Here is a 58,585-nt window from a genome sequence, read left to right as displayed (position 1 = left end):
CCATTTTTTAATTTTGATGTTCGGTCCTCATCAGTATGTCCCACACGCATATTGTCTGGAGTAAAGCTGGAGCTCAATTTTTCGAAGATATGTTAAATTCGTCCCACAAATTTTGCTTAGCCGAGACACAAAGCGGGTAAAGTAAGGTAAGTTTTTTGTTATTTGGAATGCTTGGTCTTGAATCAAGACCAGTTCTAATAGAGAAAACCTGTCATCCTCTCCAGACCCTTAAGAATGAAAACAATGCGACTTTTTTCCCCACTTTAAGGTTGGTACGATCTTTGGCTTCCACACCGAAAACAAGCAAGTAATGCCATGGAACATTTCCATATACATGTTATGTAATATAGAATTATCTTGAAGTCAAACATAGGTGGGTAGATGTGCATGAAGATAAATTCTGAAATTAGTTAGCACAGACACAAACCTTTTTTCAGAGCCCTGTTAATTAGTTAACAGAGCTTCATAAAGGAGATAACAGAGCACTGTAACGAGTTAACAGAGGCATTTCTGCCCTAACCAATGATAGATTTAATTTTTGATCACCACGAAAAATATTAAATGGTCTTCCTGACCAATTTACTTTATCTAAAATTAAACCATCCACTTGTGGCATTATAACTCACAGCTACATTCACACATATGTCACAAAATTTTGCAGAAAATTGAGTTTTTCGGCACAATTTTTTGAGAGGATGGGACTCACGTGACCATTGTGGCCGCATGGACAATTGTCCTCTTTCATATGATGTATGGGTCATAGTGGGACAATTGTCCATTTGGCTACAATGGTCACTGGAGGCATCCTCTCCAGAATTTTATAAAGAATTTTATTTTTCTCCAAAACTGACCGGCGTATCTAAAAAATTCTCCAAAACTGATTGGCGGATCTAAAATTCTATCCAATATCGATAGAGCTCTTCAAGCTCTTTCATATGGTGTATGGGCCATTGTGGGACAATTGTCCATGCGGCCACAATGACCACTGGAGGCATCGTGTCCAAAATTTAATAAAGAATTTTATTTTTCTCCAAAACTGAATGCCACAAGTGGGTGGTTTAATTTTAGATAAAATAAATTGGTCAGAAGGACCATTTAATATTTTTCCTGGTTATTAAAAAAATAAATCTATCATTGGTTAGGACAGAAATACCTCTGTTAACTCGTTACAGTGCTCTGTTGTCTACTTTATGAAGCTTTGTTAACTAATTAACAGAGCTCTGCTTAAAAATGGTTTGTGTCTGTGCTAACTAAATTCGGAATTTATCTTCACGCACATGGAGGGTAGCCTTCAGGAATTACCAGTTTTTTGCATTATTTCGCCCTTCCTTGCTTATATTTCCGCGTGAGTAATTCCATCAGATCCGATATTCATAACTGTTAACAACCCACTTAATTACGATTTAATTTCCCTGACCCTAGATGACCGTTGAACATCCATAATCCATCCATCGATATTGCAGTTTTCTGACTTCCAGGTAATTGTGTGTTTAGTAGACAATGAAATTTGTTCAGTGGTCCCTCCCTATTTTATTAACACCGGATCAGAGCGAGATAATGCTAGTATCTTCCATAGCCTTGAAGCCTCAGATGTGTGTTCATATTATGCATTGATTAAAGCATATTCATTTTATTCGTTCAATTCATGAATCTACAATTCTTTCATTCATGCATAGCCCATTCATTTGTTGTGTGATTGGTTCATCGACAACAGCAATTAATCACAACCTCACGTTTCGTCGATAATATAATAATACATCAATTGTTTTATAAAATTAAATGAAAATTGCTATTGTAAATTGAAACCATGGTAAAAACAAAACACCAAGGGAAAATGCTCTCCAAACAAAAAGGACACATAACAAAGCAGTAATGCATACACAGTGTATCAAACAGATGCTCTTTTAATTGACGATAATGAGAATACTATAGGTGTCATTGATTGAACTGAATAATGAGTCGTTTGTAATAGATGAGTCGTATGCGGATGAATTTTTCCCTGGCATATTCAGATTCTTTACCAATGTTTTCCAAGCGGATGTTATAAATGATTTATTCGTTATCCTATGAATATAATACCTAACAAAGTCCTGTCTATGAGAACGAAACGGTGAAGTGAAACTGCGTCAGTAGGTGGCAGTCATGAGGAAAGTTTCTCTTATGCCGTGCAGCTTTTGTCAGCGTTTCTCTCAAATATCATACAGTTTGCGCCGGCGTCACCCAGTTCTGTTCTCTGACAGCTTTACAAAACTTAAGAAAAATATGATTTATAACCTATGTTTGAATAACAAATGTTCTTTTGTACAATTTGAAATTATTACTGCCGATGCTTCATAACCAATTTATCAAAACAGCGCCGCGACCAAAACGCCGGTAATACAAAAACACTGCGGTCATTGTGCGTCATTTGTACGGTTGACATTTGTTTTCTTTGTAGGAGAGTCACTTTCTTCCTCTTGTATTTCATAGTCTCTGGCAACATCTGGCATTATTTTGAGGACCGAACTGTGGCGTGCGACCACAGTGATAGCTCACGCAACCGTACAGCCGTTGTTACTGCTGACTGTTTGGCTAATAAAGGGTGATACGGTCAAAATTTGGTCAAGGGAAAACGCGTGTAAATCGGTGAAATCTTTTATTTAAAAAATCAAATTAAATTTCTTTTTCAAGTTCAATTAGTTAAAATTCAGGAAAAATATTCAGTTAGGCTTTCGCTTTTCCAAATCCGAATTGTCGGGGCTCACGCTTGACACCTGCCATCAGATTTTGTACAGCCACCTTGTCCACCTTCTTCGCCGCTGAAAGCAAGTTTGCCTTGAACTGCTGCTCGTCCTCAGCAGTTTTTTTGGTCTTCTTTAGGTTCCGCTTGACAATAGCCCAGTATTTCTCAATTGGGCGGAGCTCTGGCGTGTTGGGAGGGTTCTTGTCCTTGGGAACCACCTGCACGTTGTTAGCGGCGTACCACTCCATGGCCTTTTTACCGTAATGGCAAGATGCCAAATCCGGCCAAAACAGTACGGAACAACCGTGTTTCTTCAGGAAAGGCAGCAGACGTTTATTCAAACACTCTTTCACGTAAATTTCTTGGTTGACAGTCCCGGAAGCTATGAAAATGGTGCTTTTCAAGCCACAGGTACAGATGGCTTGCCAAACCAGATATTTCTTTGCGAACTTTGACAGTTTTATGTACTTTAAAATATCTGCTACCTTTCCCCTTCCTTTTGCCGTATAAAACTCCTGTCCCGGAAGCTGCATGTAGTCGGCTTTGACGTAGGTTTCGTCGTCCATTACCACGCAGTCAAACTTCGTCAGCATCGTCGTGCACAGCCTCCGGGATCGCGCTTTTGCCGTCGTATTTTGTTTATCATCGCGATTTGGAGTCACTACCTTTTGGTCGATGCACGGTTGTAGACGATACACCCAGCTTATTTGCGGCATCTCGGAGAGAGAGGTTAGGGTTTCGCTTGAAACTACCGGCAACTCTCTTTGTCGTCTCAGAGGCTTCCGGTTTTCGATTTCCCCCCGATCCCGACTTCCTGGCTGTCGACAAACGTTCCCCAAACACTTTAATTACATTTGTAACGGTTGATTTGGCAACTTTTAGCGATTTTGCCAGCTTTGCGTGCGAGTAGCTCGGATTTTCGCGATGCGCGAGCAAAATTTTGACACGCTGCTCTTCTTGCTTGGACGGCATTTTGACAACTGAAGAATGAATTCCAAAATCAAAATAGGAGCAACATTCTACACACACACCTTCAAAATGAGGGGTGTTCAGGTTTTTTAAATGCAAAATTGAAAGAAATACGTCAAGTTTATATTGACCAAATTTTGAACGTATCACCCTTTATGTCTAAAGGTAATAAATGCAGAATGACATTAAGGGAATCTGTTCCTGTCTTAATGAATACGCCTGAAATACACAAGCACCATTCGCTCAACTTTATCTCAATGTGTTGGCTGCTGAAGTGCCGGCTACCGGACCACAACACCATACCACTGCAGTGGACAGCCAATGCACAGTTTTCATTTTTAGTCCCCACGTTTTCCTTTCTTCCATATTCAGCTTCCTGTCCAATATAACTCCAAGATATTTTGCACACTCATTAAAGAGAATTCCAATACCACCTAAGGAAATGGGCTCAACCGTGGGAATTTTGCGTTCTATGCAGTACACGACTAGTTCTGTCTTTGCAGGATTTACCCCAAGACCATTTTCCTTCGCTAATTTATCAGTCATCCGGAGGGCCCTCTGAATAATATCTCTGATTGTGAATGGGAATTTTCCCCTGACTGCTAGAGACACATCGTCTGCGTATGCCACTACTTTTAGCATTTCTTTTTCTAGGGAAACCAGAAGGTTGTTTATAGCAACATTCCAAAGAAGAGGTGATAGAACTCCTCCTTGGGGAGAGTCTCTGTTCCTATACATTTGTATGTTTGCTTGTCCTAGTGTGGCCGAAATACGTCTCCTAATTAGCAGTTCGTCTAGCAGCCTAAGTATAGCTGGATCATTTATCATTCTAGAAACGCCACGATTGTGTATTCATTACCTTCGAAACCTGCCCTTCGAGTATGCATGCTGTCGTTTCGAGAGTAAACTTGAATCGACGCTAGTTCTAAGATAAATGTCTATCATCCTCTCCAGAGTCTTAAGTAGGTTAGGTTAGGTTAAAGCGGCAGCCCGATTAAGATTCAGGCTCACTTAGACTATTTAGTCCATTGTGATACCACATTAACTAAAAGTACCTATTACATATGGGCACTTCTAGTTTTAACCGCTGAACCTTCTTGATTATTTTTCTTTGTTGAACCAACCAGATTCTTCCAAAAACATTAGCAGACTGCTTAAGTTAACGTTTTCCAGATCCGCCAGTAATCTGAAGCTATATGCCCCTAAAAGTTGCTTGCGCTTTACACAAAATGCAGGACACTCACACAAGAGGTGTTTAATTGATTCCTTTTCCTCCACATCATGACAGCTCATACAATAGTCATTATACTTCGCGCCAATAGTTTTTGCAAAATCGCCTATCAGGCAGCGACCCGTTATAGCAGATATCAGGAATGATATCTGACGTCTCGACATACCAAAAGATTCTAGTTCCCCTGGAATATGTAAGGTAGTCCCTAGCCTTGCTAACTCATCTGCTTGACAGTTCCCTGGTATGTTCCTATGGCCAGGCATATTGTGTGTGTGAATATTGTGCTGCTCAGCCATCTCATTGAGAGATTTGCGGCAGTCGATGGCCGATTTCGAGTTGAGGAACACAGAGTCCAAGGATTTTATTGCAGGTTGACTGTCTGAGTATATATTAATGCCCACATTTTTTGGAACATTACTTCTCAGCCAATTCGCCACCTCTCTTATTGCTAACATTTCAGCCTGAAAAACACTACAGTGATTAGGTAATCTGTTCGCTATTCGAAGATACAGATCATTAGAATATACTCCGTAACCCAATTGTCCATCCAATTTGAAGCCATCAGTGTAGAAATCTATATATTCTTTATTCCCCAGGGTCTGTGTGCACCACGCCTCACTGCTGGGGATTAGAGTCTCAAACTTTTTGTCGAAAAGTGGACTCGCCAAAGTGTAATCCACTACGTTACGGCACATCTGGCATTATTTTGAGTCTTAAGTAGAAATGAGGATAAGCTAATTGGTCGGAAATCCTTCGCACTCGAGTGAAAGGCTTTTCGCGCTTTAGGTATGAAAACGACTTTTGTTTCCCTCCACTTTCCTGGAATATATGCTAAGTTTTATACATCCTTTATATATCGTTGAAAACCAAGGGATAATTCTATCAGTCACTGCTTGTAACTCTGCCGGAGGAATTCCATCAGGTCCGGGGGATTTGAATGGTCCAAAACTACTTAAAGCCCATTTTATTCTAGATTCCGATACAATTTCCTCGATAGGAAATGACCACTGAGCATATGTGGCTCCACCAGAACATGGTTCAACCGTCTGATTTCCAGTAAAAAGGTGTGTCCAATATCTCCAGCGTCTCCTCACTGGATGTTGTCCAATTGCCCTCCGATGGTTTAATGAAACCTAGAACGGAGTTAGTGGATACTAGTACCTTCCACAGTATGGAAGCCTCGTACGCATTCTCAATACTGCTACAGTAATCATTCCAAGAGTTGCGCTGAGCCCTGCTCAGTTCTCGCTTATATCCTCTCAGATTCATCTTGTAAGCGTCCCAATCCCCCGGAGGTTTACTTGGTTAAAGAGCTTCCTGCATGATTTCCTCATATTACTTAACTCCGTAGACACCCATGGCGCTCGATTTTCCCCATTGGCTTTCCTCTAGGGCATGCAGCTTTCAGTGAGTCCGCTTCACGATTTGTTCAATATCCTGAACAGTGTTTATATCCTTTTTTGCTCTTCTGATTTCAATGTATGCTTTGTTGCGGAATTGACACCACTTTTAATATACTTCCCCAAACACACCACGAATACAATCTATGAATCAGGGAAATCTGTGAAGTAGACGTAATGCATTTGCACTCTTCATCTTCTGTTTCATAAGTTTTCCTTGTAAATTTGAATTTCTTTTTCATTGCCATTGATAATCCTATCGTTTCATTTAAAAATAAAATCTTTTGACCCACTCTGTAATAGCTTAAAACCAGCATGGAAACTTCCCTGAAATCCCCTGACAATATCCCATCTCATCCATCAGTTCTTCCCTTTTTCCAACAATACACAATTGGATATTGAATTCTATAATGATTTTTATTGTCCTGTTGCTATTTGAATCGTAAAGAAATGGATGAACGGATGTGTATATTTATTGAATCTATTTCTCACACAATCCTTTTGACAAAACCATTTGAAGAGTCATGAACATCAGGCACAAACTCCCACATCCAACAACTACTGTACAGAGACCGTAATCCTTTTATGTGTAATTCCATGGTGTTCTATTTGCTACTGATTGTAACAATTACATTGGTGTATTGCTTGCTTATTTTATTTTCACAATTTTCATCTGTATGTATGTACATCAATACTAACAAAAGAAGTGGGATATGCCAGGATTGTAGTGTACAACAACTGTTGGTTTGATAGTCATTTGATTTAAATCTGTAATAGAGTGGGTGACAGGCGTTTGTTTGAGAAAATAAAAACATAAAAATGTCGGTGATTATCAGGAGATTTGATTTTTTATTATCAAGGATTTTTTTCGGTGACAATAAATGCTTTTTCATCTGTTTCAAATATAAAAAATCCATGTTGATGACAAGTTCGATGAATGGGAATGCTATTTTTAACACCTTTAAAAAAAAGTAAATTCCTTAGGGACAGTTATATCCTGGCTTTCAGCATAAATCTTCAACATTTTATTTAATGTGATCTCGTGGTATATATATGAGAGAAAGGATTACATTGAATGATTAAATGAGCAAAGAGAATCTACTTAATAAGGGACAGCTTCAAGCTCTGAAAATGAGCGAAAACATTTCAAGGTATACAGTGTTGCCATGCCTATGCGCAAATGATACCATTTTCGCTGCACCTTTTTTAGGTTGAAAATTTGTATGATAACACTGTGACGCAAAATTCAACTTTGTTTCATTCCCATGTATATTCAGAATAGTTCTTGTATGGCTGTTACTTTATCCAATGATACAACACGAATCAGTATTTACTAGGGTTCAGGGATGGAAAATGCAGTACTATTGTACTTTTTTCAATACTTTTTCACTCTGGTCGGTACCGTAGACATTTTTGAGCCGATATCAGATTTATGTTATAATAGTGTTGACAAAATATTTTAATATTTTGAGAAAGTGTTTAACAAACTTCTTTGCTATTAGTCTTTTACAAATTTGGCAAAACAGACAAGTTCATGCGGAAAGAAAATCTCGATTTTGTAAAAGCCATATTAAAAAACACGATTTTATTGAATTTCAAGAATGTTTTAGTCAAAAAAGCATGTGTTTCTATATTACGCTTCCACACGAACACTTTCTAGAATTTATCGATCGAGTACTAAAATAATTCTACCCATTACAGTCTCGGTTGAAACTTGAGATAAAAAATTGGAGAAAATCTTACCAAAAACTACAAAAAAAAAAACAAGTACACTAATAGAAAAAATTACGTTCCATAGTCGTGAACGGACGGTGACAAAATAAAACGGAAACTATCCAAAAAATCAAAACGTAATGTCCACAATTTCGTCCACGGGCGTTCACGATTTCATGAATGGCATTCGTTTTTCTTTGGCCATGAAAAGTCTTCAAATAATCGTTAGACGTTATTATGGCAACTCCCTCGGTGGCGCAATGTGCTAAGGCGACTGTTAACGCGTATGGTGCAGAAAACACAGGTTCGAGTCACGCTAGCGGAAATCTTTTTTAATTTTGTTTATAAAGTCGTAACCATAACGTTTTCAGATCATGAACGCTGGTTGTTGTTTTGACAACGGATGTTGTTAGTTTGTTCTTAGTTTGACACCACATGTGTGTTAATTCACTTTCATGAACGAATCGTTTTGAAATGAGCATGATTTTTATACACTGCTCCACACTGTGGAAGAGTGTGCATATGTTTGCAACACCCAGAAGGAGACGAGATAGACACATGGTGTCTTTGGCGAAAATGCTCAGGGTGGGCTCCTGAGTCGATATAGCCATGTCCGTCTGTCCGTGAACACATTTTTGTAATCAAAGTCTAGGTCGCAGTTTTTGTCCAATCGACTTCAAATTTGGCACAAGTATGAATTTTGACTCAGAATACATCCCTATTGATTTTGGAAGAAATCGGTTCAGATGTAGATATAGCTCCCATATATATATTTCGCCCGATATGGACTTATATGGCCCCAGAAGCCAGAGTTTTACCCTAATTTGGTTGGAATTTTGCACAGTGAGTAGAATTAGCATTGTATGCGTGCCAAATTTGGTTGAAATCGGTTCAGATTTAGATATAGCTCCCATATATAGCTTTCGCCCGATTTACACTCATATGACCACAGAGGCCAATTTTTTGCTCCGATTTAGTTGACATTTTGCACAGGGAGTAGAATTAGCAATGTAGCTATGCGCGCCAAATTTGGTTGAATTTGGTTGAAATATCTTCAGAATACAGGCCACAATAGACATGCGTGCCAAATTTGGTTGAAATCGGTTCAGATTTAGATATATCTCCCATATATAGCTTTCGCCCGATTTATACTCATATGACCACAGAGGCCAATTTTTAACTCCGATTTAGTTGAAATTTTGCACAGGGAGTAGAATTAGCATTATAGCTTTGCGTGCCAAATTTGGTTGAAATCGGTTCAGTTTTAGATATATCTCCCATATATAGCTTTCGCCCGATTTACACTCATATGACCACAGAGGCCAATTTTTAACTCCGATTTAGTTGACATTTTGCACAGGGAGTAGAATTAGCATTGTTGCTATGCGTGCCAAATTTGGTTGAAATCGGTTCAGATTTAGATATAGCTCCCATATATAGCTTTCGCCCGATTTACACTCATATGACCACAGAGGCTAATTTTTTGCTCCGATTTAGTAGAAATTTTGCACACAGAGTAGAATTAGCATTGTTGCTATGCGTGCAAAACTTGGTTGAAATCGGTTCAGATTTAGATATAGCTCCAATATATAGCTTTCGGCCGAGTTACACTCATATGACCACAGAGGCCAATTTTTTGGTCCGATTTAGATGAAATTTTGCACAGGGAGCAGAATTAGCATTGTAGCTATGTGTGCTAAATTTGGTTGAAATCGGTTCAGATTTAGATATATCTCCCATATATAGCTTTCGCCCGATTTACACTCATATGACCACAGATGCCAATTTTTAACTCCGATTTAGTTGAAATTTTGCACAGGGAGTAGAATTAGCATTGTTGCTATGCGTGCCAAATTTGATTGAAATCGGTTCAGATTTAGATATAGCTCCCATATATATGTTTTTCTGATTTCGACAAAAATGGTCAAAATACCAACATTTTCCTTGTTAAATCGCCACTGCTTACTCGAAAAGTTGTAAAATTGACTCTAATTTTCCTAAACGTCTAATACATATATATTGAGCGATAAATCATAAATAAACTTTTTCGAAGTTTCCTTAAAATTGCTTCAGATTTAAATGTTTCCCATATTTTTTTACTAACATTGTGGTCCACCCTAGTGCATTAGCCGACTTAAATTTTGAGTCTATAGATTTTGTAGAAGTCTATCAAATTCTTCCAGATCGAGTGATATTTAAATGTATGTATTTGGGACAAACCTTTATATATAGCACCCAACACATTTGACGGATGTGATATGGTATCAAAAATTTAGATCTACAAAGTGGTGCAGGGTATAATATAGTCGGCACCGCCCGACTTTAGACTTTCCTTACTTGTTTATGACCAGACCGGTTCTGAATATATATGGCAGCTATATCTAAATCTGAACCGTTTTTTCCAAAATCAATAGGGATCGGCTTTGAGTCGAATAAGAGCCCTATGCCAAATTTGAAGACGATCGGACTTAAACTGCGAGCTGGACTTTGCACACAAAAATACATCAACAGACAGACAGACGGACGGACAGACAGACGGACATCGCTAAATCGACTCAGAATTAAATTCTAAGCCGATTGGCATACTAAAAATGGGTCTATAACTACTCCTTCTCGGCGTTACATACAAGTGCACAAACTTATTATACCCTGTACCACAGTAGTGGTGAAGGGTATAAAAATATTATTTTACAAAAATTTATTTCTTCAGAAAGTTTTGTCCAAATTTTATTTCTACCGAAAATGTTGTCAAATTTTTTTCTTTTGGAAAATTTTGTCAAAATTTTATTTTATGTTTTGTCAACATTTTATTTCTATAGAAAATTTTACCTAAATGTTTCTTCTATAGATATTTTCTATAGAATATTTTATCAAAATTTTATTTCTATAGAAAATTTTGTCAAAATTTTACATTTATAGAAAAATTTGTCAAAATTTTATTCCTATAGAGATTTTTGTCAAAATTTTATTTCCGTAGAAAATTTTGTAAAAATGTTATTTCTATTGAAAATTTTGTCAAAATTTTATTTCTATAGAAAATTTTGTCAAAATTTTATTTCTATACAAAATTTTGTCAAAATTTTATTTCTATAGAAAATTTTGTCAAAATGTTAATTCTTTAGAAAAATTTGCCAACATTTTATTTCTTTAGAAAATTTGGCACAAATTTATTTTAATTCATTTACAGGAAATTTGTGAAGTGCCGTGATTACAATATTACGCTAGTCTTTGTAAGCGGATATAAAACTAAAAACTAAAATATTTAAACTTGAGGAGTTGACAAACAAAATTTTATTTTCTTTAAAATTCAGCCTAAATGAACTCTTGACAATAATCTTCCAATGGAATTTTTGTTTTAAATTAAGTGAAAAGTATTTTTTCACTCAAAAAATACCTTTTTTTTACTTTCTTAAAAATTGTATTTTCCATCCCTGCTACACCCTCAAAAAAAATCGCTTCTTTAACATATGTTCCAAACATATTTTGCAGGAAGCACATATATTATTGCATACTGCCGAAACATTAATATGTTTGTTTTATGTGAACATATTATATGTTTGGAAGCATTTTGAGCCAAAAATATTATATGCTTGGAAGAATTTTTCCAGAACACGATTGTGCTCATTCCCTAACATACTCGTAATTTTCACTTCCACGAAATTTTTTTGTTATTGGCACCTTTTTCTGTAATACAAATAATGTTGAAGAAATTATTCACTTTTATAAATTTTTTAAATTTTACCTTTCGCCTGCACGGAGAATCGAACCGAGGACCATACAGTTTGTAAGCCAACACACTATCCACTGGGCTACGTAGCTGTTATAGTCACCAGTAGATAATTATCGTTTTATGTTACATTTATATAGCATAGTTTCCGGCGCCCACGAGCCCATGCAAACATAACATTATTTAACAGAAACATACATTTGTTTGCCACGTGGAGCAGTGGTTAGCATGTCTGCCTTGCATGCAAAGGGTCGTGGGTTCAATCCCTGCTCCGACCGAACATTTTTTTTGTTTTAATTTACACATTTATATTTATACTATATTAAATTTTTTTTAAATGAAACTTCGAAATGTCCGTTATTAAAGATTTATAGTCAGTAACAATGCTTGATATAAACGAAATTGACTGATTTTTGGTTAAAATATTATTTTTTATTGCAAAAATAACCATTTTGTAATAAAAAACTGTTTTTGGACAAAACTTTAAAATTTGGAAGGAATTCAAAAACTAACAAAAGAAGAACGTGGAGTCGAGTATAAACATACATAAATAATTTTATAATATACACATAAATTTATTTAGGCGTGAACAATTTTTTACTAGCATTTAACACCATCGCTCTAAAATGCCTTTTATTTTTCTTTAATAATTCATTTTAAAGAAAATAAACTTTTTAAATTGTTTTAGCTGTAAAACTCGAACTTAATGCCCGCTTTTATATTTGATGGTGTCCGTCAACTCCTCGTGGACTACCAAAGAGGAACTAAAGTTTGTTTTTTTACATTTTACTGTGTAATTTTTCACTATTTCCTCCTTATTTCATTTTACTGTCCCAACTCTAAAAAGTGTATAGTGCCCTTTCGCTATTTTTATGAAGACCCCTGATTTCTTTTAACGAACCAAGAAAAAAATTGTGCCCATAATGCCAAAATGATAAACAAAACACATGTCCACACATACATAAAATGCTGCTCTCAAGCGAAAACATATGCTGTTTGTTTTTCAAATGTCTATTCTTACGAATGTCTATTCTCTTTATTCAAATTAAATAATATTTAGACTTAAGCATATCAAATTTTTGCCCTTATCATAAAACAGTTTTCCGAAACAACATACAAGCGGTTTCACAGAAATTGTTCTCTTTTGACTCTTTTGCTGTGTTATATTGATATCTTTCGTCAACTCTCCCGTTTTCCATCTCTATTTCTCGCTATACTCTCTCTGTCGCTTTGAATAAAATATCACAACATATGTATGTTTAGTCGAAATTTGTAAATTTATATATGTTTGTATTCACACATATGATTTTTTGAAACATTCATGCCCCAAACATAATATATTCTAACATATTAACATAGATGTCCCAAACATTTAGTGTTAGTTTAGGAACATTACATGTTCGCACTTAAATATATTGTGGTTTAAAATCGTGCCCGAAACACATTTTGTTTATATCGGAACATATGAAAAACATATTTTTCTAACAGTGCAGGGCTAACTGACAGCTTTGATTGAAAACATTCGAGCCAAATGTTTATGTTAAAAGGACCGTAGTTTATAAGCATGTTTGTTTAATTGCAATCTATTTGCAACCTTCTCTCTCAACAACCCTACACTGTTAGAAAAATATGTTTTTCATATGTTCCGATATAAACAAAATGTGTTTCGGGCACGATTTTAAACCACAATATATTTAAGTGCGAACATGTAATGTTCCTAAACTAACACTAAATGTTTGGGACATCTATGTTAATATGTTAGAATATATTATGTTTGGGGCATGAATGTTTCAAAAAATCATATGTGTGAATACAAACATATATAAATTTACAAATTTCGACTAAACATACATATGTTGTGATATTTTATTCAAAGCGACAGAGAGAGTATAGCGAGAAATAGAGATGGAAAACGGGAGAGTTGACGAAAGATATCAATATAACACAGCAAAAGAGTCAAAAGAGAACAATTTCTGTGAAACCGCTTGTATGTTGTTTCGGAAAACTGTTTTATGATAAGGGCAAAAATTTGATATGCTTAAGTCTAAATATTATTTAATTTGAATAAAGAGAATAGACATTCGTAAGAATAGACATTTGAAAAACAAACAGCATATGTTTTCGCTTGAGAGCAGCATTTTATGTATGTGTGGACATGTGTTTTGTTTATCATTTTGGCATTATGGGCACAATTTTTTTCTTGGTTCGTTAAAAGAAATCAGGGGTCTTCATAAAAATAGCGAAAGGGCACTATACACTTTTTAGAGTTGGGACAGTAAAATGAAATAAGGAGGAAATAGTGAAAAATTACACAGTAAAATGTAAAAAAACAAACTTTAGTTCCTCTTTGGTAGTCCACGAGGAGTTGACGGACACCATCAAATATAAAAGCGGGCATTAAGTTCGAGTTTTACAGCTAAAACAATTTAAAAAGTTTATTTTCTTTAAAATGAATTATTAAAGAAAAATAAAAGGCATTTTAGAGCGATGGTGTTAAATGCTAGTAAAAAATTGTTCACGCCTAAATAAATTTATGTGTATATTATAAAATTATTTATGTATGTTTATACTCGACTCCACGTTCTTCTTTTGTTAGTTTTTGAATTCCTTCCAAATTTTAAAGTTTTGTCCAAAAACAGTTTTTTATTACAAAATGGTTATTTTTGCAATAAAAAATAATATTTTAACCAAAAATCAGTCAATTTCGTTTATATCAAGCATTGTTACTGACTATAAATCTTTAATAACGGACATTTCGAAGTTTCATTTAAAAAAAATTTAATATAGTATAAATATAAATGTGTAAATTAAAACAAAAAAAATGTTCGGTCGGAGCAGGGATTGAACCCACGACCCTTTGCATGCAAGGCAGACATGCTAACCACTGCTCCACGTGGCAAACAAATGTATGTTTCTGTTAAATAATGTTATGTTTGCATGGGCTCGTGGGCGCCGGAAACTATGCTATATAAATGTAACATAAAACGATAATTATCTACTGGTGACTATAACAGCTACGTAGCCCAGTGGATAGTGTGTTGGCTTACAAACTGTATGGTCCTCGGTTCGATTCTCCGTGCAGGCGAAAGGTAAAATTTAAAAAATTTATAAAAGTGAATAATTTCTTCAACATTATTTGTATTACAGAAAAAGGTGCCAATAACAAAAAAATTTCGTGGAAGTGAAAATTACGAGTATGTTAGGGAATGAGCACAATCGTGTTCTGGAAAAATTCTTCCAAGCATATAATATTTTTGGCTCAAAATGCTTCCAAACATATAATATGTTCACATAAAACAAACATATTAATGTTTCGGCAGTATGCAATAATATATGTGCTTCCTGCAAAATATGTTTGGAACATATGTTAAAGAAGCGATTTTTTTTGAGGGTGTGTATACACATACACATACACGCATTTGTTTATTTCATCATTGATTGTTGTACTACATATGCATGTATTTACAAGTGGTGTATACACCATGTACTATTTTTGGCTTTATTCAAACAAATATGAGAGGAATTCCAAGTATTTTCTCAATTTATTTGCGCGCCATTATTTGAATTTATTTTTAATGGCCTTTCTTCATCAACAATATCCAACTCGTTCACAGCCTGCCTGCCTGTTTGTTTATTGAACGATTACTTGTTATTTCTCTTCTTTGTGTATCGGAACTCCAGAATCCCAAATGCAATTTCGAGTGCAATTTTATTTATTTCTGGCCATAAAAATGGGTTTGGATAGCTTTCCTCTGGTGTTTTAAAAACAAAACATTATTTCCATCGTTATTATGGCCAAACAATAAATATTTATTTGTATTCACAAACCAAAATAAAGTGTTGCAACAAACTCAGCCAAGCGAAGGACGTTACGATAATACCAGTATGTTTGCTACAAGATATACGAGTTGTATAAGAAAAATCTCAGTGACAAAAAAAAAAGATGTCATTCTCATAATAATTAATCTTGAAATATTTTTATGTGATATTTTCCGCATCAGTAAACATAATGTTTATTCAAATACAAAAAGTCCAAACCGAATAAAAAAGAAAAATTTCACCAAACGAGGGATTTGTTAAAAACTAGTGTAAGGTGGGAAATCTTCTTAATTTTAAAAGGGGATCAATGTCCCTAATCTTGTAATTTTATAAGGTTTTTATATTTTTATTTCCGAGTCTCAGTAAAGGTAGAATTACATACCATGCGTTCAATGCCTACAATGCGTCCGATGATTGAAGAGTTGAAATTCAACGCACGGCTTGACGCATGATGTGTAATTCAACCTTAAGACAGAACTTCAGTACATATCTTCAGAATACAGGCCACAATAGACACCAGGTCTTCTTATGGCTTTGTAATTATAGTTTATTTAGTAAGTTTGTCTTGTCAAAAGAAACAAACGTGTTTTCCGATTTTCTTCTTGTTTATTGGCAAGCAAGTACAGGAATGAATTTTACAAATATTATATGTGTTTTGAGTCAAATCTATCACAAGAGTTGCATATATTACTAACAAAATATCAGAATCCAAAAACAAACAATGTTATGATGGCAGATGCCAACACTAGGGTTGCCCAATCCCGGCATATAAAAAGCAACTCTCGTATTTATCAAAAAAAAACAAGTAAGGAAAGTCTAAAGTCGGGCGGGGCCGACTATATTATACCCTGCACCACTTTGTAGATCTAAATTTTCGATACCATATCACACCCGTCAAATATGTTGGGGGCTATATATAAAGGTTTGTCCCAAATACATACATTTAAATATCACTCGATCTGAACAGAATTTGATAGACTTCTACAAAAACTATAGACTCAAAATTTAAGTCGGCTAATGCACTAGGGTGGAACACAATTTTAGTAAATCTGAAACAATTTTAAGGAAACTTCGAAAAAGTTTATTTATGATTTATCGCTCGATATACATGTATTACAAGTTTAGGGAAATTAGAGTCATTTTTACAACTTTTCGACTAAGCAGTGGCGATTTTACAAGGAAAATGTTGGTATTTTGGCCATTTTTGTCGAAATCAGAAGAACATATATATGGGAGCTATATCTAAATCTGAACCGATTTCAACCAAATTTGGCACGCATAGCAACAATGCGTGCCAAATTTGCAACAATGCGTGCCTGCACAAAATTTCAACTAAATCGGAGTTAAAAATTGGCCTCTGTGGTCATATGAGTGTAAATCGGGCGAAAGATATATATGGGAGCTATATCTAAATCTGAACCGATTTCAACCAAATTTGGCACGCATAGCTACAATGCTAATTCTACTCCCTGTGCAAAATTTCAACTAAATCGGAGTTACAAATTGGCCTCTGTGGTCATATGAGTGTAAATCGGGCGCAAAATATATATGGGAGCTATATCTAAATCTGAACCGATTTCAACCAAATTTGGCACGCTTAGATACAATGCTAATTCTACTCCCTGTGCAAAATTTCAACTAAATCGGAGCAAAAAATTGGCCTCTGTGGTCAAATGAGTGTAAATCGGGCGAAAGATATATATATGGGAGCTATATCTAAATCTGAACCGATTTCAACCAAATTTGGCACGCATAGCTACAATGCTAATTCTACTCCCTGTGCAAAATTTCAACTAAATCGGAGCAAAAATTTGGCCTCTATGGTCAAATGAGTGTAAATCGGCCGAAAGCTATATATGGGAGCTATATCTAAATCTGAACCGATTTCAACCAAATTTGGCACGCATAGCTACAATGCAAATTCTACTCCCTGTGCAAAATTTCAACCAAATTGGGGTAAAACTCTGGCTTCTGGGACCGTATTAGTCTATATCGGGCGAAAGATATATATGGGAGCTATATCTAAATCTGAACCGATTGCAATAAAATTTAGCACACTTCACTATAGTACTAATTGTTCTTCTTGTGCAAAATTTTAAGCAAATTAGGTTAAAACTCTGGCTTCTGGGGCCATATAAGTCCATATCGGGCGAAATATATATATGGGAGCTATATCTAAATCTGAACTGATTTCTTTCAAAATCAATAGGGATCTATTCTGAGCCAAAACACATACTTGTGCCAAATTTGAAGTCGATTGGACTAAAACTGCGACCTAGACTTTGATTACAAAAATGTGTTCACGGACAGACGGACAGACGGACATCGCTATATCGACTCAAGAGCCCACCCTGAGCATTTTTGCCAAAGACACCATGTGTCTATCTCATCTCCTCCTGGGTGTTGCAAACATATGCACTAACTTATAATACCCTGTTCCACAGTGTGGAGCAGGGTATAAAAAATATTTTTTTTTTCTCTTAAATTTCGGTAATGTTTATTTGCTATTTTCAAATTAGTCACTTGATAGAACATGCGCTAAAAATGATATCAAAAATGTAAATAATAATAAACACAATATTTTTCCATCAGAGTACACTTAATTATACAAAGCCCTTTAGGTCAAATTCAGGTCAATCATCAAAATTTTATTTTACCCTTCCGCATATACTACCTCTCCATCGCTGGATTATACGTTTATTGGTTTTATTGTGAATCGCGTTGGACAAACATGGGGGATCAGAGGTTAATATACGTACACACGCATACCTTCTATTTAAACAAAATTTCTTTGTTATCATCTTGAGTCTTTCCCTTTAACTCAAGTGGGGTGATTGTTGTCTTAAGGTGTTTGTCTTTTCTGCCCGAAAAAGCAAACAGAATTAAAAAGGCTACAAAGATTAAATGTGTATATTTATGCTTATAAAAATACACCAATGCCTGCCTACACGTGTATTTACTTAATGTGTGCGTTAATTCCTTTTATAATCCATTTATATCACTTGAAATGAATTCATTAGATTTTATAAAATAGAGATTTTAGATTTTAAGAAGTTCATTTTCATTCATTTCGAATTGATCTACTCACATATCTTAAAAAATATTTCGCCAAAATCCACCCATGATAATATGACTACACTGATAAAACTAATCTACATTTTAAGATATAAAATTTTGCCAAATTTCATGGATTTGAAGAAAAAGTATAAAGTTATTTTCATTTGGTTTTGAATATTTTGAGTTAAATTTTGGATACTCATCATTGAAAATTAGCCTTATGTGGAATGAATACGTCCAAAAGTGACTTTTTGTAACCAGAATCAAAGGTACGCAGAAAATATATCACCAAAATATTTCAAATTAAAAAGAAGATTGCAGCCGAAAATTGTTTAAATTAACAAATTAATTGATACAATTAACTTTTTAAGCAAAGTCTGAAGAAACAGTCAGTTGAAAAAATTATTCAATTATTTAATTTTTAATAAAAAATTTAATTGAAACAAATTAATTTTTTAACCCTTATCCTGTACACACAAAAAAAATTTCACGAAAATTTTTCCAATTAAAATTTTAATTGAGTTTTAAAAAATTAAAATTTAATTGATTCAACATATTTTTTAATTGAAACAAAAATCAATCACAAAAATAATAGTATCAATTAATTTTTTAATTGGATCAATTAACTTTTTAATTGACCTTCAATTAATTTTTTAATTGATACTATCATTTCTGTGATTGAAGACATTTCAATTAAAAATTAATTGGATCAATTAATTTCGTGATTGAATCAGAAAAATTTTTTTTGTGTGTACTTAAAAAAATCCGGATATTGTATTAGTGGGTCAAATTTGTCCAATATAAATTTATTCATATATATGTATTTTAAACATTGTTTTGACACTTTTTTATAGGGTTCAAGCCAACAGAGCTTTAAACTCAACTACACTCAAAAAAAAAAGTTTACTTAGATTTTTAAGGATTTTGGTATTGATTCCGAGCCAAATATGCGGCTTCTTTAAAATAAAGAAATTTTTTAGTGACATATCTGGCTTTAAATTTAGGACCAATAAAATTAAAATTAGGATACAGATGTCATTTATCAAATTTCAGTCTCTCTTCGAGGTTTATTAATAAAGGCACTCACGTACAAACAAATGCCAGTTTAAAAATCCAAATTATGTTATGTCAGTTAGAAACGTAACTGCTGAAATTTTTTCAGTTAAAGTTAACGAGAGAGAAGATATTTGCAATTTATTTTCTGTTAACTGGCAGTTAAAGCCTAACGGAGCTACATGAAATTGGCCGTAAGTCAGAAATTGAAAATATTTAGTTACGTTTTTAATTAAAAATGTAATTTAGATTTGCTATGAACATCAATTAAATTTTTACATCCAGAAAAATATGATGATATTTAGTTGCGTAGCATCTGCAATAACAATGACATTTTTTCGACCAGGAGGAACGGTTGCCACTCGTGCGAAAACAATCTACCAAAATTTGAAGAAAATTTTACTAAAAATCTACCAACTATCATCAACTTGTTTTGAAAATTTTGATGAAGTTCTTAAAGTTAGTGTGAAAAAATGCTTTTTTTCAATCGACTTAGCGTACTCTGGAATGAGGGCATCGAATTTTATTTCTATAAATTTTTTTTCAAAATTCTATTTCTGTAGAAAATTTTTAGAAAACTTTATTTCTAGAAAAAAATTTTCAAAACTTTATTCTATAAAACATTTTGTAAAGTTGTCAAAATTTTATTTCTATAGAAAATTTTGTCAAAATTTTATTTCTATACAAAATTTTGTCAAAATTTTATTTCTATAGAAAATTTTGTCCAAATTTTATTTCTATAGAAAATTTTTGTCAAAATTTTATTTCTATAGAAAATTTTGTCAAAATTTTATATCTATAGAAAATTTTGTCAAAATTTTATTTCTATAAAAATTTTGTCAAAATTTTATTTCTATAAAAATTTTGTCAAAATTTTATTTCTATAGAAAATTTTGTCAAAATTTTATTTCTATAGAAAATTTTGTCAAAATTTTATTTCTATAGAAAATTTTGTCAAAATTTTATTTCTATAGAAAATTTTGTCAAAATTTTATATCTATAGAAAATTTTGTCAAAATTTTATTTCTATAGAAAATTTTGCCAAAATTTTATTTCTATAGAAAATTTTGTCAAAATTTTATTTCCATAAAAAATTTTGTCAAAATTTTATTTCTATAGAAAGAAAATTTTGTCAAAATTTTATTTCTATAGAAAATTTTGTCAAAATTTTATATCTATAGAAAATTTTGTCAAAATTTTATTTCTATAGAAAATTTTGTCAAAATTTTATTTCTATAGAAAATTTTGTCAAAATTTTATATCTATAGAAAATTTTGTCAAAATTTTATTTCTATAGAAAATTTTGTCCAAATTTTATTTCTATAGAAAATTTTGTCAAAATTTTATATCTATAGAAAATTTTGTCAAAATTTTATTTCTATAGAAAATCTTGTCAAAATTTTATTTCTATAGAAAGTTTTATCAAAATTTTATTTCTATAGAAAAATTTTGTCAAAATTTTATTTCTATAGAAACTTTTGTCAAAATTTTATTTCTATAGAAAATTTTGTCAAAATTTTATTTCTATAGAAAATTTTGTCAAAATTTTATTTCTATAGAAAATTTTGTCAAAATTTTATTTCTATAGAAACTTTTGTCAAAATTTTATTTCTATAGAAAATTTTGTCAAAATTTTATTTCTATAGAAAATTTTATCAAAATTTTATTTCTATAGAAAAATTTTGTCAAAATTTTATTTCTATAGAAACTTTTGTCAAAATTTTATTTCTATAGAAAATTTTGTCAAAATTGTGTCTCTATAGAAAATTTTGTCAAAATTTTATTTCTATAAAAAATTTTGTCAAAATTTTATTTCTATAGAAAAATTTTTCAAAATTTTATTTCTATAGAAAAATTTTTCAAAATTCTATTTCTCTATTAATTTCTGAAAAAAAAATCGAAGTTGTATTTCTATAGAAATTTTGTTCAAATTTTTATTTCTGTAAAAACATTTTATCAAAAGGAATAGAGATATGTTTTTACGAATTTAGAGGATGCTGATAAGGAATGTGGTATTTAATTCCGAAACGTGCGTCCATCCAACCTTCTTGCAGTCTTGCATCTTGCAGTCTTACAAATAAATTTGACAAACATTAATTTCCTCTGTTGGTTAAGCTACACTTGTAGTTTAATCAATGCATGGTTTTAAGCTGAATTCAAAAATAACAATAAAAATTTTATTTCTAAAAAAAAAATTGTGAAAATTTTATTTCTATGGAAAATAGAAGTACCTTATTCCCAAAACAAAAATAATTCCCAAACATAAATAATGTTTCTTAAGTTCCAATCGATATTTTTAATTTTCCTATTTATCTTCACATTAAACTATACATGAACTCTAATGGGATTTTTCGTCTTCTTTAACAATGGGAAACCAAAATTGCATTCTTAATTCTAACTGGAAAGTTGTATTCATGCCATCTTTCTTATAGGCTGAGTGGGTGGGGGAAAACTCACTTTTTTCTTCAAACGCCGATTTTGTAGCTGTTAATGATAACGGCTTTCGACGCAATCCATAATGGGCCAATTGATGTAATGGGTCACCGCCAATAAATGTGGTTGGCGATTGTATGGCGCCGGTTGTACCGACACTTGTCGCACCACGTAAATCCACATTGAAACGAGAACTTGCACTACCGGTTGGTATTGATGTTGAAGTCTCCTTCTTGTTGTTGTTGTTGGCATCCTTGTTAACAGCAGTGCTGGAGGCAGAAGGCTGTTGGCCATTGCTAGCATCCAACTCTTTGTGACCACCATTATTCTCATGAGCAGCTGTATCCACGAATATATCGCCTACTAGAGAACTCTGTACCTGACCGAGGGACGAAGAAATGGCGGAACCGTTGACAACAATTGCACCCCTCCATGTGAGACAATTGGTTAAAATTAACACAAAATACAAAAACATTTTCAAATTTACAGCACTTGACATAGAAAACGTGATGGCAACATTACGCGACGACGACGGCAACGATAGCGACAATGACGACGACGACAAAAACATTGGCATGGCCATCTGCAAAAAAGCCGGCATTTTAAACATAGACGAAGACGTCGACAGAGGCGACGTCAACGCTCTTATAAGCATCTCACACAAAACAAATGATGCTCAATGTTACACACAGACTTCCTCTCTTTTGGGGATATTTTTTGTTAAAATTTATATTTTCTCTATTTCAGATTTATTTGCCTTTTTTACAGCATTAAGAAATATTGACTTGCTTCAATAATATTGGGATTCTTTTTTTAAGGCATGATTCTTTTCACATTTATTTCATTTCATATTTATTTCACACTTCCTTTTTTTCTACTCCTTTGATTCTTTTTCTTTTTGTCGAGGGATGCTGAGAGATTTATTGACAATTATTTCTTCCTTTATCACTTTCTTTCCTTTTCTAGTATATTCTAAACAACAACTCGTTAGCCAGCTGCCTTTTTTGTTGGTTACATTACTCCCCACTTGTGCTCTTTTTCACACTCTTCTCTGTGGCTCTTTTTGGCTTCAAGATTCGAGATTGTTTATTTCTTCAGACCGACTACGAAAACAACAACAAACATAATAATAACATCAAGAAAATAATGCATACAGCACCGGCAACGGCTGAGAAGAGGTAATTTAATAAAACACCTCACAACACTTTGCACTTTGATATTGCGGTGGCGACGATGGCAATTGTGGTGTGGTTACCGTGCACAATTTGCCAAACTCACTCGCCTTTGTTTGAATTGTATTACGGCAAAATACTTTTCTTTTGTTATTTAATTTACAGACTCATTCAGTGGGGTATTAATAAAAATATATTCTTTATTCAATTTTTTTGGAATTATAATGGAGTTGAAATGACCATGCTTCTTCTTCATGTATCATCAAATCACTAACACACACACAAGACACGGTACGGACGTAACGAAATCACGCGGCGCTGCCATCCATCACTCTCAACACGTAGAAATGAAATGATGAGAGTCTCTGAGCCAGCAGCAGAAGCAACCAATACAACAAGCAATGAATGTTAACTTAACATAATGATAGTGATGGCAAAATACAGAGAGTATAAATTAGAGTACCAAACGGTACTAAATGTTAATACATCTTAAAATGGAAATTAAAAATATATAAAACACTAACATTTTTAATATGTACATATATCAATAAAATGTATTTATAAGAATAAACAAAATAAAACAAGTAAACTGAATCAAGAAAGGCTCTGTACAAGAAAAAACTAAATTTGATATTGCCTTACTTTTGTTGCTTTGTTTTTTTGAGTCACCATAATACATACTGAACCGACGAACGATGTCTTTTATCGATTTCTGATATTTAAGATTTTCCGATTTCGTAGGTTAATTACACTCAAAAAAAAATGAAACCTATATTTCACTAAAGCCGATTTAACTCTCTTTAGTTCATGGACTTATTACGTTTTAAGAAAGTATCCATGACTTTAACATTTCTTTGCGTACATTTGTTAAATTAACTTAAACAGAGGAAAAAATTATACACAAATGAAGCATAAAGATTAACTAAATTTGTGTCTCCCACATAATAGTTCAGAATTTCTTAAAATTTAAAAATTTTAACAAGAATGCGCCCATCTGGAACATCGTATGGAACTAAAGAAATTCTTGCAATTTTGAACTCCAATTTTTTCCTTCAAACTATAAAATTTTCTTTAACAAGTGAAAAGAAAATAATTATGTCTAATAAATTTTCTTGAATTTGTCTTATTTTCGTGATATCGGCATGTTGTCAGCGTTTGTAATACTTTTTAGTTACAATTTTCTAAAAATAATCAAAATTTTCTAAAATCAACCAAAATTTTTCTTCCTGGTGGGTTCACTGTTTTTTCAGTGTAAATTTTTTGTGACCCTCGAAATTTGCTTAGTTTTGCTATTTATACCTATATGCATTCTTCTTAAATGTCCTTTTTTAATGAAAACACTGATTAAAGTGCAAACGATAGCTTTCTTTGCCAATGAAAGGCATTATCGTAGCCGGAAGTTCCGTTATTTTGCAAAAATACCGTCATTGTACGTAGACTGACTGTTTTGATGTAGAAACCGTTTCCGCTACATGGTTGCTCAAATATATTTTAGGGTTGCCAGCATTCTAAAATTGTTTTTCCAACCTAATGCTATGAATTGCCATTGTTTTTATTTGGGCGCTAATGCCAACTGAACTTTATTTTAGTTCATGAAGATTAGTTGATTTTAATTATTTGAATTTTTTTGCTAACTTTAAGGACGTGAACTAAAACAAGAGTTGTATACAAATATAGTACACAATTTTACTAAAAAAATAAAATAATTCATATTTTCCTAAATGGGAGAAGTTTGCTTAAATTGAGTTCATAAGTCTCTCAAATGAGTAAATTTTACTAAAAGTGTACCTGTCTTCGTACAGCGCTAAAAACATTTTGACAATTTTTAGATCCTATATTTCCTATTTTTCCAAATTCCATAAAATCGCTGCGACTCAATGCTTAAGAAATCAAATCAGAACATCAGTATATATGGGGGCTATATAAAAAACCGATACACATCATATTCGGCACACCATTTGTCAGCCAAAAATACTTCGAGATACACAATTTCCGGCGAATCGCATAAAAATAACTGAACATCTTGCTTTAGAAATGTAATCTTCAGATAGGTTTATACCCTGCCAGCATTTCATAGTTCTATCCTCATAGCTACCACAGACTCGTAAGTGACACAACAACAATCGCCAACTGTGATGGTATTTTGCCATCACTTTTATTACAAAAGCCATGTTATACTTTGTGAAACGGCATGCGCAACTATCTTATTATAATTTATTTAAATAAAAACGGAAATGAAGTGCTGAAAACATAGTTATTACGCTTAAAATTGTAAAAGGTATATTGGTGAACAATTTTTGGCTTTCCAAATGGAGTAAAGTGATTGTTTTTCAGACATTTTTCTAGACACGCTGCCTCCATGAAGAATAAACACTGATAGATGATGGAGCATCAGCCGAATATAGCAGAATTGCAACTTATAAATCAACATAATTCATTTTTAAGGCATTATGTTGAATGTGTTTTTATTCATGTAAACGTTATATTTGGAATAATTTATACATTTTTATTAAATTAATAAACATCTAAACAATAGTATTTTACTTGACTACGATGATCTTATACAACTATTTTAAAATGCACTTTTTGTCATAGTTTGAAGAGGCTCATGTTGGCATCTTTCTAAAATTATCTAAAAAGGCACCTAATAATTGTACATTTTTGTAGTAACTTGGCGTGGTACAACTTCTCAGTAGTGACGGCGCTTTACCGACGTATTTTGGATATTGTATATAACTGTTCTCGACGTGGTGGAGATTCTCAGAAACGCCGTCAAATTCAAAAAATTTTGGCAGGGTATGGGAGCTATATTAAACCCTGGACCGATATAGCTCATCTTCAAAGTTGAAATGCTTGGAGACAAAATATGAATCTGTGCTGTATTCCAAAATAAATAGGTCGATTATTGACAGTTGTAGCGAGATTACAACAGAAAAACAGACCAACGGACATCATTAGATCAGGGAGCTACGGTTAGCATGCCCGCGTTAAGGCCGGTACTCTGTTCGGTTTTCGCGTTGAAACTCCATACAAAACAAAAAAATGCGAAAGATTTGCGAAATTTTTTCCATTTGTGATACTTTCTTTTTTCGTGTTGAAAAACTGACGTTTATAGCACGGCGCCATTTGCAATGTGAATTAAGAAATAATTTATTTATTAAAAACTATTTGTGCGGGTTTATAAATCAAACACGGACCATATTTTTGTTCCGAAACTATACAAAGGATCAAAGGAATAGCAGATCAATTGCCCAAGGAAAAATAAAATGTTATTTTGTAAAAACAAGCAACAACCACCAACTTAATCCAATATCGCTCCCTGTAAAATAGCGCTCCAAGCTACCTAAAAAAACGCCGCTTTCTATGTGCGAAATAATGGTTTCCATAAACATTTTTCGCAAGAATGAACATAGTACCGGCCTTTACATACAAAGGGTCGTGGATTATCCCCACTCAGTAATGCTGGTGACATTTCTGAGTGTCTCAAAGCTTCTCTAAGTGGTTTCACCGCAATGCGGAACACCGTTTGGACCGACTATATAAAATAGATAAGCGTAGAAAGGCCTCTGGTGGGAAGGCTTAGCCCCCTGCAGAAAATGTTGCAGAATAGTCTAAAGCGCTTTACAGACTATAAGTTATTCTGGACGACAGTGCTCGTGTCGAACATATCCATATATTGTGCACATTATAAGTTAAGTCCGAAGGCATAATCGATACTGCTGCATGTTTATGGGATCGATAACACATTTACCGATTATTTTGTCATCGCCGACAAGTCGTATCGATCCGACACATTGTAAGATTCTTTACAAATACCGACATTCCGTCCGGAATAACATATAGTCTGTAAAGCGCATAAGTGAACCTGAAATAAGGGGCAGCCACTATACCAAACATAACCTAACCAACGAAATGGTAATGAGTTTTCATACCCCCATCGTCATCTTATGGTGGTGGGTATAAAAATTACCATAGAAGTGAACCAACCTATTGTCTAGAGAATAGCATCCCAATAAACACAAGCATTGGAGAAATGCTTATATTCAATAAACTTTCAAACATTTTTTCAAAAATTTAGATTAGGATTCAATTTGAGAAATTGTTGAGAAAATCACGTTCTCAACAAAAAACAGGCATTAAGGCCGAAACACAACGAAAAAATCAGGCGTATGTTTTAGCTTTTTTCTTTGCTTTAAAGATTTATTTTTTCCAACGCACATAGAAAAGCCCAATGCTCGCTCCATAAATATAAATAAATTTATATTTTCAATTACAAACCTGGAAGCAACAAATGTTTTTAACGTCAAAAACAAAACAGCCTATCAAAGCCCATAAAGTTAAAATATTTTAAACTTTTTTTGAAGCTTCGGCGCCAAGCTTAAATTTATTGTGTGCAGGCTCATATAATTACGTGTGCTTCAACTTTTTTCAAAGCAAAGAATATAGCGAAGAATTAAGCGCCGTGTTCATTGTGTGTCGGCCTTTACCCTCAACTGTAGAATTCAACACGTTAGCAACAATTTCTCAACCTATAGGCAACAACTTTTCAAACTAAATTTCATTTTAATGCTTCAAACCTATTGGAAAATTTGTTGAAAGCAAGCAATTTTCAAAGCCATTTGAATTAAGCTTTAAGATTGGATTCACTATCAAATTGATATGACGTTACCTATGAAAAATGCTCATCCATATGTTTGTTGGGATTTTTTTTAATTTTGACATAGAGGAGAGAAGAGTTTTGACGTTTGTTTGTTTATTTGCGCGGTTTGGTTTGGTGTATTTTATTTTGTTCATTTTATAATTATGCTGAATAAAGTACTTGCAGCAGAATAAAATGGAACCTGGCGTAATAAAAAAACTTGATGAGGTTGTGGTCAATCGCATAGCGGCAGGAGAAATTATACAAAGGCCGGCAAATGCTTTAAAGGAACTTTTAGAGAATAGTTTGGATGCAAAATCGACTTATATACAAGTTACTGTGAAATCTGGTGGCCTCAAGTTGCTACAAATTCAGGATAATGGAACAGGCATTAGGAAGGAAGATTTGGGCATAGTATGTGAACGTTTCACAACATCAAAGTTGACTACATTCGAAGACCTCACTAGCATAGCTACCTTTGGATTTCGTGGGGAAGCATTGGCCAGCATGAGTCATGTGGCCCATTTAACAATTCAAACTAAAACTGCCAAGGAGAAATGTGCTTACAAGTAAGAAATAGGTCGTCATCTAAATTGGGAAAGAAATCAAACCAAATCATTCATTAAACATTTTACTACTGCTTACAGAGCTTCATACGAAGACGGCAAATTGAAAGCTCCGCCAAAACCTTGTGCCGGAAATCAAGGTACCATTATAACCATTGAAGACCTCTTCTACAATATGCCACAAAGAAAACAATCTTTAAAATCTCCCAATGAAGAATTTCAAAGAATATCGGATGTCCTATCAAAATATTCTGTACACAATCCTAAAGTAGGGTTTTCTCTGAAGCGTTTCGGTGAACAACCATCCGTTAAAACTCCACCCAATAGTACACAGGAAAGTAATATACAGACAATATTTGGAGCTGCTATAGCCAAGGAGTTATTGCCAGTAGAGTTAAAGGATGATGTGCATAAGTTTCATATGAAAGGCTTTATAACCAAAGTGAACTACAATGCCAAAAAAGGAATTATGTTATTCTTCGTAAATAATCGTCTTGTGGATTTATCATGTAAGCAACGTCGGAAATATTTGATTATTTTATTTTCAAACATTTATTTTTTATTTCTAGCTCTTAAGAATGCCATTGATAGCGTTTACAGCACATACTTACCCAAGGGAATGCATCCTTTTGCTTATTTAAGCCTTGAAATAAATCCCTCAAATATCGATGTTAATGTCCATCCCACTAAACATGAAGTGCATTTCCTATATGAGGATGAAATTGTTGAAAAAATCAAATTAAAAATTGAAAGTTGTTTACTGGGTAGTAATGAGACACGAACTTTCTACAAACAACTAAAAATGCCTGGAGTTTCTATAGATTCCTTGGCAACTGAAACAGATGGTCCTCTAAAAACCGCAAACGTAGATCGAATTAATCCCCAAAATATGGTTCGCACCGATAGTAAAAATCAAAGTATTTATAAATTTTTAAATTCGGAAGGCAACAAACTCAATGATTCCGGATGTTCTATGAGTTTAAGTGGCTCGAGCACTGAATCAAAGGAGGAAAGTTTTCGTGATGTTGCAGCTAAAAAATCCAAAGAAGTCAAACTCACCAGTGTATTGAATATGCAAAAGAAAATTGAAGTTGGTTGTTCAATAGAGATAAGAAAAATGTTGAAAGAGTTGGTATTTGTAGGTGTGGTAGATCGTGATTTTGCTCTTTTTCAACATGAGACAAGACTTTATATGGCAAACACCATTAAATTAAGGTAAGAAATACCATAAAAAATGTACTATTCTATAGCTGTTATACCATCTATTTTAGCGAGGAATTATTTTATCAGCGTTTATTGTATGAATTTGAAAACTTTCCTATGATAAGTATTAAGCCATATCCTTTACGTGTAAAGGATCTTATTAAATTGGCTTTGGACACACCAGAAAGTGGTTGGTGTGAAGAAGATGGCGATAAAGATGAATTGGCATCAAGAGCTGAAGAAATTCTAATAGAAAAATCGCCAATATTGCGAGAATATTTTTCCATGATTATAGACGAAAAGGGAAATTTGGAAAGCATACCATCATTGCTGGCCCAATATATGCCGAGTAGAGTATTCCTTCCAATTTACATGTTACGATTGTCCACTGAAGTTGATTGGGACACCGAAGAGGAATGCTTTGAAACATTCTGTAGAGAAACTGCCCATTATTATGCTATGGTCTCCGAATATGAGCTACAGGCAGAAGCAAAGCGCCACAAATGGATAGTAGAACATATTTTATATCCGGCTTTTAAAAAGTACTTATTGCCTCCATCTTGCATGAAGAAATATTTTTATGAGTTGGCTAACTTACCATCTCTATATCGTGTTTTCGAAAGATGTTAGAAGATTTGAAACGTTGTTATTAAAAACTTGTCGCTTGATGTGTAATATGTGTTGTATTTAAGCTATATTTTATTTCATAATTCCATATATTTATCAAAAGTTTTATATATCTAATATAAGCGAAAAAATGAAGAACTTTTTAAATAAATCTAGAAAGAAACGGCGAAACCCAGATAGATCTGAATATTCGATTATTCTAGGACAGAGTGGACTTAATGGTAGTTTTTTTTTCTATCATTGGCTTATGATGTGAACGTATGCGTCACAGGGAGGATTAGCGGCCTTTAATTGGCGTTATAACTGGATATAACACACTTGGGAAGCATCTGACAATAATAGACCTTAATGATGATGACATCTGCAGTTGGTGTTTGGACCCGGAAGTTACGACAGGATCGTACCACTTTCTATGTCATTGTCGAGCATTATCCTTTAGAAGAAACAAGATACTGGGCTCTTTTTTTCTTTCATGCTCTCACCGATCTTCGGGAGTGTAGCTTAAGGAATATAATCGCCTTCGTCGGGGCCTCTGGCTGGATATTTTAAGCTATTTTAATACCTCATTCACATTACACTTCCAAAATCCACTTTAACTAGATTTCAATTGTCATTTGCCTTATAAATAAGAGATTACAAATCCACTTTTAATAGATTTCGAGCGGAAACCGTCCTTCGCTGTTCGCTTAGGTCAACGTTCAATGACTGCCCAATTGCCTTTTAAATAGCATCAATCACCAAAGTCAATTAAAAAATAAGGTCAATAAGGCTTCTTTATCCACACCAAAATGCTGACGGCAAGAGACTTTAGTACCAGGCAGATGACTTAACAAGCATGTCGTATGTGACCCCAGGAATAATAAGATAGTTTTCGCAATTGTTTTCCAATCATACCACTAATGTTTAGATAAGAGAATTCCTCCCTGGACAGTGCCTCATCTCAGATATATATTTACATTTGTCGACTTTATGTGTAGATGATTTACAACTACATAGATAATCTATTAATCCGTGTATATCTCAACCCAACTATTCCCTTGAGTTTAGACAACAAAATTAATAACAATTTCAATATCTATTTTTGTTTCGTTAGAAATCGAATGATTCCCTATGTAAATTTGACATACCTACCCTAGAAATATAACTACAACCGGCAAAAATGTAATTTAGTTAAATTATATAAAAATAATTTATTTAAACATCACAAAAAAACAAACTCACAAACGAATACTTCCTTATAGTCAATACCTCAAAAACTGTCTACAAATTAGGTTGGCGTAAACGCTGTTCGCGTTGAGCATTCGATACATGCTCTTTCAGCATACGCATAACTTCATTTTGATATTCTGGAGGTGTAGGTTTATTATCTGTAGCCCAATAATATATATCCCAATCATTGGTGACACCATTAATTAATTTGTCATATTGATCGGTTAATTCAGCATTCATGTCTTTAAGATATTTGGATACAAATGTGCTCAAAAGTAAATCGTTCTCCAACATGCCACGCTTGCGGGATTGATACACCAACCTGGAAGAATTATTCATATGAAATGCTAGCAAATTTTATATATACTCAATGCATACCTTTGCTTTTTAATATCCAAAGGTTCATCAGGTTTAAAAGGATACTCTGGCAAAGGTAAATAATCAGGATCATCATAGTCTATTATGGGTACATCAGCATGATTAATAACCTCGTTTTTACCATCTTTGCCATCACCACCAGCAGCGGCAGAAAAGCGCTGTGTGCGTGCCATTAGAGGCATAAGGGATCGTTGTCCTACAGTTGTCTAAAATGCAATATCCCACATTATGCAATATTTATATGGCTGCATATTCTTTGCTTAACTGCATTGCGGCAATCCTTCAAAACAAATACTTACTAATAGTTGACGTAGCATTTTAAAAAATGTCTATTATTTCCAAGTTTCTTTATGGAAAATATTGAATTCGTTGATGAAATTAGTATACTAATTTCCTGCCAATGTAATCTGTGTTTTGAGAGACGCAATTTCAAAACAATCGAACCGAAAACACATGAAGTTTGACATTTACATGACCAGATGATTTGAAGAGTTGCCATACGCGTTGCCAGAAATATTTTCAGAAAATGGGTGTGCATCAAAAAAGGGGGATTATATAAACCTACCCAACAAACACAAGGACGAGCATTTTTCGTAGTTAACGCCATATCAATTTGATAGTGAATCCCATCTGCAACATTAGTTCAAATTGCCTGGCATATTGCTTGCCTTCAACAAATTTTCCAATGGGTTTGAGGCATTAAAATTAAATTTAGTTTGAAAAGTTGTTGCTACTATGTTGAGAAACTGTTGCTAACCTGTTGAATTCTACTATTGAGAGTAATCCCAATAAACGCTATATTCTATATAGCCCATACAATTGTGCATCCAGTGCTAAAAGAAAACAGCCCTATATTCAGGGAAACTCGGAGGTCAATAAAGCATTACAAACATTACATTGCGATCACGAACCGTATTCGAATGCATCATATGGCCTGGACATGACGGAATAGGGGGAAACGTAAAGGCGGATGGACTGGCGGAAATAATATGGGGTGACCCAAACAACAAATCGAGTATTCAACTGAATAATCGAGTATTCAACTGAATAATCGGCCGAACCCGAATATTTTTAAATAGTCTTACTACTCTTCCCAATTTTATTAGGAATGATTTTCCCATATGGCTCACTTTGAGCATTTTATTTGTACTGGGTGTTTTGACTGGGGCAATTCGATACCGGGACAATACGATATGAAATAAATTATTAAAACAGCTTTGGTTAATTGCTGAAGGCCTATTATCGATTTTTGGCAGGATGCCGAAGCTGATTCTTTGGTCGAGCTTTAACAGCATGACAGTCAAGCATAGGTTAGGTATAGTGGCAGCCGATTGTTTAGACTATTCAGTCCATTGTGGTACCACACGTTATTAGCTTCGCTCTTATCAATGAGTGCTACCCGATTCTGTTTAGCTAGACGACTAGGGACCTCCTATTTATAGCTTAAGGTGAGTACTATGTTCAACTTTACCAGATTTTATAATAAATTAATGTTTTTATACCCTGCGCCACACTGTGGAACAGGGTATTATAAGTTAGTGCATATGTTTGCAACACCCAAAAGGAGACGAGATAGACACATGGTGTCAAAAATGCTCAGGGTGGGCTCCTGAGTCGATATAGCCATGTCCGTGAACACATTTTTGTAATCAAAGTCTAGGTCGCAGTTTTAGTCCAATCAACAAATTTGGCATAAGTATGTGTTTTGGCTCAGAATAGAACCCTATTGATTTTGGAAGAAATCGGTTCAGATTTAGATATAGCTCCCATATATATATTTCGCCCGATATGGACTTATATGGCCTAGAAGCCAGAGTTTTACCCTAATTTGCTTAAAATTTTGCACAAGAAGAAAAATTAGTACTATAGTCAAGTGTGCCAAATTTTATTGAAATCGGTTCAGATTTAGATATAGCTCCCATATATATATTTCGCCCGATATGGACTAATACGGTCCCAGAAGCCAGAGTTTTACCCCAATTTGGTTGACATTTTGAACTAGGAGTACAATTAGTAGTGTAGTCAATTGTGCCAAATTTTATTGAAATCTGTTCAGATTTAGATATAGCTCCCATATATATCGTTCGCCCGATTTACACTCATATGACCACAGTGGTCAATCTTTTACTCCGATTTAATTGAAATTTTGCTCAGGGAGTAGAATTAGCATTGTAGCTATGCGTGCCAAATTTGGTTGAAATCGGTTCAGATTTAGATATAGCTCCCATATATAGCTTTCACCGATTTACACTCATATGACCACAGAGGCCAATTTTTTGCTCCGATTTAGTTGAAATTTTGCACAGGAAGTAGAATTAGCATTGTAGCTATGCGTGCCAAATTTGGTTGAAATCGGTTCAGATTTAGATATATCTCCCATATATAGCTTTCGCCCGATTTACACTCATGACCACAGAGGGAAATTTTTAAGTCCGATTTAGTTGAAATTTTGCACCGGGAGTAGAATTATCATTGTAGCTATGCGTGCCAAATTTGGTTGAAGTCGGTTCAGATTTAGATATAGCTCCCATTTTCCTTGTAAAATCGCCACTGCTTAGTCGAAAAGTTGTAAAAATGACTCTAACTTTCCTAAACTTCTAATACATATATATCGAGCGACAAATCATAAATAAACTTTTGCGCAGTTTCCTTAAAATTGCTTCAGATTTAAATGTTTCCCATACTTTTTTACTAACATCGAGTGATATTTAAATGTATGTATTTGGGACAAACCTTTATATATAGCCCTCAACACATTTGACGATATGGTATCGAAAATTTAGATCTACAAAGTGGTGCAGGGTATAATATAGTCGGCCCGCCCGACTTTAGACTTTCCTTACTTGTTTTTCAATTCAATTAATTTATTATTATAACCAAACAGCTCGACGAAGATCAAAGGAAAACTAATAATTATATTTTTATCAAATCTTGTGAATTCATTCTTATTCCTTAGCATTTATTTAAGATTTTGCTGAAAAGAAAAAAAGTGGGGTACAGGCTTAGTTGAACGTTAATCGACAGCGAAGCCTGTATCCATATTTCAAATTTACCTAACCTAATATTCATTGTAACCATTTAAATTAATTTAAATATAATAAATACTATATATTTAAAGGGAGGCTTTTAGTAAAACCAACAAATTTGTTTCAAATAAAAAATATAGTTCAAGATTTTAGAAAGACGTGACAGCATGTCCTAGATTTTACCCTAACGAGTTTTGCTATTTTGTTTTAGAACCAGCGTGATAATTGAATTCATTTAAATATGATAAACACTAACGACCAAGCCCTGCTCTGGGAGGTCTTCATATAAATGGAGGCTTTTAGTAAAATCAGCAAATTTGATTCAAATAAAAAATTTAGTTCAAAATTTAAGATAGACTTTACAACGTGTCCTAGATTTTACCCTAACAGGTTTTCCTATTTTGTTTTAGAGCCTGCATCATAAACCCTGATTTTATCTGCTGAACAAAAAAAGGGGCATTAGAAGTTTAAATAAACGAATAAGTGACTTCTATGGGGAACAACATTTTACTATCCGATGTAAGTCGGCCTCTGCTTATAGGATTTTCAAAAAGATCGAATTTTCCAGTATATACCGGTCAGTGCCATCTTCAAACTCAGTTCCGTCTGTATATGACCAGACTATCTAGAGGTGTGTTTTCATGTCAATGTTTTGAATGCTTGTGACGATGTAATCGCTTAATGGGTGATCTCCAAGTAAAATTTGGGGCATTTGAAGGTTAATTAACGAAGAAGTGACTTCTATGGGGAACAACATTTTACTATCCGATGTAAGTCGGCCTCTGCTTATAGGATTTTCAAAAAGATCGAATTTTCCAGTATATACCAGTCAGTGCCATCTTCAAACTCAGTTCCGTCTGTATATGGCCAGACTATCTAGAGGTATGTTTTCATGTCAATGTTTTGAATGCTTGTAACGATGTAACCGCTTAATGGTGATCTCCAAGTAGAATTTGATTATTATCCATTGAAGCAGACATCCCTTTGCACACTTGAAAGATATCAAAGTACACAGACAGTAATCTGATAGAAAATTATACCAAAATTATTCCAATTTTAAATCTTCGAAGTAGATTTATTATATTCATTAACTTCAACGTTTTTTTATTTATCTTTATGGCTGTAACATTTTCAAGAAATAAAATGCAATACATATTATGTTGCTTAAAGCAAATTAATAACATTAATTAATAAAAATTATAAAGGTGGATTAAATTCTATAAAATATCATAAATGCAGCATACTTTTTTTATTTGTGACAACAATAACGCTAATAAAATACTGTACTTTGGAAAGCACTATTGAAACTAATGACAGCAATATAGGCTGAAAAAGAAATTATTGTGGTGCCCTTTAAAATAGTTCGAGATTATATTCGACCTCCGATCAAAAGGTCTGTGTTAACTATAATAATACCAAACATATCTTCGAATGATTCAAATTATTCGAATTATTCAAGTTTTTACGTCAAGAGATTAAGTTTAAAACAAATGAACACAGAAATGCCAATAGCAATGGTGGTATACTTAAAATAATATTTAATTTTGGAACGTTTACGTTCGGCCAGGTATTCATCGTAGTCTATGTATAGAGGATTTCTAGGTGGGCTAAATGAAGCCAGCTATACGAAATAGGAAAAAAAATTAAATAAATACGTATACTCTTTATGCTAAAAAAAATTACTTACATATTTTGTAGTCTTTTTTAACTCTTTTATCGTTCCACGATAATATTTTAAAGTTTTTTGTAGTGTTTTCATATTTTCATCTGTTACTGGGCCAAGTAAATCATTTTTTAAATGATTTTTCACAAATTTCAATGTGGAATTGATTATTACCAAATGTTGCAAATGATTAGCGGTTATCATTAAAACTTCATAGAAACTTTATGGAATAAAAGAGAATAAATTGATATTAATAGATCTGATAAATAATTATGAGATTCAAACTTACTTTTCATGGGAAGATTTGCTTACTCGAGCAATGGACTTTTTGGACCAATGATGTAAATGGAAACTATAAAAATATGTGGTGTTAGTGTAGATATTAGGAACATTCGATTAATTTATTTAATTTATTCTTTTTTTTCCAAATATAAAACCAAATTTAAAATTCGGCCATAGGCAAGGCCACATTTTAAATGATGCTTTAAAAATTAAAATAAAAATCAATTACGTCTTATATATTATAGTACTTTAGGGCTATGTCAACATTTCTAACATATAAGGCTAGTAACGAGACTTATTACATTTTCGTAACATATATTGCAAGGAACCTTAACATTTATTACCGTTAAAAATATGAAAAAAAAAACAAATACATTAAAAACTATTCCTTTTTTTCATAATTTAAAACATTCTCTTGTAGAACATTCTTCCTGATTGCTATAAAGATATTATAATCCAAGTTCCGATATTCGGAATCATTTGACAATATATTTATTAAAAATTTAATTTGGAATTGGAAATGCGATAGTATCTATATTTTTTTGTTATAAGAAATATAAATTCTTGCGAATCCGAATATCATGTTGTATTGGATACCGCCAGTGAAGGATTATTAAAAACATTTCATTTGCTGTTACGCATGGACTTTTTGTTCTAGCTATATAGAAAGGTTAGTTTAGTCTATCATAATAGGAACCCACTACTTTAATATGTAGACAAATACATCTCCATTAAGCAAACCAATTAAAATTCACTATACTTACTCCAACAAGCCCTTCATTATTTTCATGCGATATATAGGAAAACGAATACCCAACTCCTTCAAACGTTCATCCTGCATACATAGAAACTGCGACAGAGGCACCCGTTCCTTTGCAAAATACTCCAAAAAATTCTCCATATTTATGGATAGAAGAATCGTATTGATTTCTTGGAAATATTCGGGACATTCCGACTTAAGGAATATACGAGGGATATAATCACGCAAAGTATTATAGCCAAGGAATTGTGAGGGAACAATAAATGACTCTTTTTGTTTGGGTAGTATTTCGAGAAGATCATAGAATCCATGGAATTGAGCCACTTGTATAGGAGTGTATCCTTTTTTATTGGCTATGGTATAGTTGACGCCAGCATCAACGAGAATTTTAACAATATCACAACGATTATTTTCAATGGCATGGAATATAGGGGTACATCCTTGATTATCAACAGCATCAAAGCTGACCTCTTTGATAAGCAATTTTACAATCTTTGTGTGGCCATTTTTACAGGCTAGCATAAACGGTGTAGTGCCATATTTATCAGCAACGTTTATAACTGCCCCATGTAACAGAAGAATTTTGGCTATTTTCTCGATCACATCAGCATTGTTGCATTGTGAGTCGCAACAACTCATCAGTGGTGTTATGGAATCCACTTGCTGATTTACATCGGCATTTTTCTCTTCCACCAAATATTCTACAATATCGAAGAAACCCTCCTTGCAAGAATGCATTAATAAGGTGTATCCAACTGCAAATAAATTGTTATTTTGCATTATTGACATCAAAAAGAAAATTATGAATAATATGCGCATACACTTGACAGGCTCGTTAACATCGAAATTAGTTTTCTCCACTTGTTGCTTAACCTTTTCCAAATCTCCTTCGACAAGAGCTTCATAAAGCTCATCGTCATTTCTTGCATGCCAGTTAAAGGTAGGTCTCTTCTTTTGTATTATCTGTTTATAAAAATTGGATAGAACATCCCCACCAGCCCAATTACATTCACATGCCCTTGAAAGAAAAGACAAAATATACTCACATCGTCTCCAAAAGCAAATCCATCATAATCATCTTCGGAGTCGGACTCTGGTGGTCTATAAATGACATTTCCTCTTCGTGACATCCTATTAGAACATGCTACTTCTTGTCCGAATAATGTTTTCCAATTTTTGCATGTAAACAATGAATTCCAATCTTCGGCACAGGGATGTTTTTCAGTGACAAGGGTTTCAGAGTTTTACTAAAAGCTCCAAGTCGCTGCGACTTGTAAGCGCAGTCAGAGTTGCCAAAGTTAAATAAGAAAAAGTGTCAAACGCTTTAATATCAATCGAAAAGTGCTATTAAAGGGTGATTCTTTTGAGGTTAGGATTTTCATGCATTAGTATTTGATAGATCACGTGGGATTTCAGACATGGTGTCAAAGAGAAAGATGCTCAGTATGCTTTGACATTTCATCATGAATAGACTTACTAACGAGCCACAACGTCGAATTTTCAGTGAATGGGCCCTAGAAAAGTTGGCAGAAAATCCGCTTTTTTATCGACAAATTTTGTTCAGCGATGAGGCTCATTTCTGGTTGAATGGCTACGTAAATAAGCAAAATTGCCGCATTTGGAGTGAAGAGCAACCAGAAGCCGTTCAAGAACTGCCCATGCATCCCGAAAAATGCACTGTTTGGTGTGGTTTGTACGCTGGTGGAATCATTGGACCGTATTTTTTCAAAGATGCTGTTGGACGCAACGTTACGGTGAATGGCGATCGCTATCGTTCGATGCTAACAAACTTTTTGTTGCCAAAAATGGAAGAACTGAACTTGGTTGACATGTGGTTTCAACAAGATGGCGCTACATGCCACACAGCTCGCGATTCTATGGCCATTTTGAGGGAAAACTTCGGAGAACAATTCATCTCAAGAAATGGACCGGTAAGTTGGCCACCAAGATCATGCGATTTGACGCCTTTAGACTATTTTTTGTGGGGCTACGTCAAGTCTAAAGTCTACAGAAATAAGCCAGCAACTATTCCAGCTTTGGAAGACAACATTTCCGAAGAAATTCGGGCTATTCCGGCCGAAATGCTGGAAAAAGTTGCCCAAAATTGGACTTTCCGAATGGACCACCTAAGACGCAGCCGCGGTCAACATTTAAATGAAATTATCTTCAAAAAGTAAATGTCATGGACCAATCTAACGTTTCAAATAAAGAACCGATGAGATTTTGCAAATTTTATGCGTTTTTTTTTTTTAAAAAAGTTATCAAGCTCTTAACAAATCACCCTTTAGTTACCATAATGAGAAAAATGCAAAATAAAGGTGAGTATTAAGTTCGAATTTAGCCGCTAAAATTGCTAAAGTGAAAACTAAATCAGTAGGAAAATGCATGAAATTATACATATTTGTTGCAAATTTTATTATTACTTGATGGGGAAAAGCCCAAAGCAAGTTTTCACAAAGTTTGTATTTCTTAAAATGGATTATTAAAGAAAAGTAATCGAGAAAAAAAGACGTTTTTAGCGGCTAAACTCGAACTTAATACCCACCTTAAGGCGTAAGCGAATTTTAGCAGTCTGTTAATGTTTTTGGAACAATCTGGTTGGTTCAACAAAAGAAAATAATAGTGAAGGTTCAGTAGTTAAAACTAGAAGTGCCCATATGTAATAAGTACTTTTAGTTAAATGTGGTATCACAATGGACTGAATAGTCTAAGTGAGCCTGAAACTTAATCGGGCTGCCACTTTAACCTAACCTAACCTAAATCACCCAAGATTATCGCTTTCACATTTGGTAAATATATAGTAAATAGCTCTTGCATCAATTGGCGATGCTTATCAGACCTCCCTCGTATACATAAATAAAACACATTAAAGTTCGTATAAAAATGCAAATTCATTATTCAAATTCATGCGTACTAAACTAACTTAAACTAGAATACCATTTTGTCCATCTTACAATCAATTCACTGTAAATATTTATTTTTATCACAAAAGAGTAGGAAAGAAATATAGCAAAGAACTGGATCAAATATCCCTTCCATATAGAACTATTTTTGTTCAAGAATTACTTAATATAACAACTCCATAGATGAGGAATTAGCACATCAGACCAAGTATCGTATGAATCCTTGGGACAATTTTTACTGGCAAAATACTCCATGCTATATAAAGAGATCATCAAACAGTTGCCATAGATGAGCGAGAACCAAAGCATTATGTTTCCCACATTTTTAGGAACGAAGCGTGTTATAAAGATCATCAATACTCCTATAACACCAAAGAACACAAACATCACTGGGAAAAATACTTGTAGGGCATATCCTAGAACATATTCATGAAAGAGAGCTGATATGGTGAATACAGTCATGGAAGAGGCCAACTTTGAACCCTTAAAGACATGCAAATAGAAATCCTTGTAGATGTACTCATATAACCAATCGTGAACCACAACATTCCAATTGCGATAATAGGCCTCATAATTGCTTGCAGTCCACCAATCTCGATAGAACATACGATCGCCAAAACGTAATAGCTCTGCGGTGAAATTAAGCCATGAGTGGAGGATCAAATAGAATCCACAGAGATATATGATGATACAGGGCATAAGCATGCCAAATAATTTAATGATGATCGATCCGGCGCTCAATTCTTCTAAGCCAATGTTGCTAAAATGTACACGGATATGGCGTTCATGAATGTAACTATAAAGGAAAGTTACGGCTACCCCTTCAAGGAAACGGGCTATGGCAAACTTCCAACGTATAACAGCAGTTCGAGGATAGTTGTCACGGTACAGCAGTGTGGGAGCAAATAAATAATAGAAATATTTGCCAAATTCTGGTATGCCAGTGACACAGGAAGTAGCTGAATCATCATCTTTGTCTTCTGACTTCTGTTTGCCTTGTACCACCCGGGAGCTGATTGTCCTCACGAAACCATGCATTTTCATTAACATTCGTATACTCTCCAATAACAGTACACAAGCCGAGGCATATGGAAGATCCAATTTCAAACAGATTTTTGTAGGTAAATAGGTGAACATAACTTGACTGGCGATATATGAGATGAGGCAGGTATACGTCCATACACTTTGAAGCGTTCCTACAGGGAAACCGATAGCACATTTATAAAATTATTCACTTGATTATTAAAAGAATTGGTGAAATACACAAGAAAAGGAATATAATCACCTCAAACATGTAACATTTCGGTGATTATATATATATTTCTTCTCTGTCCAAATCGGAAGTACTTTCCGTAAATAACTTACCTTGTTTATTCAGTTTGGCTCTGACAGTGGCCCAGGTTTTGAGAGCATAGTATATGCTGCACACAAATGACATCTGGATCAACCATATTCCGAATACGTAATGAATTTTTCCAAAGCCTGCTTTGAAAGTTCCTAATCCTAATGTTACACTGCAAATAAAGATAGGGTAGATATTTATTTCGATGATTTTGAAATCAGGACACCTAAAGAAATTTGTTAATAGACATTGCAGTAATATTTGCTAAAACAGCAGAAAGTTGTAATGCTCAGAAGGAGCAGTCTGAGTCAACTCGTTTAGTATATCGATTACAATTAAATTCGGAGTCGTTTTAACGATGTCCGTCTGTCTGGGCGGTAGGAATATGGGCCCAGGAAGATAAGCCCCAAATCAAAACCGACATGAACCATGATCCGAAAAGTGGGACAATGCTTCATAATAAATATGAGCTCCAACAAAATGTAACGGAATCATGAAAATCAACCCCATCTGGCAACCCTAATATCAGTAATCCCAGAGAGAATAAAAAAACAAGAGGACGAAAATTTCTCTTCTACAAAAACAACAAATGTCAACCGTGTAGATGTCGCACAATGCCTGCAGCTTTGGTATTACCGACGTTGCGGTCGAAGCGCTGTTTTGATAAATTGTTTATAAAGGTATCGGCAGTTATAATTTCAAATTGTATGCCAAAAACTTTAATGGAATGAAAACATTTTTAAAACAGAAAATTTGTTACACAAAGTAGGTTCTAAATCCTATTTTCCTTACGTTTCGTAAGGTCGGCAGAGAACTGAACTGGGTGACGCCGACGCAAACTGTATGATATTTGAGAGAAGCGCCGATAAAAACTGCATGATATTAGAGAAATTTTCCTCATGACTACCACCTACTGATGCAGTTTCGCAGTTCACAGTTTCGTCCTCTTATCTTTTTATTCTCCCTGGTAACCACCGCTGAAAACGTTTTTTTGGCGTTTGGTAGAAACTGGGTTTGAATCCACAACCCTGTGTATGCAAGGCGGGCATGCAAACCATTGCACCAGGGTGCACAGTGCTTCGAAAGCGGCAAAAAGCCAAATTAGGGCTAATTTTCAGTTGAGACTGCGTAAAAAATGAATCCTAAATGTTGGAAAATTAAATATGTGTTACTGAGTACGAAAAGATATTAATTTTTGCTACGTCAGTAAATTGTGTGTTGTATGTTGCATTCATAGAGAAAATACTATATCCCCGATCGAACACCTGCAACTTATATCATATTACTTTTAATTACATCAACCTTTCGACTTTGTCTCTCTTATGGCCTTTGGTCGGGGTTTATATCCCATTGAATTCGGTCAACCTATCTTTGGACACCCCCGAGCGAAGTCCGGCTTCTTATGCCACGGATTTGCCATATACCTCTCCCTAAGAGAAACTCGTAAATTCCGGTCGAAGGCTGGCCACTTATATCACTTTGGAAACGCGTTAGCCCATTTTGGACTCTAACCATAGGTGAACGTTTAAACCACCAACTGAATACCTTCCACTTATGTCAGTTTAGGTTAGGTATAGTGGCAGCCCGATATTTCAGGCTCACATAGACTGTTCAGTTCCTTGTGATACCACAGTGGTGAACATCTCTCTTATCAATGACTGTTGCGCGATTCTATGTTCAGTTCAATGACAAGGGGTTAACGACATTACACATTGCGGTGAAAAAAATTATACAAGCATTGAAACACTCGGAAATATCATCAGCATCTCACTTAGGCTTGCCAGATGGCCGGGATTCGCCTGGGATTCTCCAGGAAGTGTCTCGAATCATTCTCCAAATTTGCCAAAAACCCCGGATTTGAAACTAAATCGCTTTAAAAAATATTTTTGGTTTTGGATTTTCATACTATTTCATTAACCCCCATTTTCATGAAGCTCCGTTAGTGCTACGTTAAGTAACGAACTTTTAAACCGTGATATCTACATATCTGTCATCTTGCGTATATATTCCATATGCCAGTTAGAAACTTAACTGCTAAAAATTTTTCCGTTAAAGTTAACCGGAGAAAAGATATTTCCATTTTTCTTTCTGTTAACTGCCAGTTAAAGCCTAACGGATCTACATGAAAATGGCCGTAAATAACATATCATCACTAACAGAAACAAATCAAATGACTATCAATGTCGTTCGAGTCATCAGCTGACACTTGAGTATTAAATGTAAAAAAATAACGTTTGTCTGTGAAATCAGTTCACGGTTAGTGTCCAACTCTATTCAAGTCTGTATTCCCTGACAACATTTCAAAATCGATTTTATTCCTATCACTACTCCTTAGTGAGATTATAACAATCGCCAACTGTGATGCGAATATAATAAAATTATGTAAATTTTGATTTAGAGATATATTTTTTTGTATCAAGTCCTCAAAGTACCACCAAGATGGCTAAAAAGGGAAAAATTAAAATTTTCGTCTGTTTTACACAGTTGCGCAAAAAACCCGTTACTTATTAAAATTTTTGTTTTTTTCTGTTTAATGGAAAACTAACAACAAATAAAAAACAAAATTAACAAGAGAAACAGAAATGAAATTCATAGATAAAATTTTTTATTACAAATCCTCAAAATGCCCTAAGGCGGCCAAAAAGGGAAAATTTTTCGAACTTTATTTTTTTTACAAACTTTTGCAAAAATAACGTTACTTTTTCAAAATTAGCAAAATTTTATAAAACTAACAACAAATACAAACCAAAATCAAAGAGAGAAATGAAATTCAGAGATATTATATATTATTACAAGTTCTCAAAATGCCACTAAGATGGACAAACAGGGAAACAATTGAAGTTTACCTGTTTTACAAACTTTTGCAAAAATAACGCTACTTTTTCAAAATTAGCCAAATTGTATTTTTGAGTTTAAAGCTGACATCAAATATAAGACAAATTTGTTTTATATGAGTTTTATAATGAGTCGAAATTTAAAAAAAAATATACGGCAGTAAGTTCGGCCAGGCCGAATCTAATGTACCCTCCACCATGGATTGCGTAGAAACTTCTACGAAAGACTGTCATCCACAATCGAATTACGGGCATGCTTAGATCGACTCAGAATTTCACCACGACCCAGAATATATATACTTAATGGGGTCTTAGAGCAATATTTCGATGTGTTACAAACGGAATGACAAAGTTAATATACTCCCATCCTATGGTGGAGGGTATAACAATGAAAAGGTTATAATTTTTTCCATAGTCGAGAGGACCAATATTAGAGGCCTGTCAGTAGAGTTCCCGTCCACCTAGAGTCTCAAAATTTAGCTCGCTACTTGGTTAATATCTAGGCTCTAACCATACAAAAATTCAAAGAGTGATCCTTAACCGTTCCCAAATGAGGGACATTTTGCTATTTGTGTTATCCTTTTATGCAATCAGATATTTGATCCCTTTGTATGGGAGTTACGTGAAGGACTGGTCCGATCGGAACCAAACTTCGCATTTGTCTTAGTTTTGAACATTAACAAGGTCCTGTAAAGTTTCGCTTTCCTACGATGCCTCCTTCTATATTTGTCCATTCCTTGTATTGGATCGAAGCACTGTCCCATACAAGGAATATTCGCCTGTTCGCCTTAGTCTACTTTGGACTCTGTCCACAGAAGAAAGTCTTAGACCACGGCTGAAGGCCAGCCACTTATACTACTTTGGAATTGCGTTAACCCACTTCGGACTCTTTCCATAGGAAAAGGTTTTAATTCCGAAGGCCGGCCACTTATGAGAATTTGGAATATCGTTAGAGCTTGAACACACTGGAGAGGACAGCCTGCAGGCATACTGAGATTCTGGCCGGGCAGTATAGAGAGACGGACCATATGGCCACGGAGCATGTTTATCATAACAAACCGATATACATTATACCAAGTATAGAGGAGTGGGAAGACAGGAGGATACCCTTCGGAACCCTGAACATGTATACGGACAGGTTAAAGATGGAGGAAAGAACGGGCAGCGGAATGTATTGCAGTGAACTAGAAATAAGGGAGTCTTACACGCTGGATAGTGATTGCAGTATTTTTTCTGCGATCACAAAGGCTGCTGAGTCGCTGTTGATGAGGCCGTTATTCAGAAGCGATATCAGCTTCTTCATCGACAGTCAAGCAGCTATGTTATAAAGGCATTGTGCAGTGCTGACATAAGGTCTAGGGTAGTCAGCCGCTGTCGTAGAGAACTCAAGGTTCTCACTGAACAGCATAATATAACTCTGTGCTGGGTACCTGGGCACTATGGGATAATAGGAAATGAGAAAGCGGATGTGCTGGCTAAGGAGGGCGCTCGTGGAACGAATAATGTCCTAGCGTACGTTTTTCCTCCACTGTCTTCTTATCATTACAGGATAGAGGTACAATATGACGAACTATGGCGAAGACGCTGGGTTTATTCGGTTGGTTGCGAGCAAACCAAGTTGATATGGGACGAAAAGAAACGTAGGAACTGCGAAATTTTGATGTCGATGAACAGAGAAGAATTGCGGCCACTGATTGGTATCATAACAGGACATAGCACAATTGGGAAACACATGGTAAGAATAGGACTTAAAGGCGATGATATCTGTAGATGGTGCCTGGATCCGGAAGTTACGGAGGACTCGTACCAACTCCTGTGCCAGTGTCCAGCTTCATCCTTTAGAAGAAACAAGATACTGGGCTCCTTTTTCTTTCAGGCTCTCACTGATCTGTGGGAGTGCAGCTTAAGGGACATACTTGCATCCATCAGGGCCTCTGGTTGGTTGTTCTGAGATTTCTTTCAAAGAGAACGAGCAGGATGAAGCTCTGGGACAAAACGGACCGCATCGGAAGGAAGAAGATGGAAAGATCACATCGAGGAATCACAATGGACCTATAATGGTCTAAGTGGACATCAATCTCAACACAAAAATTGATGTCATCTTCTACAACCTAACCTCACCTAGTCTACTTGCACTCTGTCCATAAGAGAAAGTCCTAAATCACGGCCGAAGGCAGTCATCCTTGTAAAATCTGTTTCAATATAATTTAGATGATATTAAATATTATGCAACCTAAATTTTAGGATGTGCAATTTACAGAATATTAAGGATATATTTCTTTAAAATAATGACATTTTAATTAAAATAAAGATTATAATCTTTGCTTCAAATTTTTTATTAAATTTAGGACACAGATTTTGGAGATTTGCGTCCCTCCGTTAAGGTCGTATGTATTTGAACTAAGACAAAATTTCCTTAATTTAACTGAAATATTGAATCTTTAGATTTAAGATAAAAATTTTCCAAATGTAGGCTATGATTTGTTTTAAGGATTTAGCATCTTTGGTTTTCAGCAGACCAAAAATTTGCCGAACCAAATTCGTAAACTATACGGCATTTTTTCTTTGTTTATAATTACCCAATTTTATTTTTTTTTTTACACTCACCTTCCTTTAACGAAATAGTCGTATGTGATGTTATTGAGGAGGAAGATTAAAAATATTATATAAAATATATGATATATTGTTTTCATATGATCCACCTCTAATAGAGCTGTCAAGTACGATTCCCGAGCAAGAAAGATTTTATCGGGTAGTGTTCGTAGTCGTCCCTTTTTTAGTTTGTCTTGGATTTTAGATATTGGTTGATTTGATATTTTAGAGGATTCTATCGAGTTCTCATTTCCTCTTTGTTCTTCATTATTAATTTCAGTCGTGGTATCACAAGATTCTAGTTTCTGTGATGATAATGTTTCTGTGTCAGTCGATGGTGAAGAAGTTTTTAAATGCACACGATTACTCCAAGTGTTTGATTTATTTTCTTTCTCTGGTTTGGCAAAATTCCGAAATTCATGGGCTTGTAACTCTTGTTGACGAAGTCCTTCCATGACCTCGTCTATCATAGCGGACATACGTTTCTGTACATCACGCAATATTGTGGATTGTAATGCTTCCAGTTTGTTGCGCACGAAATGTAATTCCATATTTTGATCGGTTAAGGCACTTGATTCTAAAATAAAGTTGATGAGAAGAAGAAAAAACAAATTAGACGAATTTGGCCCAAACAAAATATTGTTTGTATTGTTCAAACATATTATGTTTCAACTTAGGCATACGCTGGTAGCAAAAAATTTTAATGACATTTTCTTTGTGTATATATATTTTTAAGGCGCCAATTGGTTACTTCCATTATTTTACTTGCAGCTTACTCTCTAGGTCTCTCTTGCATACACAAGGTCGTGGGTTCGATTCCTGCTACGACCGGACACCAAAAAGTTTTTCAGCGGTGGATTATCCCACCTCAGTAATGCTGGTGACATTTCTGAAGGTTTCAAAACTTTTCTAAGTGGTTTCACTGGAATGTGGAACGCCGTTCGGACTCGGCTATAAAAAGGAGGTCCCTTGTCATTGAGCTTGACATGGAATCGGGCAGCACTCAGTGATAAGAGAGAAGTTCACCACTGTGGTATCACAATGGACTGAATAGTCTAAGTGAGCCTGATACAACGGGCTGCCACATAACCTAACCTAACCTTGTAAACACATGTATGTTTATAGGCTATTTCTAAATTAATATATGTTTGCATCCAAGCATATTATATTTACAAACATTTTATGTCCCAAACATAATATGAACATTATATGCTTGCACTTAAAAATATTATGTTAAACAATTTGAGTTCCAAACATATAATTTTTACACCCAAACATATGAAAAACAGTCGTTTTCGTCCGTGTAGATGTAAAATATCCATATGAAAAAAATTTTAAATTTATTTCTATAGAAAATTTTGTGAACATTTTACTTTTGTGGAAATTTTGTAAAAATTATATTTCTATAGAAAATTTTGTCAACATTTTATTACTATAGAAAAGTTTGTCTAAATTTTATTTCTATAGAAAATTTTGTCAATATTTTACTTCTATCAAAATTTTGTCAACATTTTATTTCTATAGAAAAATTTGTCAAAATTTTATTTCTATAGAAAATTTTGTCTACAGTTTATTTTTATAAAAAATTGTCAAATTTTTCTTTCTATTTATGAAGTACCTCTTAGTTAGAGAGGAATATTTTGCAAATTCTGCAAATTCAGTAAAAAAAAATTACTATTTTTGGTAGGATTGTACCGTGCTAGAGACCCTTCAAGCTTTCCTGAAGGTTTCAAGAACTTTTCATCAAGTTTCAAAATGTCGGGCAAGGGTGAGGTTTCACTCCCCGTCTAAATATCAAAAAATTAGGTTCCCTATATTAATTAATAACCTCTGTCCAAATTCCTTTGTATATTTCAAGTAAATCTGAGAATTTAAAAATTTCCATTATACATATACTATTCGGAATTTGGTCTAGTGGTCACCCCTAACGTTACCTAAAATTTCCTAAAAATTTCAAGCAAATCGCGGAACTTAAGCCCAATTAAGGCCAAAAAGTCGGACAAGGAGGAAGTCCTCCTCCCTGTCCATATATCAAAAAATCAAGTATTCCATATTAATTTCATAGCTTCTCCCCACACCCACTGTAAATTTCAAGTAAATCGGAAAAGTTTATTCTTTTCTCTGTATTTTACGGAACAGTCGGGCAAATGGGAGGTTCCCTCCGCCGATCAAATATCAGGTATCCCATATTAATTTCATCTCCGTAAACATCTAGTAAATCGGAGAAGTTTCCTCAAAAAACTAAATATTTCAAATTAACCGCACACCGAATAAAATCTGTTGTAAAACTGATGCTAAAACAAGTAAGTAAAATAGAAAGTCGGGCGGGGCCGACTATATCATACCCTAAACCACCATTACAGAATTAGTAATCATAAACATTTGTGGGGTAACATATAGGTCTGGGAGATAAACCGCAGTTGCATATTTAAGAAAATTAAGGGGTACATGTCTATGGGTGCTTTGTGTCAATCTGACTATAGCTCATAGTCAATATTGCCAGGGAAAATGTTCGGTTTACCCTACAAGGACAAAAAAGTTCCCTACTTTCCCATACATTCCCAAACAATTTTCCCTACTATATTTTTCGTTAAATTTAAAAAATTTTACAAAAAAAAAGGTTCTAAGTACTTTATTATCATAAAACATGAATATGCAACGTATATAACTGAGAATATAAATTTGTATTACCACCACGGTTGCCACAGTTAGTAGAATTCTACCCAAATTAGTATTTGTTTTTTGTTAAATCTCTATAAAAATAAAATTTTGGAAAAAGTTTCTATAAATAAATTTTTGTGAGAAATTTTTCTATAGAAATAAAATTTTGACAATAAATTCTATAGCAATAAAATTTTGAGAAAAAATTCCACAGAAATAAAATTTTGAGAAAATTTTTTATAGAAATAATATTTTGAAAAAAATTTCTATAGAAATACAATTTCGACAAAATGTTCTATACAAATAAAATGTTGACAAAATTTTCTACAGGAATAAAGTTTACCACAAATTGTTAAAGATCAAGCCTTGCCGGCTTCTAATTTCCTCCTCTAGAGCCATCAAAATGTAAAAATTATTACAAATTGTGTTGAGTGAAAATGTCCTACATTGTGGTCCTAGCTAGGTCCTTACAAGACGCTAAATATTAGAAAAACCCTGCATATAGGGAATTTCCCCTACTTCCAGCAACACTGGCTGTGTTGATATTGCGCCTACGGAGTTAGTATGCCACTAATATTGAGCCCATTATTAAAAAAGAGAAAATCGTTAAATTAGTGTGGGTAATAAATACAAATTTGTAAAAATTCTTATGTAGAGCTACAAGTACGTATAAGTACGATTGGCTAGTACATCAAAATTTGAAATTTGAGTAACGTTGGTTAATAAATAAGAGTACTATGGCCAAATTTGTGAAAATCGAGCGATGCATATATATGGAAGCTATATCTAAATCTAAACCAATTTGCATAATATTTTGCGGGTTTGATCAATACCACAAAAGGTTACCTTGTGCAAGATTTGAGCAAGATCAGTTACGAAATGAGGCCTGTATGGTCAAACATAAAGTTATTAGGGGAGGATTTTTCAAAATCGGGCGATACATATATGGGAGCTATATCTAAATTTGAACCGATTTCGATGCAATTTTGCACATATAGTTAGTACTATAGAGGACTGGATCTAGCCAACTTTTAGTAAGATCGGTTAATAAATAAGGGTTCTATGGCCAAATTTTGGAAAATCGGGCTATACATATATATGGGAGCTATATCTAAATCCGAACCGATTTCGATGATTTTTTGCACATATAGTTAGTGCTATAGAAGACTACATTTAGCCAAATTTGGGTAAGATCAGTTGATAAATAAGGGTTTTATGGCCAATTTTAGAAAAATCGGGCGGTACATATATATGGGAGCTATAGCTAAATCTGAACCGATTTCGATGATTTTTTTCACATATAGTTAGTGCTATAGAAGATTATATTTAGCCAACTTTGAGTACGATCGGTTGATAAATAAAGGTTTTGTGGCCAAATTTGGGAAAATCAGGCGATACATATATATGAGAGCTATATCTAAATCTGAACCGATTTGGATGCAATTTTGCAGACTTGAAGGGCGATGGAAAAGATTACATTTTGCCAAATTTGGTGATCCGTTTGAAAAAACGCGCAACGTGACCCCATTTGTCGAAATCGGGCGATACATATATATGGGAGCTATATCTAAATTTGATTCGATTTCTTCCAAATTCAATAGCGTTCGTCCTTGTGCCCAAAAAACTCCTTGTACCAAATTTCATCAAAATCGGTTAATAATTGCGACCGGAATCCTGTGAACAACAAATACATGGACAGACGGACGGACGGACACCAAGCGCTAGATCGACTCAGGAGGTGATTCTGAGTCGATCGGTATATATTTTATGGGGTCTAAAATCAATATTTCTGGTAGGCACATTTTTTGGCCTATCAAACTTATTATACCCTGACCACTATGTGGTTCAGGGTATAATAATTGGATCAATTAATTTCGTGATTGAATCAGAAAATTTTTTTTGTGTGTTAGTACTATAGAGGACTGGATCTAGCCAACTTTTAGTAAGATCGGTTGATAAATAAGGGTTTTTTGGCCAAATTTAGAAAAATCGGGCGGAACATATATTGGGAGCTATAGCTAAATCTGAACCGATTTCGATGATTTTTTGCACATATAGTTAGGGCTATAGAAGATTACATTTAGCCAACTTTGAGTAAGATCGGTCGATAAATAAAGGTTTTGTGGCCAAATTTGGGAAAATCGGGCGATACATATATATGAGAGCTATATCTAAATCTGAACCGATTTGGATGAAATTTTGCAGACTAGAAGGGCGATGGAAAAGATTAGCTTTTATCAAATTTGGTGACGATCCGTTTGAAAAAAAGCGCAACGTGACCCCATTTGTCGAAATCGGGCGATACATATATATGGAAGCTATATCTAAATTTGATCAGATTTCTTCCAAATTCAATAGCGTTCGTCCTTGTGCCCAAAAAACTCCCTGTACCAAATTTTATCAAAATCGGTTAATAATTGCGAGCGGAATCCTGTGAACAACAAATACAGGGACAGACGGACGGACGGACAACAAGCGCTAGATCGACTCAGGAGGTGATTCTGAGTCGATCGGTATATATTTTATGGGGTCTAAAATCAATATTTCTGGTAGGCACATTTTTTGACCGATCTAACTTATTATACCCTCACCACTATGTGGTTTAGGGTATAATGAACTAATATTTATTGCCAAAATTTTATTTTGTTTTAGTTTATTTTTAAAATTTTGTAAGAGATTTTCCCCCAGCCCAACGATTTTTTCTTTATTCCAAGTATGTCTCAAAAATTTTATGAACTATGAATTATGAATTTCAATGATATACAAATTGGTTCAATTTTAACTAAAACAGAAGCAGTTTTTCGTACATTTCTCAAAAATAGTAAGAATGAACTACAGCGTGGTTAAAATGGGAATGATCTGGCGCCTAAGATCTTTTATACCCACCACCATAGAATGGTGACGGGGGTATAATAAGTTTGTCATTCCGTTTGTAACATATCGAGATATCGATTTCCGACTATATAAAGTATATATATATTCTTGATCAGGGAGAAATTCTAAGACGATATAAGCATGTCCGTCTGTCTGTTGTAATCACGCTACAGCCTTCAATAATGACGCTATCGTCCAGAAATTTGGCACAGATTCGTCTTTTGTTTGCAGGCAGGTCAAGTTCGATGATAGGCTATATCGGTCAAAGTTTTGATATAGTCCCCATATAAACCCACCTCCGATTTGTGATTTTGGGCTTATAAAAACTGTAGTTTTTATCCAATTTGCCTGAAATTGGAAATCTAGAGGTATTTAAGGACTATCAAAAAGTGTACCGATAATGGTGCCTATCGGTCCATATTTTGGTATAGCCCCCATATGGACCGATTTCCCGATTTTATTCTTGGACGTCTAGAAAGATTATTTTCTATCCGATTTGCCTGAAATTTGAAATCTAGAGGTATTCTAGGACCATAAAGACGTGTGTCGACAATGGTGATTATCGGACCATGTTTTGATATAGCCCCCATATAAACCGATCTCCCGATTTTATTTCTTGGTCTTATAGAATCCGTAATTTTTACCCAATTTGCCTCAAATCGGAAATCTAGAGGTATTCTAGGACCTTAAGGAGGTGGGCCGAAAATGGTGATTATCGGTCCATGTTTTGATATAGCCCCCATATAGACCGATCTCCCGATTTTACTTCTTGGGCTTCTAGAATCCGTAGTTTTTATCAAATTTGCCTGAAATTGGAAATCTAGAGGTATTCTAGGACCATAAAGGGGTGTGCCGAATATATTGAGTATCGGTACAGTTTTTGATATAGCCCCCTTATAAATCGGCCCTCCGATTTGGGGTCTAGGTTCTAGAACTACAATTAAATGTGCTGAATACCGTGTGTATCCTTCCATGTTTTGGTATAGCCCCCATTACACCGAACTCCCGATTTAACTCCTAGGGTTTCTAGTAGTTTTTATCCGATTTGCCACAAATTGAAAATATACTGGCAGTTTAGACCCATAACAAAGTTTATATGATTTACTTTTATCGTTCCATTTGGTAAGGCCTCCATATAGACCGATTTCACTTATTGAGGGTAGGTTAGGTTAGGTTATGTGGCAGCCCGATGTATCAGGCTCATTTAGACTATTCAGTCCATTGTGATACCAAAGTGGTGAACTTCTCTCTTATCACTGAGTGCTGCCCGATTCCATGTTAAGCTCAATGGCAAGGGACCTCCTTTTTATAGCCGAGTCCGAACGGCGTTCCACATTCCAGTGAAACCACTTAGAGAAGCTTTGAAACCCTCAGAAATGTCACCAGCATTACTGAGGTGGGATAATCCACCGCTGAAAAACTTTTTGGTGTTCGGTCGTAGCAGGAATCGAACCCACGACCTTGTGTATGCAAGGCGGGCATGCTAACCATTGCACCACGGTGGCTCCCGTGAGAGTATAGAAGGTGCACTGATTATGAAAATTGCTTGAAACTGAATGCAAAATTTCCATATTTTAATTCTCGCAGTCATTTAAATAATTGGGATGAAAATCCACAGATTACAGATTTCAAATCAAGGCGTTATTTCATAATTTTCTTGCACTTACAAGAGATGTTTATGATTCCTCTAAAACTCAAATAAAAAATGGTTCTAATAAATTCAGAATCTGACCTAGTCTTCATAGGTAAAATCTTTACATTTATCTGTGGGAAGCGTACTGGTTGAACTGATCTGCTTGGGAAAATATCTGTCATCAAACCTCCCTGAAATTTTCAAAGGAAATTATAATATTTGATTCATGGTGGTGGGTATTTAAGATTCGGCCAGGCCGAACTTACTACTGTATATACTTGTTTCTTAGTTCATTTTTTCTTTTCGAGAAAGATGCATTTCGTAAATGGTAAATAAAAACCCAAAAATGTCGGAAAATTTTCGTTAATTTAATGAATCTCAAAATTTGGAATACAATTTAGTTCGATTTTCGCACGAGATAGTTAACTTTTCCTGTAATGTAGTTTAATTTTTTTCTGTGCAAATAAAATATTCGTTTTTAGGGATATTATAGGGAAAGGATAAAGAACCTATTTTGGGTTTTCGAAAATAATTCAGGTCAATTTTTCAAATTATTGTCCACTAGAGCTTTAAGTACAAAAATATTATCGAACATACAAACTGTTATTTTTAGCAGATTATTTATGAGTGTATGAGAAATAAAGGCATATAAGTACATTCAGTAAAAAACTTCTCTTCTTAAAAACTATAATTGCCTATGAGAAAAAGAAAAGGGTGTTTTCTGAGTTTCGTATATTCGACATTTATCACCTTTTTATTGTCCTCTAATGCAAATGAATTTAGAACTTTCTTTGCTAGCAAAGAGAGTACATGTACTAAATTTTTACTTACCATTTTGGGGGTTCTTTTCTGATGAATTGATCTTTCGATCAGGACTTATTAATTTTTCCACCATATTAGAGGGTTATTTATGTCCAAATTCATAGGAAATAAATATTTAACACGATTTTTTTTTTCAATTCTGGTATCTATTTTATTAAAATATATTTTTAATAGCTTTTGTTTTTTTTATTGATCAACTTTGTATTCCAGTTTACCGTTTTCTTTAGTTTTTAGACGTCCGCTCTCTTTGAAAATTCAAATCAAATTGATGTGTTTTGGTGGCGTAAAATGCAGTAAATATTGCTTAAGTTGATCGTTTGCTTCCCAGGCGGTCACTGTTCGGTTCCCCACAGCTACGTCACTCCACATTCATAGACTCCATTGTGTTTGTTTGCCTTATTCGAAATTTTTGTTGGGTTCGCTGATAGTGTGATACACATTTGTTCTTTTGGGTAGTCTTGAAAGGAGCGAGATAATGAGGGTGATGCTCAGTTATTAGTGCAATGTAATTGTGGTGGGGGGGACTTTGGTATAGTGAGAATCAAAAGTTAACTAGTACTAGTTCGTTCTGTCTCAGATATAAAATATTGGATTTAAGAAATTAATAGAATTAATTAATTTTTAAATGGGAACGGTAATACATGCAATTGCAAACTTTTATAGATTCGATTATAAAATTAATTGAACTAAGTATATCTGTAATTCAATTTTCAGTAATCTTAGATTTTTTATAAAATTTGTTAAATATTTAATTTTACACGGAAAAAAATTATTTCTTATTCATTGATAAAATTAATTGATCCAATTAATTGTTTTATTGAAATGGTTTTAAGAAAATTATAGTTATAGCCACAGAATTAATTAGAAATTCAAAATATAATTGCCTAAAAAATTACTTGATTTATTCGATAATTTCCATAATGTTTTTAATTGATTTGATTTGAAACTCAATTAACTGTTTCAAATATTTCTACCCTTCACCACTACTGTGGTACAGGGTATAATAAGTTTGTGCATTTGTATGTAACGCCAAGAAGGAAAAGTCTGAGACCCATTGTTTAGTATACCGATCGTTTTAGAATTAAATTCTGAGTCGATTTAGCGATGTCCGTCCGTCTGTCTGTCTGTATATGTAATTTTTTTCTAATTTTGCTCCAGAACATGAAAGCCAAAGTCTGTTACTCCTTTGTAATCAGTTTGAACCACATACTCGTATGCATTCGTGTAATCTTTATTATATGTGGACGTTCAAATTATATACATTCGAGATTAATATTGTAGCATCAGATTGTTATGCCTTTTACCAATCTGATACTAATCTCAATGAAAATGTACTAATATATAAATATTGGTCCTGAAAAACATATTTACGTGATATTAAAGATTACGCATCCTGAATTTAAGGATGCGCAATTTACGCACTATTCAAGAGAAATTTCTTTAAAATAATGACATTTTAATTAAAAGAAAGTTTATAATCTTTGCTTCAAAAAATGTTTTCATTAAATTTAAGGCACACATTTTGAAAATTTGCATCCCTTCATTAAAGTTGCATGTCTTTAAACTAAGGCAAATTTTCCTTAAAGTAAAGAAACACATTTTTGATTTAAAGAAATCGTCCTTAAATTAACTGATATATTGAATCTTTCGATTTAAGATAAAAATGCTTCAAATATAGGCTAAGACTTATTTTGATGATTTTGCATCTTTGGTTTAAAGTTTTTTTTTTGGGAATTAAGAAAATATTTTTACTTCGAAGTATCCGTCATAATTTGGATGTTTAAACTGGCATTTATTTGTACGTGAATAGCTTTATTAATATACCGGAAAAATAGAATGCAAATAATCAAAGAGATCTGTATCCTAATTTTAATTTTATAGATCCTAGATTTAAAGCCAGATGGGTCGCAATAATTTCCTTATTTTAAAGAACCCGCATCTTTGGCTCGGAATCAATACCAAAATCCTTAAAGGAAGGTCAAAATCTTGGGATCCAAGTAAACTTTTTTTGAGTGTAGGCTGTACACTGGGTAGATTAAACCTTGACGTTAGTAAAGGGTGATACGGTCAAAATTTGGTCAATATAAACTTGACGTATTTCTTTAAATTTTGCATTTAAAAAACCTGAACACCCCTCATTTTGAAGGTGTTTGTGTGTAGAATGTTGCTGCTAGTTTGATTTTGGAATTCACTCTTCAGTTGTCAAAATGCCGTCCAAGCGGGAAGAGGAGCGTATTAAAATTTTGCTCTCGCATCGCGAAAATCCGAGCTACTCGCAAATCAACCGTTACAAATGTAATTAAAGTGTTTGGGGAACGTTTGTCGACAGCCAGGAAGTCCGGATCGGGGGGAAATCGAAAACCGGAAGCCGCTGAGACGACAAAGAGAGTTGCCGGTAGTTTCAAGCTAAACCCTAACCTCTCTCTCCGAGATGCCGCCAATAAGCTGGGTGTATAACCGTGCATCGAGCCAAAAAACGAGCCGGACTATCGACTTACAAGAAGGTAGTGACTCCAAATCGCGATGATAAACAAAATACGACGGCCAAAGCGCGATCCCGGAGGCTGTACACGACGATGCTGACGAAGTTTGACTGCGTGGTAATGGACGACGAAACCTACGTCAAAGCCGACTACAAGCAGCTGCCGGGACAGGAGTTTTATACGGCAAAAGGAAGGGGAAAGGTAGCAGATATTTTCAAGCACATAAAACTGTCAAAGTTCGCAAAGAAATATCTGGATTGGCAAGCCATCTGTACCTGTGGCTTGAAAAGCAGCATTTTCATAGCTTCCGGGACTGTCAACCAAGAAATTTACGTGAAAGAGTGTTTGAATAAACGTCTGCTGCCTTTCCTGAAGAAACACGGCTGTTCCGTACTGTTTTGGCCGGATTTGGCATTTTGCCATTACGGTAAAAAGGCCATGGAGTGGTACGCCGTCAACAACGTGCAGGTGGTTCCCAAGGACAAGAAGCCTCCCAACACGCCTGAGCTCCGCCCAATTGAGAAATACTGGGCTATTGTCAAGCGGAACCTAAAGAAGACCAAAAAAACTGCTAAGGACGAGCAGCAGTTCAAGGCAAACTGGCTTTCTGCGGCGAAGAATGTGGACAAGGTGGCTGTACAAAATCTGATGGCAGGTGTCAAGCGTGAGGCCCGGCAATTCGGATTTGGAAAAGCGAAAGCCTAACTGAATATTTTTCCTGAATTTTATACTAATTGAACTTGAAAAAGAAATTTAATTTGATTTTTTAAATAAACGATTTCACCGATTTAC

General features: G+C 34.4%; 4 protein-coding genes across 5 annotated transcripts; 1 reads left to right on the top strand and 3 right to left on the bottom strand.

The window, feature by feature from the left end:
* Positions 1–28,042: 28,042 nt before the first annotated feature.
* On the top strand, positions 28,043–30,506 carry Mlh1 (DNA mismatch repair ATPase Mlh1). The gene is made up of 4 exons (XM_075310135.1): positions 28,043–28,504; positions 28,583–29,010; positions 29,071–29,716; positions 29,773–30,506. Exons 1-4 carry the CDS (start codon positions 28,131–28,133, stop codon positions 30,332–30,334), a joined length of 2,010 nt encoding a protein of 669 aa, XP_075166250.1. The 5' UTR covers positions 28,043–28,130; the 3' UTR covers positions 30,335–30,506.
* Positions 30,507–31,496: 990 nt separating this feature from the next.
* Positions 31,497–32,383, bottom strand: LOC142238478 (succinate dehydrogenase assembly factor 2-B, mitochondrial). The gene is made up of 3 exons (XM_075310137.1): positions 32,218–32,383; positions 31,919–32,124; positions 31,497–31,862 (listed from the first exon to the last, which is right to left on the bottom strand). The coding sequence occupies exons 1-3, from the start codon at positions 32,233–32,235 to the stop codon at positions 31,592–31,594; spliced, it is 495 nt and encodes a 164-aa protein (XP_075166252.1). The 5' UTR covers positions 32,236–32,383; the 3' UTR covers positions 31,497–31,591.
* A 3,606-nt stretch (positions 32,384–35,989) lies between these two features.
* On the bottom strand, positions 35,990–38,868 carry Gasz (ankyrin repeat, SAM and basic leucine zipper domain-containing protein 1). The gene is made up of 6 exons (XM_075309317.1): positions 38,696–38,868; positions 38,471–38,612; positions 37,654–38,404; positions 36,897–36,959; positions 36,632–36,827; positions 35,990–36,565 (listed from the first exon to the last, which is right to left on the bottom strand). The coding sequence occupies exons 1-6, from the start codon at positions 38,777–38,779 to the stop codon at positions 36,407–36,409; spliced, it is 1,395 nt and encodes a 464-aa protein (XP_075165432.1). The 5' UTR covers positions 38,780–38,868; the 3' UTR covers positions 35,990–36,406.
* Positions 38,869–40,521: 1,653 nt separating this feature from the next.
* Positions 40,522–55,678, bottom strand: LOC142237865 (sterol O-acyltransferase 1). 2 transcript variants are annotated; one of them, XM_075309316.1, is made up of 5 exons: positions 55,526–55,678; positions 55,320–55,456; positions 47,336–47,897; positions 41,918–42,066; positions 40,522–41,748 (listed from the first exon to the last, which is right to left on the bottom strand). In XM_075309316.1, exons 2-5 carry the CDS (start codon positions 55,381–55,383, stop codon positions 40,712–40,714), a joined length of 1,812 nt encoding a protein of 603 aa, XP_075165431.1. In that variant the 5' UTR covers positions 55,384–55,456; positions 55,526–55,678; the 3' UTR covers positions 40,522–40,711. The 2 variants fall into 2 exon arrangements, with proteins under 2 accessions (XP_075165431.1, XP_075165430.1); XM_075309315.1 differs by having other exon boundaries at positions 55,320–55,636.
* Positions 55,679–58,585: the final 2,907 nt, after the last annotated feature.

Source organism: Haematobia irritans, chromosome 5 (genome assembly GCF_050003625.1).
Source record: "Haematobia irritans isolate KBUSLIRL chromosome 5, ASM5000362v1, whole genome shotgun sequence".
In the NCBI taxonomy this organism is placed as follows: Eukaryota; Metazoa; Arthropoda; class Insecta; order Diptera; family Muscidae; genus Haematobia; species Haematobia irritans.
This window is presented reverse-complemented; position numbering and strand designations above follow the sequence as displayed.

Coding starts and splice junctions, on each gene's coding strand:
- Mlh1 (XM_075310135.1), top strand. CDS start 28,131: ATGGAACCTGGCGTAATAAAAAAACTTGATGAGGTTGTGGTCAATCGC. Junction 28,505..28,582: donor AAGGAGAAATGTGCTTACAA/GTAAGAAATAGG, acceptor TACTGCTTACAG/AGCTTCATACGAAGACGGCA. Junction 29,011..29,070: donor TCGTCTTGTGGATTTATCAT/GTAAGCAACGTC, acceptor TTTTATTTCTAG/CTCTTAAGAATGCCATTGAT.
- LOC142238478 (XM_075310137.1), bottom strand. Junction 31,863..31,918: donor TTGGATATTAAAAAGCAAAG/GTATGCATTGAG, acceptor TAATTCTTCCAG/GTTGGTGTATCAATCCCGCA.
- Gasz (XM_075309317.1), bottom strand. CDS start 38,779: ATGTCACGAAGAGGAAATGTCATTTATAGACCACCAGAGTCCGACTCC. Junction 38,405..38,470: donor TGTTAACGAGCCTGTCAAGT/GTATGCGCATAT, acceptor ATTTATTTGCAG/TTGGATACACCTTATTAATG. Junction 36,828..36,896: donor AGCAAATCTTCCCATGAAAA/GTAAGTTTGAAT, acceptor TATTCCATAAAG/TTTCTATGAAGTTTTAATGA.
- LOC142237865 (XM_075309316.1), bottom strand. CDS start 55,383: ATGGTGGAAAAATTAATAAGTCCTGATCGAAAGATCAATTCATCAGAA. Junction 47,898..55,319: donor AGAAAAGAACCCCCAAAATG/GTAAGTAAAAAT, acceptor ACTTTATTTTAG/AATCAAGTGCCTTAACCGAT. Junction 42,067..47,335: donor GACTATTTCGTTAAAGGAAG/GTGAGTGTAAAA, acceptor CTTTATTTGCAG/TGTAACATTAGGATTAGGAA.